The 72,089-nt window shown below is 39.6% G+C and overlaps 1 protein-coding gene across 2 annotated transcripts; it reads left to right on the top strand.

Annotated features, from left to right (window-relative positions):
- Positions 1-29,446: 29,446 nt before the first annotated feature.
- On the top strand, positions 29,447-36,972 carry ADCYAP1 (adenylate cyclase activating polypeptide 1). 2 transcript variants are annotated; one of them, XM_037031463.1, is made up of 5 exons: positions 29,447-29,965; positions 30,265-30,375; positions 32,520-32,663; positions 33,080-33,178; positions 34,266-36,972. In XM_037031463.1, the coding sequence occupies exons 2-5, from the start codon at positions 30,272-30,274 to the stop codon at positions 34,453-34,455; spliced, it is 537 nt and encodes a 178-aa protein (XP_036887358.1). In that variant the 5' UTR covers positions 29,447-29,965; positions 30,265-30,271; the 3' UTR covers positions 34,456-36,972. The 2 variants fall into 2 exon arrangements, with proteins under 2 accessions (XP_036887358.1, XP_036887349.1); XM_037031454.1 differs by having other exon boundaries at positions 32,517-32,663.
- Positions 36,973-72,089: the final 35,117 nt, after the last annotated feature.

Here is a 72,089-nt window from a genome sequence, read left to right as displayed (position 1 = left end):
CTCACAAGAAAAACTGAATGTTAGGTTAGATAATACAGAGCTGTTTATAGAAAAAAACAATCCTTTAACAGAGGAAACAGAAAAAAGCATTATGTGTCTGTCTTATATATTTTTTCTTTATGAAACCTGGAAACATATGCAAAATTCTTTTAGCACTTTCATCATAGATGCCATAGAAAGCTATAAAAACAATTGCTAAGGATGTATTTTTTATAGTTGTATACAGAAAAAAAACTTTAAATATCAGTAGCTTTCCCATTCTCTATTAATTTTCTTTTTTTCAACCCTGTTGCTCATATCTTTCCTTTGGGAGAATTGTGAACCCCTAATTAGAATTGCATAGTTACCCAACATTAGAAATTAAGAACTAACAGTTTACATTTGTGATACATAGCATTTTAGGTTAATGGCAACTTTTGCTTACGCAAGAAATGAATACATCTGAATCTGTCATTCATATTGTGAACAAAACAAAGGGAAAATACTCACAGAACTAGTGATTCAGAGTTATTTTTGTTTGGGTGAAAAAACATCTTTTGAGAAGGACAATGGTTCACTGAGCAAATGCCACAGTGCATGGGGTGGCAACCACTCTCCTAACTGAGTGGAGGAGGAAAAAGGTTTTTTTCCCCCACAAGGCCAGTTTTGATGCAATTGAAACATTATATTTATAAAACCCCACTCTTGCTGATGAGTAATCTTATTGTAAGGATGATCCTTTGTTTGAGATACATAGGTTCTGACAACTAACTCCCCTTCCCACCTCCCAAACAGAATGTGTGGAGTTTGATATTATTCTTCATTACTGTTTCTGTGCTACTCCCACAACTTGGGCTCCTTCTAAGCACCACGTGCAACCCTAGCAGCTGGATGTGTTATGATCCCTTCTCCCAGGGACCATGTTCAAGGTGTTTGTTTAGAGTCAGGGACTGTTAGGGGTAGTCATGGTTTTAAAGATCATCTAATCGCTTATTTTACATGTGAAAGATTAGATCTTGAGTTTCCTTACATATATTACATGTTGTGGAGTTCCAACAAAAACTCAGAGAAGAGAAAGTATGAGAGAATTTGTTATGTTTGAAGAATTTACTGCAATAACTGTGGAACACACCTTATTTAATTTTAGTCCTTAAGGCTGGAAAAATAAAGGATACCAGTAAAAATCTGACTTTGCTGACTGTTCACTCTCACTCACTCACTCACTTAAAAATGTTAATTGAGGGGCTCCTGTCAGGCACTACACTGAGGATACAAATGTATGTAAGCATAAATGGATTGCAACCTTAAGTTGTTTATGGTTCAGCTGTAGAGACAGACATTAACTAAACAATCACACAAAAAAGATGTGAGTTGTAATAGAGATGCTGAAAGATGTCTCCCCCCTAAAAATGGGGGTGGGGGATAGGGAAGTGCCAAGAATGGCACAGGAGCTGCCTGTTTGGCTGCTGAAATGGCTGCATTGCCCTGACAGCCGGGGCAACACCTGAGGGTGGCCTTTAAAAGTAGAGCGCCTGGAAATGCCACGTGCTTTGCTCTCCTCTCCCCTGGCTGATCTCCTCCTCCCCCAGCCGCATGGCACTCAGGCTCCTGAACTGGAAAGCCTTGTGGGCTTCACGCGGTCTGGGAGTGTTCCCCTGTACCCCTCCCAGAGCACTAGTCCAGTGAAGGAGGGGGGAGGAGGCTCCGGCTGGGGGTCCCAGGAGGTGGTGTGGCTGGGCTGCAAGCCCCATGCTTCGCACCTGCTGGGAAAGCCACTGCAGCAGCCACCTGCCCCCGCCCCCGAGTGTGGTCCTCCAATGCGGGCCTGGCAGTGGTGGTTCCCACCATCGCTGCTACTCCAGCCCAGGAAGGGCCTTAAACACACTGCACCAACATGTGGGATTGGGTTTAATAGATCAGTTGGTGCTGGTCCTGGAAGCTACCTGGCCACATGACAAGCCCAGGGCCCTTCCTGTGCCTGGAAATACACAGCACGCTGATCGCTGGAGCTATGCAGTGCAGGTCCATAAGTATCAAAGGGGTGAATCTCAGGATATTCCCCTCAGCCTAATTTGTAGTGGGCAATAAGGCTTTGGACAGGTATGACACGCCTTGCATACCTTCCTCCAAGGAAACCACTTTATCTTAATGTAGAATTCGTCCCCACCTCTGTCATTTAGTTCTGATTGTGCCTTCTAAACCTCTTGCTAAATTTGTCACTTCTAGAGTATAAGATGCCAACTCGTCCAGTAATGCTGCCCTCTGGACATGGCACACGCCATTTCCCAGGGACAGCCAACTGACCTGGACCTTGCAAGATCCTTCTCCCTTGCATGAAGACTTCTCTTTACTCCAGATCTTCTTTCGTTAGGGACCTCTGGGCCAGGGGTTAGGTACGACTAAGCCTCTTGGCCTTCAGGAAGTAGAAACAGAAGAATGAGAACTTCATCCATTTTCCCTTGTAAAAATTCAAGTGTCCAGAGTGTTAAAAGGGGGACACTTGAAATTGTAACAGAAGGACACTTGCCCACACAGGAAGCTGCAGCAGCGCTGACACCGAGAGCAGTGTTGCATGGGTCCTGCCTAACCAGGCACACAGGTGCCCCAGAGAGCAGCAACTGGGGGAAGAGGACAGGGTGCTGCAAGTGGGAGGCCTGGACATGCAGACTATGAAGGATGTCTGAAGCCAGGCAGTGACTGGAAACCAGCTAAGCTCCCTGTGTTTCAAAGAGAATGGTGCCTTTGGGTGGGAGAAGAGATTCTTGGGCAACCTTGAACTGAGCTGGCTGAGGGCGGCAGGGTGATGATTTTCTTTGGATATTTTAGAGGAAATGGGCTTTGAGGCAAAAACCTGCCATTATTTCAAACTGTATATCCTTTTAATGAAAGAGTCCTTTGTCTTTCTGCTGAACGCTGTCTCCAGAGTTTTTGCCTATTGGTGACAAGCAGTAGGAACCCATTTGTTGTTCAGTTACAAAATTACACTGATAGGGGTTGTGAAGGACATGACAAAGCTTGTGCATTACAACATGATGTGAAAGCAGAATGAGAAATTTTCCATGAATGTGTCCTTGCAGAGAGGCTCAGCTAACCAAGTACTGACCAGTTTGGAGCAGAGCCAGTTTGGAGGAGAGGCTGGACCAGCTGAAAGGATGAGAACAGATTCCCTCCTCCCTTTGACTAATTTCTCTGAAACCTCGTGGTCTTGCTTTCTCTAATGATTTTCCTGTCATAGTTTTAACAATAGCTGTGTCGATATATTTTTCTTGAAAAAGTTGTAGAGAACGCTTTGGTTTGTGAAATTGTGCTCAAAAGGGTGGCGGCTTGATTTCTTCTTTCCCAACTACACTGTTGAATCTCTGTAAAACTCCATAAAAATTGATTGTGACATTGACAGGGAGTTCTCTCTACTATGAACTATGATCCTAAAAAGTTAAGACTGCTTTTCTACATATGTGTGAATGTCTGTCCATTCATCCATTCATCTGTCTGCTTATCCTCCCATACATTTCTCTCAGCAGTTTTTCCCATACGTTTCCCATACATTTTCTAGCAGTTCTGACACAACTGAATTGTAAGGACAATTTTGTCATTGGTTGTGATGATTCTACAAGTTTTGTTTGCTTATAAGACAAAGAGAATACAGAAAATGAAATGATTTTGTTTTGACAAAATGGTGAAACCCTATGGGTGGTGTCTTTTTTTATTTCCACAGTTGTCATTTCAAAGTTTGTGCGACACCATGTTTTTTCTCTTTTGGTGATATCTTTGCAGATATATATCCTTGCAAAAATATATATACACTAAATCATTTTTAATAAAAATTAATCCCTCTATAACATTTTTGTGGCCCTTTTTCTTTTTAGTGTTATGTCACAAGCATTTTAAGTTCAGTTAATATAGCTGCATGGTATTCCACTCCAAGAGTGCCATAATTTCTTTAATTAATCTCTTTTGGTTGGGTACAATTTGTAATGTCTCACCAAATTTGTAGCAATGAACATTTGTGCATGTTCACCTTTGTGTACTTGTCCATTAATTTTCTTCTGATAGATTTCTAGAAGTGGAATCAACAAAATCTTTTGATATATGTTGCCAAAGTATTGTTTTTCACTAGGTATATCAATTTATGCTCCCATGAACAAAGCATGAAACATCTGTTTCTCCACTGAAAACTTTTTCATAGCTTATTGACTATTTTTCAGCCTTGAAAACTTTTCTTCCTTTAAAGTTATTTTTATTTATTTATTTATTTAAAGTATATTTTATTATGTTATTACAATTGCCTCAATTTTTCTCCATTTGCACTACTTCTCCTAGTACCACCATTTCCTCCAGCAATCTTTCCCTTTAGTTCATGCCCATGGGTCATGCATATAAGTGCTTTGGCTTCTCCACTTACTGTACTATTAGTGTTTCCTTGTCTATTTTGTGCCTACCAATTGTGCTTTTTAATCCTTGCACCTTTTCCTTCCCCCTTCTGAACCTTCCCCCTCCCAGCTGATAACCCTCCAAACGATATCCATATCTATGATTCTTTTCCTGTTCTGGTAGTTTGCTTAGTTAGCTTTTTTTTTTAGCATCAGTTGTCAATAGTTGTGAATTTGTTGTCTTTTTAATGTTCATAGTTTTTTTAAAAAGACTTTATTTATTTATATTAGAGAGAGGGAAGGGAGGGAGAGAGAGAGGGAGAGAAACATCAATGTGTTGCCTCTTGTGCACCCCCAACCAGGAACCTGACTCGCAGCCTAGGCATGTGCCCTGATTAGGAATTGAACTGGCGGCCCTTTGGTTTTCAGGCCAGCACTCAGTCCACTGAGCTATACCAGCCAGGGCTTAATGTTTGTAATAAGATCAGTCTTCTTATTTTTCTTAAATAAGTTCCTTTAACATTTTATGTTGTAATGGCTTGGTGAAGATAAACTCCTTTAGCTTTACCTTGTCTGGGAAGTATTTCATCTGCTCTTCTGTTCTAAATGATAGCTTTGCTGGATAGAGTAATCTAGGTTGTAGGTCCTTGCTTTTCATGACTTTGAGTACTTGTTGCCAGTCCCTTCCTGCCTATAAAATTTCTTTTGAGAAATCAGCTGATAGTCTTAGGGGAACTCCTTTATAGGTAATTCTCTGCTTTTCTCTTGCTGCTTTTAAGAAGTTCACCTAATCCACAAAACAACCAAGCAAGGAAAATATTACTAGAGACCTTGACATTAAGAACAAACTGACAGTAACCAAATGGGAGGTAGGAAGAGATAATGGGGCGGGGAAAGGGGGAGGGTTTTCAGGAACATATATGAAGAGCCTATGGACAAAACCAAAGAAGGGTAGGATCAACTGTGGGAAGTGGGAATAGCTGTTGTGGGGCGGAGAGTGGCTGGGGGAAAATGGAGACAACTGTTCTTGAACAACAATAAATTAAAGAAAGAAAGAAAGAAAGAAAGAAAGAAAGAAAGAAAGAAAGAATGAAAAAAATTATCTTTAACCTTTGACATTTTAATTATGATGTGCCTTGGTGTGGTCCTCTTTGGGTCCAACTTATTTGGGACTCTGTGTGCTTCCTGGACTTGTATGCATATTTCTTTCACCAAATTAGGGAAGTTTTTTTAAATTATTTTTCAAACAAGTTTTCAATTTCTTGCTTTTCCTTCTCTCCTTCTGGCATCCCTATGATTTGAATGTTGGTATATTTAAAGTTGTCCTAGAGGTTCCTAAGCCTACCCTCTTTTTAAAAAAAATTCTTGTTTCTTCTTTCTTTTCTGGTTGAATGCTTATTTATTCCTTATGTTCCAAATCATTGATTTGAATACTGGCTTCCTTCCCTTCATTGTTGGCTCCCAGTGGATTTTTCTTTATTTCACTGATTGCAGCCTTTGTTTCTTCCTTTATGTTGTCGCCATACTCAGTGAGTTTTGTGAGCATCCTGATCACCATTGTTTTGAACTGTGCATCTGATAGGTTGGCTATCTCCATTTTGTCTAGTTCTTTTTCTCAGGTTTTGTTCTGTTCTTTCATTTGGGCCCTATTTCTTTGTTTCCTCAATTTGGCAGCCTCCCTGTGTTTGTTTCTGTGTATTAGGTAGAGCTACTTGACTCCTTGTCTTAGTAGCATAGGCTGTTGTAGAAAAGGCACTTGTAAATAGTGTAGGGCTGAACCTTAGGTAATCACCAGGGTGGGGCAACCCACTTCCCTGATTTTTGGTTCTGTGTGGGTAAAGTGCTTAGAGAGAGACCTGTGTCACTGCCTGACTTCTGGGGGGCTGCCTGGCACTCTCCCCATTTCCGGTCACTTCATCTACTCCCCATATGTGACTGGTGCCCTTATAGCTGTTGCCCTGGAGTTGAATCCCAGGGTGTCCCATATGCCAAAAGGTTGCAGGTTCAATTCCTGGTTAGGGCACATACCTGGGTTCTGATTCACTCCCTAGTGGGGCATGTATGAGAGGCAACTGATAGATGTTTCCCTCTAACATCCATATTTTTTTCTCTCTCACTTTTTTCCTCTCTCTCTAAAATCAATAAAAATATTCTCTGATGAAGATTAAAAAAAAGAAATTCCTTGTAAGGGGATGGCTAAAGAACAGTGATGTTTAGTAATAAATAGTAAGTTGATTTCTGTTGTGTTTGCCATTATGATCTGTTCTAGAATATAGTGTATTAATAGAAACTTTGAGGTGTAGTGAGGCCAATAGATCAGCAAATAAATGATTGACATTGAAAAGATAGTTTGTTACTCAAGTTCCCCAATAAAAGTGGGCACTTTGCCACCTGGAACCACATGAGAAAGCACCAGGGTTAGTCATGAAGCAAAGAAAAGGGGAAAAATGTGGGCAAGAGTTTACCTTTCTTTTGTGGGGGATGGGGGAAGCAATAGTTGAGGTAAATAGGCTTAGATTGAGAGTTTGAATAATTTTAGCAGGGTCTGTGACATAGGGGCTGTCCATAGTTATTTGAGGTAATTAGGGAAAGTGGATAATGGCCAAGGTTGTGAGAGACCTATAAAAAGGTGGGAGTCTAGACTCTATATTGGCTGGTTTGTACTTGAAAAGTGTACTCTTAAGAGGGGGATGTCTCTTAAGGGAGCAGAGGTGAAAAAGGAGGCAGGAGATCAAGGCAAGGTAACTCAAGCATATTATTAGGCTGTGTAGCCTGAGGCATGTCCAACATATGTATGTAGAGCAGATATTAAAGCATTGAGTTTACAGAAGCTAGAAACATGGTTAACACATAGTCCTTCTCCATTTTTATAAGCCTTTGGTAAAGTTCTGCTATATGCAACTGTTTTATGTTAATGGTACTTTGGGGAAGTACTATAAAGGAAACAGGTCTATTTTCCATGTTGCAGATGTTGCAACAGAAGGTAGAATAGGAAATAAAAGTGAGAGGCAGCCAGGAGAAATATAAGCTCTGCCCACCCAGAAATACTGAGGAGGGCTATGGATATCATGTGGGATGGAGACTCGAGATGACTTACTTGGGAGATAAATGCTTCAAGAAGGCCGGAGGCATTGAAAGGATCCAATGGCAGGCCTTTGGATTATGATGGTAGGAATTACAAAATCTGGAGGCTTTAGGAGAGTGGTTTGAGGACTGATTTGTTCCTAGAGAAGGCTTCCCTTATGAAACTATTCTTAGGGCTTTTTAGGATCATGGTCATAGATTTTGGCAATCTCATGAAAGTGTACATTCTTTCTCCATAAAGTGTGTGTGTGTAAAAAAGATTCAGGACCTTAATAGAATAGAAATCCTGGAGTTCATCTATAGATGATGGTCCATCAACCCTGCATGAGATATCTCTGCCTTGGAAGTCATAGTAAAAGAAATGAACACTATGTGTTCTCCTTAAACTGGTCATGACACACTTGGTTCAATTATACGTCTTTGATAGTCCCACATACTAAGTGAGAGAACTACTTTTTCTTTAGTCAGCTTTATTGGTAGGGCCCTTACCTATAATGTATTGTAAAAATAAAGTGGATTTAGAATGATACATGTAGGGCTTTTATCATAAATACCAATACAGTTTTCTAATATTTATTATTTAGATTAATGATTTCTCTGTACAACTAGTCAACTTAAGGACTATTCTCTTATTTCTTCTTGAGAATGTGGATCACATCAGAAAAATCTAGTTCTTTAAGTTTCTAAGTAGAAGTGAAAAAATATGATTACCAAAAGGGAGATTTTACTTCCAAGTTATTGAAAAGTTTTCTGAATAGTTCAAGGGAGAAATAAAAATTGCATAATAAAACTGACATTTTTCTTAAACTTTTAAGAGGTAATATGGTAACTTACTGCTGGCTAGTACCTGCCTTGGGACCATTAATTGGAAGTAATTTCAGAAGAATATCTATCTACTTTTCTCAAGTTGTAGCAAGGAAGTATTGTATGATAAAGAGGCTGGATGGTGTGTTCATGTGCAGACATCATCTGTACATGATGCATTAGTACATGTTTGCAAATTACTATAAAATGCCTTTGTTTTACGAAAAAAATAATTTATTTGGTCTATGTCCTTCCTGGGGTAGAGATTTTAATCCCTTGGTAATTTCCCAATGATAGAAGTGACTATTATTTTTGAAGGGCCCTTAAGACCACACCTAAGTTTATGCTAATGAGGTGATCATTGAGCTACCCCTAATTCTAGGATGGGGGCTGGTGTGAGGGAGCTTTGCCTGTAGAGCCCCCCATCTGCTCTGGTTGAGAATAAGTCTACCAAGACATGATCTGCTTGGGGAGGTAAGGTGGCTGATCTCTCAAAGGAGAAGGGCCAGGAGCCTGTTGCTCAATGGCATTTTATTGGGTTCAATTTGCATAGGAATACAGGTCATATATGTAAAGCTCATTAATCATTGTCAGTCGGTAATGATCAAACAACAGATAATATTCAAAGAACTCTGAGGGCTTATTTTGAGTCAAGGTCAGATAGCTAAAGGGCTATAAAACTTTGGGGAAACAAACTCATTGTATGCTTGGACTCTTATCATTTAAATTGAGGGTATTTGTGAAGCAGGTTTCACAGGATTTTGTGCATTCTTTCTTAGGTCCAGTCACCCCAAACCCTCCCTTTCCAGCACAGGGCTGCAGTCATCTCTGGCATTGTTTCAAGCTAAAGTTGGGCAGGAGAAGTAAAGCAGCCAAGAGATTAGGAGACTTCTGGCAGACGGAATGAATAATCAGGCTATGTCAAAGCTGAGGGGTGAGGGTCCATCATCCCCCTTTTCTGTAGTCCCCCAAGTCCTTCCCTGGGGCCCCTTCACATCATGCCTGTCTTACATTGTCCCTTCCTTGAGGAATCTTACTCGTCATTGGCTAACCAGTCATCTGCCTGGGACCAAGAAGGGTGAAGTGAAAGAAGGCAGAGGCAGTGCCTCTGCCAGGGAGATAAACTTTGTGTCCTTAGTGGCTTATGGTCCCAAGGTCTCTTTACTTAGCCTTAAGTAAGTAAAGGCTAAGTAAATATGGGGGGTAATAAGTAAAACATGGGGGTTTACAGCTTCTGAAACCAGGCAGGGTGGTTCCCAACAGGCTGGCCATCCTAGAAAGACCAACCATATGATTAGATGGTTGCAACTTTGAGCCAGGTGATATCAGCTCAAGCTCTGGGGAGGGTAGAGGGGCTGGAGATTGAATTTAGCCACACGTCCAATGATTCAAACAATTATGCTTACTTAGCGAAACCCCATTAAGAACTCTGAACTTCAAAGTCAGGTGAACTTCCCAGTTGGTGACAAGTCCTGATTCCACATGGAGATGACATGGGAGTTCCAAGTTTGTGAGTTTCTTAGACCTCACCCTGCAGATTTTTTCTTTTGTCTGCTCTTGATTTGCATCCTCTATATTAAGACCATATTTATAAATTAAGACCATATTTCCTGAGTGCTACAAGCCTGTTAAATGATCAAACCTGAAGGGAGTAGTGAGAATCTCCAGAGATTTAGAAGTGTGGGTGGGCTGAAAACATGAAAGCTTGTGGGTGGTGTATGAAGTGAGGAGAGTCTTGTGGAGTACAGCCCTGTCAACCTGTGAAGTATGCTAACTGTGGGTAGTTGGATAGTTAACATCTAAATTACATCACAGGAGTTCAGGTAGACATAAGTAGAACTTCCTTTGGTTAGGTAGTTAGACATAGGAACTGGCTGTACACCAAGTAGGTGATCATCTGTCTTGTTCAAAGTGTTGTCTTGGCTATACCTAAGAGATATGGACTAAATAGGCTAACTTTACTCAGCTGTTGGGTTTTGAGGTCTTTTATTTTTGGCTAGCACAGTTAAAGATTTAGTATTTTTATTGTTAATTAAAATTTTTTAATAAAGATTCAATATCTACAATTGCCAATACATTTTTGCAATTTAAATTTTTTAAAACCTGCAAGTTTCTACAATAGAAAGAAACAGTAAGGTTGGTGGAACACTTATTTTAAAATACTACGTGGTAGAGTAGCGATGTGGTTCCTGATCTTAAATACGACAAACTTGTCACAGATTTTCTACTGTTTACTTACCATTTCCTTGACATTTGTCAGTAGTTCTTATAGTTCAAGCATGTAGACCCTCTTAGAAAAAAGTTTAAAGAAATCTTATGATTTGAGATGTGGGCATTCAAATAGAAAAAGAAATACACGTGTTCAGTTATTTTATACCCAAAGGAAAGAACTAAAGAACAATTATGTTAAATTCATCTGTAGGTAATATTTTCCCTGAATACTAAGTAGGAATAGGGTATTTCCAGAAATATTTTACAACTCTTGAACCCTTAATGATGTGCTTCAAATCCTCACAAAAGTTCCAATGTGGAATATTAGTTTAGTTTGTTTAGGTAATGGGTAAGTTCAAAACACTAAGGAGCTACAGAAACCATGGAGCAAACAGAATCTCTAGAGGTTGCCTTGAGTGCTAAGCCAGCTTCAGACAGATACATGAAGCAAGTGAAATTTGTCTTCAGTGCTTTTTCAGGATTTGGTCTTTCCTCAAAGCACCTTTCTACCTCTTTTCAGTATCCCAATGTTATTATGCTATAGACTGTCTGTTGGGTATTGATTTGATATGATTTAAAATCCATTTGTTTATGCAAAAGTTGTTTTTAAAAGGAAAGTTGTTTTGGTATGAGTGAGGAAAGGTGTGTCAGGATGTTATCATCTCAGTTTTCATTGATAAGCTCAGCTGCTGAGGGGATAAAATGAGGCACTCTCCATAGGTTAATAAAACATGTGGAGAGGCAACTCTCCATGTTTTTTATTAATAAAACATGATGAGAGGATATTTAGACTATAAGCACTGAAAGTCTGTTAGGACTAGCTGACAGTGTTTTGTCTGGGCAAGGCTGCTCTTTCCTGATTTAAACAGCTTTCTGAAGACCTTTGGGCATTAGCACTTGACTGGTAAAGGTGACAATTTTATTGTGCAACAGCCCTGTGTAGGAGAATATCTTGCCTATCAACACCAGTGTCATCATTGCCTAGCAATGTGCTCTAGCAACAAGAGATTTTTACTTTTGTGCAAGTAGCTGGACATCAGTTTTCATTGACTAAGCTCTCTCTCTCCAGAGAACCAACTCATATAACAGTTAAACCTCAACTAAATTTAGACTTTATTCCTTTCATCTCCCCTTGTGTGGAACAATAGTGTGATTAATCTATCACTGGCTCAAAGTATGTTGTTTCTGTATTGTCTTATTCAGAGACATCCTGTATGCTGTTGCCATGTGATATTACTATAATTCTTGCAATGAGCCTGTGTTAAACTATTGGCGAACATGATCTCAGTCTCTGAACATAATTTGCCGCAAAGCAAAACAGTCTCCATTCAGACTGTCTTCCCAACTCCAGCCACTCTCCTCCCCTTCTTCAAGAGTGTTCTCAGTTATCACATTGAGAAGTTCTGATAAACCTTCTCACTGTTACTCACAAAGTATAAAATATTATTATTTTTCCATTAGAGTGCTTCAGGAAATGTTTCACTTTTTTTTAACCACCTGAAATGGTTCCTCAGTCCCACCATTAATCTAGTTCCTGGGATTTTGAAGTTTTTTTTTTTTACCTTTAATTGACCCCTATTAAAATATACTTTAAAATTCTATCAGCCAAAATCAGCTAACTGAAGGGGTAGAAATAGAGGGGGGATAAGGGCTGAAGGTTGAGGGGTGGGATGATTATCAGAAAGTGGGTTTCTATTTGTTTGTAAAGTCTCAGAACAGCTCTGGAAAAAGATGTGGAAAGCTGCCTTGTAAGGTAGAATTAATTTATAAAACTCTAATCTTCAGGTTTAGTAATAGCCATATAAAGAAGACCTGGAGAAAAATATACATATAACTGTGTGACTGCTTCATCCACTTAGAGGAAGAACAGCTTAGTCAAAGTTCTAGAAATGGCAGTCAAGTCAGTGTATGATTCAGGAGACCATGAGACACAGTAGGAAAAGACTAGGCTGGTTCTAGCCTGATCTTTGCTATCAGGCAGCTGCATGAACTTGGCCCATTCATTTAATTTTCCTCGGTTAGGATCTTCATGGATAACATAAGGAAGTCAGACTGGGTGACTGATTTTTAAAGCATCTTCTGGCTCTAACATTCTCATCAAGAACCCCGCTTTCTGATAATATTCAATATTAAGTGTGATCCACTCTGTTGTGGGAAGGAAGAACAATATGATATGATATGATATGATACACAGGTTTTGAGCTTCAAAAAAATCTCATAACTCTGCCTTCTGTTCTTAATCATATCTTCTTCAAGGGCCAGCATACTTGGTGTATATCATCTTTCTCTGCTGCTTTGATGATCTTTTCTCATAAACCTTTGAAATTCCTCTTGTTGTTTTTGGTTTTAAATTTAGGAGTACAGCCTCCATGGATCTTTGGTCTTAAGTCATTTCCCAAGGTAGGAAGACTGTGGACAGCAGTGGATCCCGGAAACAAAGTTGGAAGCAAGACTGATATAGCAGAGGTGAGTCAGGCTTAGCTTGAGAATAGATCGATAAACTCCTTAGAGGAGGAGCAAATATCAAACCAGAAGTAAGTGCAATATTCATAGATCAAGGAATCTTTAAACTACAGAAAACACTTCTTATATAATACCAGATGTAACAGGACCCAGTGCTTGCTTTTTCCAGGGCATGGCCAAGCCAACATTTAAAAGCTGCTGCTATGTAGAAACTAGCCTGGGAAGATTTTGCTCTAGTAGACTTAAAGTAGAATTACAGAGCGGATATAAAGGACAAATGTTTGTGTGTGAAGGGACAGGAAGTAATGAGTGATTGGTCTGAATACTTAAATTTAAAATATTTTCAAAAATCATTCTGGATAGTGATTATTTTTATCATGACAATCTCACCACTATCTAATCTACAAAGAAATTTAACTTTCAGACAATAGTTTATGTTTCAATTGTGCCAACTGGGACTTTCAAATTTTGCCTGATTGGAATAGGGCACCTACGTTATTCCATTTCACTTTTACAATAACTCCATGAGATAGGTAGTGGGAAATGAAGAAAGGAGTTTCAGAAAGGTTAAATAACTTGTCCAAGGCCGATTAGAGTGAATTTAATGGACCTGGTTATCCAAATATAAACTCATCAGACATAAACAGAGAAGCCGCAGTACTTATGTACTATGGTCAAGCTAGAACAGTAATAGTTTCTCTGTTAGAACATTGTAACTACAGTGGCATGAAAGACTAAATCAAGTTTGCCTCCACTTTCACTTTTGGTAAAATTCTCCACTTAAATTTTTAAAAAAATTCAGTTGTCTCCATTTTCACCTCACCTTGGCCCCCGACCCAACCCATCCCTGCCTCCCACTCTTGAACCTACCTCCCCTCTTTGGCTTTGTCTATATGTCTTTTATACATGTTCCTTGATGTACCTTCCCCTATTTTACCCCATTATCCTTTTATATAAGTGAAGCTTTGCTACTTTTGGCAAAAGTTGATATAGCTAATATAAAATAAAAATACTCTTTATAAAAATATCCTTATGGTTTTCCTTATAGTGAAAATGGGTTGGCAAGAAAAGTCTCTGAATACTGAGGCAAGAGTCTGTGCATATACTAATCCCGTATCCAAGAGAATGAGGTAGTAGGAAAAAAAGTTTTTCGGTGACAGCTGAGAGCAGAGTTCATCTCTGGTGAAAATGGTCCCAGTGTTCTGCATCCCCTATTTAGGCTGTGTGTGTGTGTCTGAGAATTAGTGCATAATGGCATTATATGCCAGGTAGGCTAGAGGTGTGTGAGTGCTTCCCTTTCCAAGTTAGGCCTGGGTAGAAATCCAAGTTTTGCTGAGAAGCTCCCCCACAAAGTATGGTTTGGTGATGGCAAATGCACACAGGGAAAGTCTGAGCAGAGAGTGCCTGGGGCCACCCCATGAGTCACATGTGGACTAAAAAGACTGCAGAAGACATTAGAAAGTCTTTGCACTTTCATTAGAGGGATGGGATTGGCTGGTCAAAGGCTTATGGGTTAGAGTGGCCTCCAGTCATGAATGAAGGGAATTCATGATGAAAGGAAGGAGTTAGTAGGTGCTGCATGAACCATTTGAATGAGAAACCACAGCTGGAAAAGATGAACACCACTAAAGGTCGAGAAAGATGAGTTACATTATTGTGGATACCTGTGAGAGACAAACAACCATTACTAGACACCTCACCAGCTTAAGCACAGGAACTTCTATATGTTTTGTGGTACTTACCTCGGGGTAAAAATGGAAGAGGAGGTCTGTGGATTTTACTGGTAAAAAGATTCCTAAATTCACTAAAAACCTGGAGTGACTGAGTAGTCACTTATTTGACTGAGTTTAACTGGAAATTATTAGATGAAACTTTCTGCTATTAGGCAGTAATAGGAGATCAGAGTAGAAATTAAATTCAGTTATAGGAAAATATAATACAAGTTTGCATACTTTAGTTTATGACTGTAAAAATCCATTCTCCTGTATGCAATAATACAGAACAAATCAGGGTATTTCCCACCTGCCCCTATGTTTTTTTATTGCTTTCTTTCTTATTTCTTTCCCTGTGGGCTGAATTGGTAGGCTACATCTGTCAGCTTTCTTGGATTTAGGGGCCAGGAGCTCCAGGGAACGTGGAAGATGTCAGGTTGTTAGTTTTTATTGTGATAACTATTCAGTTAAATAAAAGCTCTATGAATTTGTATGCTGAAAATTTTCAGATAGTTTCTATTTATTTTAGCTTTATTCATTTTGCAATAAAAGCTTTCTATTTAATTATTAATTTGCCTATTATTTCTGGCAATTCATGGCTATAAATAAATGTTTTCAAAACACTATCCACAAACCACTACAGATTTTCTTCTAGCGGTAGAGCTGTTGTATATAAAATTGTTGCCCCTGGAAGTAGTGTTTAACCATGAAAAAATACTACTACTATAAATTAAGTTTAAATAGTAGTGTCCTCATGATTTTAGGAGGACAGAACAAAGAATACAATTTAGACAAAATTTTTTATGTCTTGTGATTGGATGACCAAAGGGACTATGTTATTATTTTTTAAATTTACTGATGAGACAGTCAGAGACAGAGAGAGTCAGAGAGAGCGAGAGTGAGAGCGAGAGCGAGAGCGAGAGAGAGAGAGAGAGAGAGAGAGAGATTTTGTTCCACTCATTCGTGCATTTACTGGTTGCTTCTTGCATGAGCTCCGACCTGGGATTGAACCTGCAATCTTGGCATACTGGGACTACACTCCAACCAACTGAGTTACCTGACCTTGTTAATTATAATGGAAAAAGAAATCACTATTGGAGATTGTGATGCTTAGCTTTATGTGCCATCTCGGCTAGGCCATGATACCTAGTTATTCAAATACTATCTTGCTGTAAAGTTACTCTATAAATATCATTAACATCTACAATTAGTGACTTTAAGTCAAGGAAATTATTTTGGTAATATGGGTGGGCCTCCTTCAATAAGTTGATAGGCCTGAGGAATAAAGCAGGTTTCCCTGAAAAAGAAGAAACTCTGACTCAAGACAGTAGCATCAATTCTTGCCTGAGCATTCCCCGCCTACCAGCCTCACTATGGATTGCAGCTCCCACATTCTTGTAAGCCCATTTCTTGAAATCTCTCTGCCTCTGTCTCTAATTAGAATCTCTAGAACCACTCTTGGCACCAAAATCTGTATCGGTCATATAATGCTAATCAGTTGACCTCAAATCTTTATGTGCAGCTATATGTAGTATTACTATGTTTAGCTTTTTAATATGATTCTGGGTTCCTTTAGCTTAAGAGTTAGGATATTTGCTTTACATATCAGGGTGGGAAACTTGCTTCTAAATGTAAAAGTTTGCTCAGCTTTACTACAGTACAAAGGAACAGGTAAAAAAATATTCCCACTCTAAAACATGTGTTTTTCCCTATAGTAGAGACATTAGGGATAAACGAGTAGGCTGACTTCATAGAGTACTACCTTAACAATGAATCCAGAATTTATGTGCTTTAAGGTACTCTGGTACTCCATCTGAAAAGTCCTGTAGCCTCCCTCTTTAGTTCTCTGCCTGTTAGTCTTGAGTCATGCAGTTTTCCTAAAGAGATTTTATTCATTTAGCAAAACATTTGCCTTCCTGGGACAACCTTATTTATGAGTTGTCTGTTGTGTTAACCTCTAGAGAACGGCCATCACACACTGTTGCCCTCGTGTGTGTAAACCATGCAGACTGCTCTACACAGACCTCTTCGTCTGCACATCATACAATCAGCTGGTGAAGTGTGTTATTGTAATACACTAGTGAAGCATCCTAAGATTGTAAGCCATTTAAAAAGCATTAGATGAAGTTAAAAATTGCCTTAATCTATTAGGCCCATAGTCACTTCTGTTCAGCATGTTTATTAAGCTGCAGCTTTTCCAGGTTTTGCTGTACTTATGTACTCCCTTCCTTCTCAAAGTGCTTCTCAATGTGCTCTGAGATACTAATGCTGTGCAGTGATCCTGTAAGGGAGACCAGACTTTGATCTCAATTTAAAGATGAAAAGTGATGGCAAAATGAAAAGCTGACTTGAGGGAATGTGCACAAAACAGGCAGAGGTTTTGCTTGCACATTCTGGTAGAAGCAGATCCTCAGTTCTTTATAATTAGCTTTACAGCAGGGCTCTTCAGTATTTCCCAGCATCCCTTGGGAATGATCTGAACTTCCTTTTTGGAGAGGGTGATTATACCACCTTATTAGTTTCCTAGGGCTGCTGTAATCAAATATGATAAATTGGGTGGCTCAGAACAACAGAAATTTATTGTCTCACAATTCTAGAGCTTAGAAGCTGAAGTTAAGGTGTTGGCAGGATCATATTCCGCAGAAACCTGTAGGGGAAAGAGCCCTCCTCCTATCTACCAGCTCTAGTAACACCAGACAATTCTTGGCTTGTGGCAGTATCACTCTGGGCTTCACATAATGTTCTCCCCCGTTTCTTCACATAATCTCCCCTTTGTGCTTACCGATGTCTGTGCTTAAATTTCCTCATATTATAAGGACCTCAGTTAGATTCGATTAGGTTCCACCTTAATGACCTCATCTTAACTTGAATATCTTTACAAAGACCCTATTTTCAAATAAAATCAGATTCTGAGGTACTGGGAGTTAGGACTTCAACACCTGTCTTCTGGAGAACACAATTCAGTCCCTAGCACCACCTCCTGAAAATTCTATCTAATGGCCTCAGACACAGCATCTGACCATCCCTGCTTGCTAGATATTGTTTAGCCCTCATAACAACTATCCCCAAAGCCTGGCATGGAAAGGACATACTTCATAGAAGAGAGGTGGGGTCAGGAGACACTGATCATGTCTGCACCTTCTTGGTCCCACAAAATGTGACAATAGACTTGGATCATAAAGGAGCCAAACCCTGTGTAAACTACGAGGTATATGATCCACCTCTGAATAATGCAGGATAAAGTATATTTCCAAGATATAGCACAACCTCATTCAGCATAAATTTGATCTAATACATTCAATTAATCTTATCAGTAATGACTCACCCACAAGAGGATTTGATATGTATATTTGGAAACGGCCACTCTTGATGGGTGCATCGCTTGGCTCTCCCTCTGTTATATTTTTTTCTCACACCTGCCTTTGCCAAACTTACTTCCTGGGTGTGTTGCCTTGGTTCTATTCTTTCTCCTGCCCTGGTTTACCTTTAGTTTTCTTTCCCAGTGAAGGTCATAGATCAGCATGACGAGCACAATTAAATAGTTGCTTACTTAGCTCAGTATAAGACAAAAGAAATATAATAAGAAAAGCCATGCATTATGTAAAAAAATAAATCTCATACTTATTTTTATTATAAAAATATGTATTCATTTTAAAAACTTGAGGGAAAAATGACTAAGCATAAAAAGAAAATAAAAGGAATCCATATCTCCTCCATAATTCCAACACTGGCAATGAACATCATTAACATTTTGATATATGTTCTTCCAGATGCATATTTATAAATGTTTTGGTATTACAAAACTGGTATTGTACTGTATATGAGGGTTTATAATCTGGTTTCTTTCTCTCTCTTTTTTTTTAATCTTCATCTGAGGATATTTTTATTGATATTAGAGGGAGAGGAAGGCGGGGGTGGGGGGGAGAGAGAGGGAAATGTAGATAACAGGGGTGGTTGCCTCCTGCATGTGCCCCAACTGACCAGGGATCGAGCCCACAACCCAGGTGTGTGTTCTGAACAGCCACTGAACTTGCTACCTCTTGGTTCATGGGATGATGCTCCAACAAACTTATCTACCTTTCTAGGGCTCTTTTCTCTCTTTATAACAACATATTGTAAGCATCTTTTCATATTACTAAAGATTTTTGACTTCCGCCAAGATGGAGGCATAGGTGGAAACACTGTGCCTTCTCCCACAACCAAGTTTGAATACAACAAAGGTTTAGTAAACAAAGACGCAGCCAAAGAACAGAAAACTGAACTATAGGGAAGTCCGACAACAACTAATTGTTCAACTGGGACGGTAAGAGGGGCAGAGCCAGCAGCGGAGCGGCAGGACAGATCCCCTGACCTAGGTGCGCAAGTGGCCCAGACCCAGTCAGGGTGTGGGGCAGACTGAACGTGGTTGCACATTTGCTCACAGTGAGACAGACCACGCAGGCCCCAGGGGGCGAGGGCTGACGGCGGTGGCACACTCGCGTGCAGTGGGACGAAACTCGCAGGCCCCGGTGAGGGTGGCAGCTGCCGCACCTGTGGGGGCCGAGGTGGGAGGCGGCAGATGGCAGACGGGATGCCATTGCTCCTTGTTGACCCCGTTCCCCACATACAGCATCACAACCCAGCGACTGAGTTGCCCTGCTCTGGTGAACACCTAGGGCTCGATCCTGCTACATAACAGGCACGAACAGCCCAAAAGATTGTGCAAGAAGAACTCAAAGTCCCAGAGCCGATAACTCTAAGCGACCAAGAAATTGCCAGCCTCTCAGAAGCACAATTCAAGACACTGTTTATCAGGATGCTCACAGAACTGGTTGATTATAGTCACAAATTAGAGGAACATATGGAGGCTAAACTAATTGAAATGAAGGGAGATGTCCAGGAAACCAATAGCGATGGAAAGGAAACTGGGACTCAAATCAATGGAATGGACCAGAAAGAAGAACAAAACATCCAACCAGAAAGGAATGAAGAAATGAGAATTCGAAAAAATGAGGAGAGGCTTAGGAACCTCCAGGACATCTTTAAATGTTCCAACATCCGAATTATAGGGGTACCAGAAGGGGAAAAGAAACAGCCACGAGTGGAAAACTTATTTGAACAAATAATAAAGGAGAACTTCCCCAGTCTGGCAAAGGAAATAGACTTCCAGGAAATCCAGGAAGCTCAGAGAGTCCCAAAGAAGTTGGACCCAAGAAGGAACACACCAAGGCACATCATAATTACATTAGCCAAGACTAAAATGAAGGAGAGAATCCTAGAAGCAGCAAGAGATAAGGGGACAGTCACCTACAAAGGAGTACCCATCAGACTGTCAGCGGATTTCTCAAAAGAGACCTTACAGGCAAGAAGGGGCTGGAAAGAAGTATTCCAAGTCATGAAATCCAAAGACCTACAGCCAAGATTGCTTTATCCAGCAAAACTTTCATTTAGAATGGAAGGACAGATAAAGTGCTTCTCAGATAAGGTCAAGTTCAAGGAGTTCATCATCACCAAGCCCTTATTATATGAAATGCTAAAGGGACTTATATAAGAAAAAGAAGATGAAAAATATGAACAGTGAAAGGACAGCAAACACACAGTTATTAACAACCACACCTAAAACAAAAGCAAACCAAGAGGACAGCTAGATCAGGAGTGGAACCATAGAAATGAAGAACACATGGAGGGTTAGCAACAGGGGAGTGGGAGGAGGAGAAGTGGGGAGAAGGTACAGAAAATAGCATAGAAAGTAGGTAGAAAATAGATAGGGGGAGGGCAAGAATAGTAGGGGAAATATAGAATCTAAAGAACTTGAGACACGTGGTCATAAACTAAAGGGGGGGGAATGGTGAGGGAGGGGTGCACAGGGTGGAGGGGAATGAAGGGGGGAATAGAACAACTGTAATGGTATAATCAATAAAATATATTTAAAAAAAGATTTTTTACAGCATCATCTCATTTCCTCAGTCTGCAATAGAAATAATGTTCCATTGTAGGGATGTATTAAAAGAAATGTAATCAGTCCCTTAGTATGGGGCATTTTATGATTGTTTTCCAATGTGTTTTATAATAACCAGTGGTGCTATGAATAGGGATTGTAGTTAATTTGGATAGATTCATGCTTATATTCTTTGCAGAAAGTCATATGAGTAGAATCAGTGGGTCAAATTAATGTATAATTGATAAACTGCTTTCTGGAAAACTTTGATTAATTTGCACTCCTGTCAGCTGTGCTTGAGAGCACACATTTCTTGGCATATTTGACAATATGACATTGTAGAATATAAATAACTGTTCTAGTTTGGTAAATTAAAAAAGCAACATTTTAATTTGCATTTGTATGACCATCTATGCTACATTGTATAGATCTACTAAATAAGTGTCAAAGACATGAATATGAGGAAATAAATACTATTGTGTAATTTCCAATGGAAAGAATAGAATCCTGGGACGACTGACCATCCATTTGGAAAAGGAAAAACTTTGTGCAAATTTATCAGCCATTTATAGTTCTAATTTTGTGAATTGCCTATTTGTCTTTTATGAACTTTGCATTTAGGTATAAATTTTTGCTCTGTATGGATTTGTGTTTTTTATATTTTGAAAAGGTAAATTTTTATTTTTTATTAACAGTGGCAACATTTCCCCCAAGTTTTCATGTGTTATTTAACTTCATTTGTGAATTTCATTTTAATACAGAGAAATTAAAAATGACTTTAGTCAATTTATCAATTTCATTTTTTGGTTTCTTTAAATCATCAGTCTTAAAATTTCCTTTCCACCTTAAAATTCTTTATATTTTGTGATTTTCTTTTACATTAAAATTTTTAACTCACTAGAATATATTTAATGTTATTGTAGGATATGAAGTAGGGATCTAATTTTTCTTTTTTCCCCCAAATGGATAGTCAGTTGTCCCACTATTCTACTCTGTTCATTGTAAATTACATAATAGTGTTTATTCTTTATATTTATATACTTGATATTTTTTCCTTTGATTTATTATTTCATCAGTATCAGTCTAATTACTGCAAATTTATCACATTTTTAATACCTGTGAGTGCAACTTTATTTATTACTTACCTCTTTTAAAATGTTCTTTAATGCCCTGGCTGGTGTAGCTCAGTGGATTGAGCACGGGCCTTCGAACCACATGATCATGGTTGAATTCCCAGTCAGGGCACATGCCTGGGTTGCAGGCCATTTCCCAGCATGGGACTCACGAGAGGCAACCACACATTGATATTTCTCTTCTTCTCTCCTTTCCTCTAAAAGAAAAATAAATTTAAAAAAATTTAAAAAATGTTCTTTAAAATAATACTAACACATAACACCTTCATTTATTTTTAAATGTCAAGAAAAAGCAAGAATTGTTATTATTGTCTTAAACTCATGTTTTCAAATTCATAGAAAAAGCAATCTGGTTTTTAGTGACTAGTGGTGGGGTGAGAATAGGGGAAACTGGAAAAAAGTGGTCAAAAGATACAAAGCTCCAGTTATAAGATAAATAAGTATTAGGGATGTAATATATAACATGACTATAGTTAACACTGCTGTATGATGTATATGAAAGTTGTTAAGAGAGTAGATCCTAAGGCTTCTCATCACAAAGGAAAAATATAATTTTCCTTTGTTTGTATGTGTGTGTATATATATATATATATATGTATATATATATATATAATGGGTATATATATGATGGGTACTAACTAAACTTGTGATAACTATTTGAAAATATCTATATAAGTCAAATCATTATGCTTCACACCTTAAATTTATATGATACTGTATGTCAATAATATCTCAATAAAACTGGGAAAAACCCTCATGTTTTATTAAATACTCATATTTTTTGTGAAATCTGGTGTTTCTTTCACCTTTAATAATAATGGCAATTATACAGCAATAACAAGGAGCTCAAATGGTACAAGAAAGCTCAGTAACTTTGGAAATAACCAGTCCTCGGTTCGAAAACTGACTTTGTCATTTGTTAGCTATGTGTCTGGGGCAAGTTAATTCATCTTGAAGAGTCTCAGTTTATTCATCAGTAGAAATAGGAACGATGGTACCATACCTATCTCCCAGAACAATAAGAGTATTAAACAGGGCATTGTTTGCTAACACAGAGCATGCCACTGCTATCAGAGAAGGAGTTGAGTAAATATTAATTTCTTTTCTCTTATACTGGTCTAGAAAGTATTGTTTATAAAACATTTTTATATGCATCATCTCTTTGACTCACAAAAGGCTTGACTTACTGGCAATCATATGGTTTCTATGGTATTGAATTACATGATTTAAAAAGATATGATGATATTATAATGGCTATTAATGGTGTCTCAGAAAATAATAAGATTTTTTTTTAACTTAAAAACATCACTGAAACTTTTGCTACATTCTTAGGTATGAAATTACTTAAAAAATAACTTGCGGTGGCATTTTTTTAACTTTTCAACAACCTGATACATGAAAATAACTTTTCAACAACCTGATACATTTTCATGTAAATACCTGTAAATAAATACATTTTTAATGCACATATTCTTAAGTTAGAAGCATATCTATTCATCAAACAAAGCCCATAAGTATGTGATGTGTTTGTAGTCTAACTTAAGCTGTTTCTACTGTATTAATAGCATTTGAAAAAAAAAATGCCCTGGCTGGTGTAGCTCAGTGAATTGAGCTCGGGCATACCAACCAAAGCACTGCCAGTTCGATTCCCAGTCAGGGCACATGCCTGGGTTGCAGGCTGGGTCCTCAGAATGGAGTGCAACCACACATTGATGTTTCTCTCCCTCTCTTTCTCCTTCCCTTCTCCTCTCTCTAAAAATAAATAAATAAAATATGAAAAAAATAATAACATTTGGTTACTATTACATTAACATCATTTTTAATTTGAAAATTGGTAAGAAAAAAAAACAATTTTTTTCTCAGTTGCGTCAAGTCACAGATTAGAGCTCATATTAAAAGGGAAAAGATTTATACAATCTGAAGAGAAACCAGAGTATTAGAGCTCATATTTTTTTTGTTTAATATTTTATTTATCTATCTTTTTTTTTAGATTTTATTTATTTATTTATCTTTAGAGGGGAAGGAGAGAGGGAGAGAAACATCAATGTATGGTTGCTTTTTGTGCATCCCCTGCTGGGAGTTGGCCTGCAGGGAACTGGACTACAACCCAGGAATGTGCCCTGACTGGGAATCGAACTGCGATCATTTGGTTCGCAGGCCCGAGCTCAATCCACTGAGCTACACCTGCCAGGGTAGAGCTCATATTAAATTAGTAATTTGTATTTATAGTCACTATAAAGAAAATAAATATGTAAATTAGTATAAAATAGTATGACCATTAAGACTGCCTGGAGTCATTGGGACTTGAATTTGAATCTCTGCATTACAATGTAGCAGCTGTGTGACTTTGGGTAAGATACCTAATCATTATGAGCCTCAGTTTCTCATCTGTAAAATGGAGTATTAATAGTGTCTAGAAAGAGTTAGCTTAAGGGTAAATAACTCTAGTCAAGCATTTGGAAATTAAGGCCTTAGTAAATAGTTATTATTGCTACTGTTATTGCTGTTACTAACTGGGGCCCATTGGAAAGAATTTAAGATAATTTAAATAAATAATAATTGAAGCTTTCAAATAGTAAACTCATGGCAAATATAATTGTATTCCAACCAGATGGTAGCTTTTTTCAAAATCATGCTTGTATATTTGTAGTTATTATCATTACCACAAAGTGCTAGTAATAAGGATAATAAAATACAAATGCTCCAAAATTATTAGAAAGATATACACCTCTATTCAAATATAATAAGGCTGAGTTTGAACCAGAGAACAGAGGTTTGGAATACTGTGTAGAGCAATACACTTTTTCTATTTACACATTAAAACCTTGTTTTACTGTGCTCACAGATCTTTCTTCCAACATTTTCAGAAGCCATCACAAAAGCTCATTTAGGATATGAGTTTCCTGGATCCTCTCCAATCTTTTCTTCCTGCATTTAAGATGTATATGAGCAGAGGATTTAGAATGTATTAGAGACAAGACTTTCTCCCCTTTGGCTTTTAAGAAGGCATGTTCTGGAAATCTCCGGAGAATTTGACAGATGCTGCACAGTATAGTCTAGGGTATATACTTTTGGTACCCAAAATATTTCAGAGAACTCAGCCTTCAAAGAGCCATATTTGTAATATGGTAGAAGTCACCTAAACTTGCAGCAAAGGCTAGATCCTAGTTTTTGCTTCTTGAATGTCTGCTTGTCTTAAAACAACTGGCAAAAATCTCTTGACCGTGTGAGCCTGCAATTCAATGCTTGAATTAGAGAGAGATGCTTTTGCTCATGTGGTTTGAAAAGGCATCCTTTGCTGGTTGTTTTTAGAGTGTGTGAAGCACTAAATTCTGAAGGTCAAAGAGGTAAGTCATGACACATTATGGGTAAGCTCATGAGCTCCTTACTTCATAGTGAATTCAGAAGGGTGTGATGCAGACAGTGCAGTAAGTGATGGTCATGATGTTCTGAGGAAGAACATTTGGGTTTCCCTACAGGTGTAATCAGTATGAAGTGAGTCATTAGTCATCACATTTTCTGGAAGAGTCAGAAGAGGAGAATGTTTAGAGTGAAATTGAAAATAGTGCTGTAATTTACTTTTGTCAATCATGTGAGAGGATGATGTTTTTTACCAAGCTTGAAAAAATTTAGTATAACTTGATTCTTATGTTATGCACTAACTAGAAATTAATAGACAAAGAATATAAGACTTTCCCAATCCGATTTAGTATTATTTATACTATGAGTGCATATTCATACAGGATGTTCTTTCATATGGAGGTTGGGGAAGGGGTTGGTGGCTGTGCAGGCATTGGGGGAAAAAGTGAAGACATAGTGTAGAATGGGTAGCTAAGCCAGAAGGAAAGCAGTAGAACTCTCCTTACCCCAGGAAATGGATTCTTGTTTCTGCCAGGTGTTTGCTAATGTTGTGAAGCCATCTATCTGCAAGTTCAAACACCCAGTGAATATGTTAAACATATTCTTCTGTTTGAGTACAAAAATCCATGTTTTCAAGGGCTAAAGAGTTCTTTAAGTCAAATGTTGACTGAAAGGCTTGAAACCTCAAGACAGATGTGTCAGTGACCAGGAAAAAACAAAACCACACTAGTCTTTTAGCTAGCATTCACCATTTCAGACCAAATGTTATGTTTTCATATCTCCAGGACAAAAGGTGTAAAAAGGAGTTGATACATGAGGAGCTTGGAGCTCAGAATTCAGGTTCTTTATGATTTCCAACAAATACTTCCCAACAGCTTGTCTTGGGTAGGTCACCCCATAGCAGGAGACTGACGCTTTCCTTCAGGCCCCTCTGCCTTACAGAGGACATGAAACTTTCCAGTCTAAAGATTTTCGTGGTTTCACTAACTTTCTAACTGAACATGATTCCAGTTAAATGCCATTCTCTGCTTCCACAGCCTGGAAAGAAACTTTGCTCCCTGGGAATTCCACTTCCCTTGGGAACATTGGGGAAAGGGGTGGGGCTCTTGGATAGTTCCTTTGCGTTATCTGCAAATAAAAAGTTCTAACTCATCGGTGCCGCCTTCATCTTCTCCCTCCTTTCCCCACGTCATTTTCAATCACATATAGGAGATCTATTGAAGGTTTCTCTTTTGCTCTTAACCTCAGTCACTTTAGGAGGATGTAAAAATGCCTTTGGGAGAGAAGTCAGGTAAAAACAGGAAAAAACTGGCAGGCTGTAGCCCCTTCTCCTGCTCTTCCCAATTATCCTCTCACTCTCCCCTTCTCCCTTCTCCACCCACACAGGGCGACTTACTTGAGGTCCTCCGGTTCCCCAGCCCAGGCCCCATCCCTCACAGTAAACCAGGTTGGCGCCTGCGTTTGTAATGAACAAGTCATTATCTGGCGGCCCCAGACACCCTTTTCAGTGCTTCCGGCCTCTGCAGCCTGGTCTATTGTGCCCTCCTCCCCGTCCCTTCCCAAAGCTCTCAGATACCAAGGCCCCTGGTAAGCAGCGTGAACGTTAGATAGATTAAAAAGTTCCCTAGTTTAGAAGCATATTTTCACCTTGGCGGGGGAGGGGGGTCTCGACTTGGAGGTAGTTTTGGTCATTGAGACTTCGATTGCCCCGTATTTCCCTCCACTGAATAGAAAGCAAAGAGGGTCTGCTCTCCCCTGAGGATTTTGGTGAGGTAAGGTTGCAGCTCCAGACTTCCGCAGCTTCCACCCCTAGGCCGGTCCTCAGCTTCTAGTTCCTTCCCTCAGCCTTCCCTACTTCCCCCAGCTCAGGGGACCAGGGCCAGAATTTCCAGAATATGAAAGTTTCCTTGCCCACCGGCCCCAAACTCCCTTAATCATAAGCCATCAACGGCAGGAAACACCTGCAGCAGGATTCTGCCGGGTTGGAGTCCCCTAAGCAGCTGTGTGTCGGGGCTGGATGCGTCTTTAGATTGTGCTGAGAAGTGAGTGGGTCGGTCTCCAAAGCTAGATTTTCTGGAGTTCAGTGACCAAAAATCTCAAATTAGATTCTCTACTTAGTCTCTCACTTCCAGAAAGTGTTCAGTCCTCGAGGCCGGGAATTTTGGAGTGCGGGCGCTCTACGTTCCGCACCGAGTGTGCTTTTGCTGAGAAGAGGGGAAGTGGCACAGACTTCGTAAGCCAGAGGATCAGTTCATTCTCGAGGGCGTGTGGAGTCAAGCCGTTCCTTTTTCCCCACTAACTTAATGGTGTTTGTGGTTTCCCCCTTTTAATAGGCCGTGAAATCAACAAACTTCCCCACATGGTGGCTCCCTTTACTAAAGTTGAGTAGTGAATTTGTACACGAGTCTGGAAATTTTGAAGTATTTCCACAGATTGAACTCATTTCAGAATTCGCGGGGGAGTAAGGATTTTAATGGAGTTCATCTTTGATGTGAAGCAAGGCCGAAGGCAGAAAATCCAAAGTCAGTAATAGCTTTGGGTGCTTTAAAAAGTAAAGTAAAAAAATGATCTTGTCTGCTTGACTATTGGGGGATATTCACCTCAGGCTCTTTGTGTGTGAGCTTACTCTAGATGCAGAGCTGAACATGGAACACACACATGTAAACACTGCAACATAAATCAGTGAACACACGCAGTGGAGACAAAGAGATACATTACCGTGTAGGTGTGGTTGGAAGCATCACTGCAGGTAAGCAATCTGGGGTATCCCCAGGAATAAACTAAGAGGAAGCAGGCAGTGTCTGTCCAATAATGGCGAAGAACAAGCAAAGCTTTGTCTTTCTGGAGGAAAAATTAAATCTCAAATAAGAGAGCCAGAAAGGCATTGAAACAAGACGCATTATAATTTTGTCTTAGGAAAAGCATGCAGAACTGATACAGCTTATTTAAATGTTAGATCCAAATCATAGTAACAGGAAACACTCCCACTAAATTGCCATTTCCTCAAATTTTTAAGATTCAATGCTCACAGTAATGGTTATTGATGGTTCTACTTCCTTTTTGAAAAAAAAAATAGATCTGAGTTCTTTTACTGGAGCAGAAATTTACAAATCTTCTTAAGCTACCCAGGGACTTAAAAGCCTCTAGGGCCTCTCGGTGGATGTGGTCTTTCCTTATTGCTTTCCTCTTCCCACGTCATTTTCAGTTAAAAAATAATTTACAGTTCCCAGTAGAGGGATTCCTGTTAGAAACCCTCAGCAAGTGAATTTGTACTGGGAATCTTCATGCTTTACCAGTACGTAGGCATTTCTCTAAACAAACTTTAGTTGTAAATAAAGGGGAAAAACATTTCTCACTCTGAAATTCTTGAAAGTTGAATTTTTGTGGAAAGCACAATCTCACAGTTTCAATTCTTCAAATCAGTAAGAGCCACAGAAAGTGTGAAAGTGTCCAAATAGGTCATCTAGAGCTCCAAAAGCCAGGAGTAAGAGTAAGAGGAGACATAGACATAGAATCTAAACGGGTTGAACCATTCTGAGCTTTAAGGGCATTCATGGATATTGCAAGTGGGGAGCATAGCTGAATAGTGGGGTATTTGGGCAATGAGTTGCCACATTAATGGTACGACTGCCAAATCCTGAGATTTAGAGGCTGTGATGAAAAATTGAATCAGGGGCAATTTTCAATGTTCATAGCATCTGTGACCAGACAGGTTCAGCACTCAGAGCCACGCTCTGGTTGCAGCTTTAATCAATCTACTCACAGCCAGACTGTCAAGACAGCAGACTCATTAGCAATTTACTGAAAATCCTGCAAGACTTCCCTTTAAAAACAAAACGACTTCCACATAATTGTCTGTCTGAAAGAACATATGCAAGAAACTAGATATAAATTAAATTTATTAATAGGAGGGCTTGATGGTGCTTAATTCCAGAGACCAGAGCTCTGATTGCTAGGGCTTGATGAAAAGTAAATAGAAATAGCAGGAATGTCGTTAAAAAATGACTTTTACCATGCCCGAAATTCTATGAATTCTCTACCCGTCTTTGAGAAACGGGAAATATTGAAAACCATCAAAAATAATTGGACTTCTTAAAAATTGGATTGTATGAGTGAAAGGTGTTTATGAGAAGTGGATGACTCCGGATCTTATCGTCATCCAAGAGGCCAGCACAGAATAGTTAATATGTTCCTTGAGGGACTAGGATGCTGACGTCTTTTTCTGATACCCGATCATTGCGTGACTGAAAAAAAAAAAGGAAGTCATTTCACGAGCGCAACAGTGCAACAAAATATTCTGTACTTAAAGGCCATAGGCAGACAGATGTTGACAAAGAGGTCTCTTCTAAAACCATGTTCACATAGATTTCTGCCCACTGCATATATAAATAGGAGCAGAAGGCCGGTCACCTCTGTACCCACTGGCAGCAGCAGAAGAAGCCGCAGCTTCAGACGTAGCCAGAGGGACTTCAGAGCAGAGAAGGCGCTGCTGACTCGCGCGGCTGCCTGACCGGGCGGCTCCCTCAGACACCGCCGTCTTCACCTTGGCCCTCTTTCCTTCCTCTCCTTCTTCGACTTTCTTTTTTCTTTAATCACTTAACTTCTGTCACCTGGTGGACTTGGGCCACTTTGTCCTCCGCCCCCACTTTAGCTTGCCGCCTCCTCTTTCTTCCTTCTACATCTCTCTCCTCGCCCTCTTCTCTCAGTATCACGCTCCCTTCTAGTTCTGTGCGTCTGCAAACTTTTGGACGGAATACTGGCCTCAGCAAACAAGTCCTCCAGCTCCTCCTGCTGCTCCTGTTTGTTCCTGCGGCTTCTCCTTAGCCACGAACGCCAGACAGCGATTCCTTTTGGGTTGTGATTCCAGCGCAGAAACTTGGAGGAATCCTTTGATCACCGTCCTACTTGGCAGCAAACCCTCTGCTAGCGGCGGTAAGAGTTGAATGGTAAGGGGGTGGGGGAGTCTCACCAAACCAAACGGCTCACTTGACTGCTGACGGTACTAGTCAGCTTTCCTTCGCACCAGGTCTGGCGAATGGGAATATATATATATTCTAACTACATATAGCAGCAAGGAAGTGGCAGGGCGAGCTCGGGCCGCCACTAAGGGGTATTCAACACCGGGAGCCACCCACTCAGTCCCTCCCCTAGCTCCCGGAGTTCTTGGGGCTGGAAGGTGGAAGGCCAGGGAGATTCTGACTGCTGTGTGCCCTCTTTCCCGTTTTGCACAGAACGACCATGTGTAGCGGAGCAAGGCTGGCCCTGCTGGTCTACGGGATAATAATGCACAGCAGCGTGCACTGCTCACCTGACACCACTGGACTCCAGTTCCCTGGGACCAGGTAGGTGCTGGCTGTCCCGATGAATTGAGGCAAATTCTCTTTCCCCGACACCTCCTCATGGTCGTCCTGAGGTTCCTCCGTCCTGGCTATGACCATATACCCTCGGGCTCCAGAGCGCCTCCGCCACCAGCCTAGGTCGGGCGGCGGGTCCTTGGCCCCGGCTCAGCCCAAAGGCCGGGCAGACTCCACTTCGACTTGGTGCCCCTCCCCCAGCCCAAGGCAGCCAAAGGTCCCGGGTGGAACAGGCAATTCTTCAGGCTGGAGAAACCTATCCACCTCCAGCCCCGCCCGCGGGAGGAGGGCAGGGCATGGCCCAGAGCTTGACTTCTTTTTCCTGTTCTCAGCTGGAGTTCGGAGAATCTCGGCTCCGGGAGCCAGGTTGCAAGGTTGAGAGTGAAGCTCCCAGGGGCTTTGCTTTGTTGCAGCTTGTTCTGCACTGTTGTGGAAGGGTCTCCCTCACCTCAATTCAAATTCTTTTCCCTGGAAGAGCTTTCTCTCAAGTGACACGTTCTCCAACAGCATTTTGAGTCTCAGGCTGTCTTGGGGAGGAGGAGTGTTAGTTGGGTACGGTTGAGGAAAAGCGATTCGAGAGAAGGAAAAACAAGAATGAGTCTGCGAAGGAGGAGGAGAAAAACAGTGCAACGGATGCAAGGAAAGAGTGAAGAAAGGAAAGCAAGTAGGCAGGCAGGATCAGGGAAACCCTGACCGCCCCAGGGGGAGCAACCCAGGCCTTTTTCTTAATACTGATTTCTAATCAGTCGGGTTCCCTGCCTCAGCGCCTGAGTACTCCACGGGTCAGCCAGATACTGTGAGCTCGCTTTGCAGATGTGCTTCTGCACCTGGCGGTGCACCCAGCTCCCGGCAGCGAGGAGCGCAAGTTACGCCTGCAAAACTGCTTCTCCGAACCGTGTCCCAAAATGCGCCATAGGGGTCTCTGACCATTGCTTTGTCCCGACAGATAGGTTCTGGTTTCAGCATCAGGAAGCCAGCATCTGGGTACTGGGAGGGTGGAGATAGCAAGCAAGACCCGGGGGCTCTGGCTACCGGGTAAGGATAGAGTCGCGTTGCCTGGGAAAGGGTGGCGGGATGTGCTTGCCTTGCCCTTACCTCTACAGGCATGAAGAAAAGGCGAGCAGAGTAACGAATTGTGACTCTGATCCCTCCTAGAGAGCGTGACTTGCTTCTGCCGCTTTGCGAGTCTCTCCTGCGGCCCAAAGCAAGCGGTTTTTGTTTTAACTCTCCTCTCCCCGATCTGTATCTAGGCTAGAGGCGGTAGGCAAGGGCGACTGGGAGGCCACTGAGCTCCTGATGGCTCTCGGTCCCTGTTGACCATTTTTTGGATACCCAAATTTGAGATGGGGTCCCGTCGCACCGCCATAGCTAACAGATTATTGAGTACTATTTATTTAGTGTATTTAAAAGCCCCATTTCACCCCCAGCTATTTTCAAAGGCCCTTTCCCTAGGTGACAGCCAACGGAGGGCACGGATGCGCAACAAAATGAGCCACCGCCAAACTTACTAAGTTTAGAGGCATTTGTTATTATATGTGTTCCTGCCAGATCCTCTCTGGCCTGAAATAGAAGCTGGAGGTTCTCCGTGACCTACATCTGCGCAGGGAAGGGCTCCCCTGGGCTTAGAAGCTAGATGGGGGTGGTTGTCGGAGTTGCCAGCTGTACTCCCCATCCATCCACCCTTTCCCTTTCGCTCCTGGCTCCCCCTTTGGGCCTTCGAGTTGGCCAGAGCCTCCTCTGTCAGGGCCTTTCTCATCCCCGCCTGCTGCTGTTTGTAGGGCACCAGCACCGCAGCAGGGGCGGTCCTTTTCAGAGGCCAGGTGTCCCGGGCCAGCGGAGTCGCCTCGGTCTCCCAGTGCCCGTTGAGGCCGTGGCACTGCTGGACTACCCTTCACCCGCAAAAAGAGGTCTGGGAGAGCCGCCTCGCGGGTGGGAATTTCATTTGAATGGGGTTTCCTCCTTCTTACCCCATCCCCCCACCCCATCAGGGGAGAAGAGGCAGTTCTCCGAGGGAGAACTTTGGGAGGAAGGCAAATCAGAATGAGCCCATTTTTTTGGGGGGGGGGAGGACATCGCAGAGCCAAGGAGGCACTTGTGCTGACCACTGCTTTTGCCCCTGGATACCCCAGCAGGTCGGAGAAGGATGCGTATGACGAAGCCTACGACGAGGATGGAAACCAGCTGCAGAACTTCTATGACTTGGAGCCGCCGGGCATAGAGAACCCAGCCTCTGCGCTCCGGGAAGCTGAAGTGCTCAACCACCCCGGCGAAATGAGGTACTAACTGCGCCTCCGGACTGAGGGTGGGAGGGGCAGTGTTTTGGTCCACCCCGTAAGTTCTTTTTCATAAAAGCCTTCAAGGCTCTCTTCTTCCGGGTTCCCACACCAGCAACAGCGGACCAGTCTGTGTGAACAGGAGGGTTGCCTGATGACCCAAAGGTCTGTGCTTAAGGGAGGGCAGTGAATGTGCGCCCTGCCTGGGGGCAGCCCAGACTCCACACCTACCGTTCCTGGCAGTCACTCACAGGGACATCCCCTGAGTTATTCGGGAGTTCTAGGCCTCTGGGAGTATCCTGCCAGCCTCCCAGAGCGCCAAGGTAGGGGCGGGTGGGGGGCTTGTGCAGCGGGGGACCTGGGTAGCCACTAGGGGACAGAGGCAGTGATCTTGGGCGTGCACTTTGCCTCCCTGTTAGAGATGTCGCTCACGTGATCCTTAACAAGGCCTACCGCAAAGTGTTGGACCAGCTGTCCCGCAAGAAATTACTGCAGAAGCTTGTGGCCAAGGGCATGGGGTAAGAGTTTGCGAAAGAGTTAACTTTAACGGGCGCGTGATGGCGCGCGTGCGCCGGGGCGGGCCACTGTTGCGAGAGCGCGGGGTGGGTGGTGCGGTCCTACGTTCTGCGTGCACGTGGAGCCAACCAAGGGTGAGTCTGCACCCCAGGGTCTGCAGCGTGTGTGGGGCGAGTCCCGGGCCACACGCGAAGATACCGAGGTGGCTCTTGAAATTTGGCGAGAGAGCTCAGATTCGGGAGAAATAAGGACAGGGCAGGAAAACCGGGTAGTTTGATCTGTTTTCGATGTAAAAAAAAGAAAATAAGAAAATAAAAAGACACCAGGTAGCCCCGCAGTCATTCAAAACCTTCAAGCTTTGCGGGATGAGTTGCTGTAATTTTCTCTAAGCTTGACTTAAAATTTGTTTTCTTTTACTATAAATTGAACTTGAAACCAACAAACCCTCAAATTTGGACATTTAAGAAAACAGTTTTTGCTCGTGCCAGACATACCCAGAGCAAAGGGCTGGTGTGTAGCATCTCTCAGCAGACGGCAGCATTTTAATAAAGCCCATGGGAAAACAGATTACATTTTTTGTAATGAATAATTCATGTGTTGAAAGATATTGCCTACAGTCTGTCGACTTGTATTATTATCACGTTCTTCAACTTCGCATGCGAAAGGAGAGTGCTTGTGTCTGACTAGGTAGGAATGCGGGATCCGTGTAAACTCCACGGCAGCAGCTGACGTGGCATTTAGGGGTTTTTCGTTATTTTCTCTTTGGACAATTTAGTGCAAACGGCCGGCCGGGATGATCGTATCTCATGAACAGAAGTTAGGCTTCAATTATGGGCATTTTGCTAGGACCTCATATTGCGCCCCTCCCGTAAGGATTGGTGCCAGGAAATCCTCTGTGGGCAGGGAGGAATCAAGGTTTCCATCTCAGGTCTCCCTGAGGCTCTTGCTGGCAGGGAAGGCGATGCGAGGGCAGTGAGAGCCCTTGCCTTTCTGCAGGCTCCTGCGTCGGGTGGGGGCCGCCTGCTCCCCGCAGCTATTGAACCTGTGTCTCCCGCCCTGCCACCCTCTTCCCGACCCCTGTCCTTGCAGTGGGATTCGAAGCGGAGACACCAAGGACGACTCAGATCCTCTCTCCAAGCGCCACTCGGACGGAATCTTCACGGACAGCTACAGCCGCTACCGGAAACAAATGGCTGTCAAGAAGTACTTGGCCGCGGTCCTAGGGAAAAGGTATAAACAAAGGGTTAAAAACAAAGGACGCCGAATAGCATATTTGTAGCGATGAGTTACCAGCTACCCTGTGGTGTATACAACCCTGACACAATGAAAAGTCATTTTTCCCAACAAACTGAACATTCACCGCTCATGTGTTCTATCAAAACATGTATTTATTTATGAAGTGAAGCCATTAAATGAATATTTTGATAATAATATTGTTTTTCTTTTTACAAAGCACTAGAGAATGCACAGATATACTTTGTGGACCAATTATTGATATATATTATAAATATATATATTTAAGAATATATATACGTATAATAGAGAGCAGTTCATACAAAGTGTGCACAAGGATTGAAAATTTACCTGAGCTGTTTATGTATTTATATAAAATAGATAGAAAAATAGACAATCATTGTTTTGAATATTACTCCTATTTTTGTAAACTGGAATTAAAAGGATAGTATTTTTATCCATGACAGGCCTAAAGATATTAATACTGACCATTTGCTACTGTACATAAACAATATGCCCTGCTCCAGGGAGATTTTGAGGTAATGATTTGGAAGAATTGCTACAGGACATTCTTTTCACAGTGAGTTTCTGGGGCAGGCTGCTTCAATCCCACCCCAACTCAACTAGGCACTGTCCCCCTCGCTGGGTGACAATTCCAATACTTCTGCTTTCTTTGATTCTACTTTTATATGTATTTGTCTCTTTTCAGACTCTCAGCCCAGAAGGAAATTCTCCCGATAAAACAACAGCTCTATCTAAATTGTACTTCTCCCCAGAGTTCATACCATTCCCTGGGGCAAGAGTTGGGAGATTGTACAGAGAAGGGAGGCTTGGGTAGGAAGCTCCCTTTTCTGTACTTCCAGGAAACCCAATAACCCTGAGGTTAGGACAAGTGGAACAAAGTGAAAGAAATGCAGGTGTACTGGAAGAGGCAGAGTATAATGCAGCAGCAGGAGGGCCCTGGAGAGGGACTGTTGCGGGGCAGCCCCAGCCCTGGGATGCTGGGGTTGAGCTGAGTCCCCACTGTAGGTCTCCAGCCTGGTAGACTGGGTGCTGGGTGTTGGAAATGGATACAAAGTACAATGTGTTTTTCTCCAGTGCTGTCCACGCTTCTCATCTTGTGAAATGGCCAGGACCCTCCCCTCTGAACCCTGCTCTGTAGGAGCCACCCTTTTCTTTTGTGGTTTTTCTGAAGATTCCTCCTTCCTACCCTCTTGCCCTGTTTAAGTTGGTTTACCAGTTTCCATTCACTTCTCTTAAACTTGTGAATATGTCTTACTTTTTGTTGTTTGATGCAAGCACTTATTGTAAAGTTTAGGAAACCTTATGTAGTTATCACTAAGTAATCATGCACTAAATATGAATCTTTTGTTTCTTGTTTATTGAGTTTGTAGGTAAAATGTATTTTTCTACATTATGGCTTATTGCTTAGTAAAATTTATTTCATAAAACCAACCTTTGTCATATCAGAATGTGTAGTGTTCACATGTTGCTCAGTTTTACTGACTGATAAATCATTTAAACCTCATCTTATATATGAGTACTATCTTATATTTGTGGTCAAGTGTAAGGTAAGCGAGCTCCAGCAGACTCTGGGAACTTCCCTTTGTACCCCTTCTTGGCTACAGCATGTTTGTCTGTTTCCTGTCAATTTCTTGAACATATTGAGTAATCTCTACCAATAAAAGAACCGGCACCCAACAACAAGATCAAGCAACAACACGCAAACCAGCCAAACTCCCAAATTTCAGACACAAATTCTTTTGGGAAAAAAAAAAAAGAAGAACGAGAAAAAATTAAACATTAGCTTGCAAAGTTTAAAGGACCTTTCCTTTTTCTTTATGGATTTTATCAGTATGAAGTCATAAATCAAAGAAAACGGAATTGGATTTGCATTCCCAGGCGGGATGGATGCTGCCAGGAGATCACATTGCAAACAGTGAAAGCACAGAGGCATTCGATCTATGCCTGAGTCCTGTGTACGGGATCAATCTTTCTTTAATTCTGCAGTCTCCTCAGGCAATGTGACACGGGGACACAGTTTGCAGCTGTAGTGCCTTTCTTCGCCTTTTAAATCGCCACGAATCACAGATGGCTATTTAGTGGCCCTACAATGCTGCAACACATCGGCTTGCATTTTAGTCTTAATTATTTGTTTCTTGGATATTGGGCAGAGTTTTCTGTATTTGTGTCAGCTGTTAGTGGTGAAATAGGGCTCTAGTTAACCTTTTGTTTATGAAGTCTAATTTAGTGTTTTCGTGGCTAGTTGCAAGCATTCACAGTGATCATCCAGTTTAATCTTTTGTATACTTTTTAGAAATGCCAAGAGCCTTACTAACCTGGAGCAGATTTATGATATATAGTGATAATTTAGGTAGATGTTAGTCTTGAAGCTCTTATTTTGTGTGCAAATGATTATAAACAACATCTTAACCAAGTATTATTACACACATGATATCTATAACTAGGACTTTGATAACTGTTATATAAAGTGTGTAAAATTTGTATGAATAAATTTTTGTAAACAATGCAACTTCGTCTAATGTTTGGAGAAAAAAGAGATCAGGAAATAACTACTTTAAATCTCTTAAAGTATTATATTTGCTTTACCAACCATAAGGATTTTCATGTCTGGAATATATATATATTTAAGCTTCCATGTATTTCCATAAATGTACTTTAATATCTGCTTGATGGGTTATTTGATTCAACTAAAAAGATAAAGCAGCTACTCAGAGATGATGCCTGAGAAGATACTAAGCTTATGAATGGGCATGAATGTTGGGACATTTATAGGATGCACAATTTAGGTGAATTTCTGTCCCCTAGTGTTTATATACATTGTTCAGTACTTTAAAAAGTTACTATCCAGTGGTGTAAGAGAGTACCTGGGTATTAGTTACATTTCTAAAAGACCAATCTAACATTGTTTTTCTGTTAGTTACTCTTCAGACTAAATTGGACTCAATAAAATCTTGTATAAAATAATTTAAATAATCAGTTTTGGAGGTTTAAAATATGTTTAGAGACCTACAGACAACTATTTCTGTTTAAAATGCTTTGAGTAGGGAAAAAGGAAAAAGAACATGAGTAAACAAAGAGTTAGTAAAATACATTTAAATGAAAATATGCTTTGAAGCCTAGGACAAAATGTGAGAAGTCATTTGTGAATTTATTTATTTATTTATTATTTTCCCACATTTTAAAATTGTTGATCAAGTACAATTATCTCCATTTCCCCTCTCACCCCCCACCCCAGCCACCCCCACTTCCCACCCTTGATCCTACCCCACTTTGGTTTTGTCCATGTGTCTTTTACAGATGTTCCTGAACCGCCCCCTGCCTTTACCCTCATTATGCCCTCCCACCACCCCTCTGGTTACTGTCAGTTTATTCTTAATTTCAGTGTGTCTAGTTATATTTGGTTTGGTTATTTGTTTTGTTGATTAGGTTCCATTTACAGGTGAGATTATAGGGTTTGATTTCCAAAATATATAAAGAACTCACACGGCTCCACTCCAGGAAAAATTGTTTTATTTATATTAACAAACTTTAAAGCAAAGCCTTCATATGAAATCTTTATAATTTTCTCAGTGTTATTTATTTTTGAAGTCTTTGATGATTTCTGTATTAAAAATTTTTTGTATTGAAAGTCATTTATAATAAGACATGTATCATTTAATTTAAATGGTCAGATTTTCATCTTAAAATCAAAGCAGTCAATTAATAAATTAATAAATATGTCCCAATAGTATTAAAGGACCAGTGAAGATCAAAAGGTCAGCAGGATTCAAAAACTGTCTTTAGAACTTAGCTCAGTATTTAAGGCCCAGAATCGTATGGGGAGGAGCTTCTGATCTAGAGATCCCATTTGTAGAAAATTTAGAAAATGGATACAGTGCAATCCATGTTTACATTGTTTTTTTATGAGATAAGGAGTTTTTCTTCCCTTTAATTCCCCCTCCCAAGAATACATACAGTATGGAGCAAAAGTAGGTTTACAGTTGTTCATATGGAAAATAATAAAATAATTATTAAGTAATAATACAAAATAAATTGTTTTTGTATACTCACAACTGTAAACCTACTTTTTCCCACTTCTGCATGTAGTGTGCTAGTGTGGCTAAATGGAAAAAAACAAGAAAGATAGTTTTTTTTTTGGTTGGGGCTAATGACTTGTTCAGAAAGCAGAGATAAATCCCAGGCTTGGCTGACTTCAAGTCAAGTTCATGTCTGCAGCAACTGATTGTTCATTTATCTGGGATAACTAAAATGCTATTTTTTCCTTGGAAGGTTTGATATGTTTAGGTATCCAAGAGGTTATAATATATGCCTTAAGGCTGTAAGGGCTGGGAATACATTGATCGATATGACACAATTTACTGGACACCTAAAATGGGTGAGGAATGCTGGTTGAGAGAAGTTAACTAACACCTGGGAGTTGAAGTAATACTTTTCCAAAGAATATTTTTCTGCAGCAGAATCACCTGGAGGGCTTGTTAATAATGAAGATTTTAGGGCTCTAAAAGAACCAGTAGATCTTCATTTTAAATACAAACCCTAGATTAACAGGTAATGAAATCTGAGACACATAGATTTAGAATTTGGGGATCTATGTAGGCACAGAGGTATGCTGGCATGGGGTGTTTTTTTCCCGTATTAAATAAGCAACAGGTCATACTACCTATAAACTAATAAATACACCAATGAGCCATGTTTTTCTGTAATGGATATTAGTTTTTTTGAAAGTTGCAATATTTCCTTTAGGTCACTAAGGCCATAGTTAGCACTATTTTACTTATATGTTCTGGTTGGAAATGTCAAAGAAGCTTCTGGAATGAGAGTGATCCTATAAGTAGCATCTACAAAATTCAATCACATGACTGAGAGACTACAGAAATAATAGAGAAAAATTGTGCAGCTAGCTGGCAGTAATTCTGCAGAACCAGAAGTCAACTTCCAATTGCATTACATTCAAATTTGGCTTGAGAGTATCCCCCCAACTGTTAACAAGATGATTTTACTTGGCGCCCAACTGTGACCTCAAACTCAGACCTGCTCACACCATTACAAGATTGAGAACCAAGATCAAGTTTGAGTTCTTCTCATTTATTGTCACCTTTTTTTGAAGAAGGGAAATGCTCATTGCTCTTGCTGCTGCTCATGGCCTCACAACTGGCTTCTGATGTTGGTTTGTAACTGGTCAGTCTGCCCTGGGTTATTCTCCCTTCAACCAGGCTGTTTTAGGTCCTGCTTATCATATCTCTCTCATCAGATATTTCAGGGGAACTTCCACTGTTACAGGCTTCAAAGTTCTCCATACTCTGGCCCCACTGTGTAGCCCGTCTTACCTTCTACTGTTCCCCAACATGGATCCCACTTTTTCAGAAGGTGAGGTTCTTTATTAGTCTTTGTAGCTCAAAGGCTTCTTTTCATCTTTAGTCTGTCAACAATTTCTGCGTGCCCAGAGTGTCCTTTCTCTACCTACCTAAACGTTCTTTTGGTCCAGCTCAAGTCCTCCTTTTCCAGGGACCCTCCTCAGCCTTCCAGAGTGACCAGATCTTCATTCCCCACCGCCATCCTCACACTCTTTTCCTGTGACCCTTTCCTGTAGCATTACTTGTGATCTTTAGTTCCATGGTGCTCTGTCCTTTTCCTTAACTATTTTGAAAGTGCATGGCTCATCTTCCTGGCTAGATGATTTCATGAAAGGCATAGATGATACATTGCACTTTAATGCCCAACACACTTCTAAGAACGTTTTGAGTGATTGAAATAACCAGAGGACCTGCAGAATTCACTATGACATTTCCCCCTTATTCTAATAGGACAGCTACAAAGCATACACAGGAAGTGAAATTAACATATTAATTAGATGTTCATCATGAATCAAACTAGCTCTCCCTCCAAGAAAAGCTACATAGAAAAAAGAATACCAAATCACTTAGGTGGGTTTCTATCATAAGAGAAAATGAACTTTAAATTCACATATAGGCAAAATGCTGCAATAGATTCAAGCCACTTGGCCTTTATTTTTTTATTCTGGTAAAGAAAGATTATATTTTCAAATTAAAGAGAATTAGCCCTGGCTGGTGTAGTTCAGTGGATTGAGTGTGGACCTGTGAACCAGAGGATCGTGGTTCGATTCCCAGTCAGGGCACATGCCTGGGTTGCAGGCCAGTTCCCAGCAGGGAACCCACAAGAGGCAAACATACACTGATATTTCTGTCCTTCTCTCCTTCCCTTCCCCTCTAAAAATAGATAAATAAAAATCTTTAAAAAAATAAAGAGAATTCATCTTATGCCTCAAGACAGTAATACCTTTTCTAGAATAAAGGAAAAGGTTTTTTTTTGAGATGCAGGCTGGGAATGAACTGCTCTCAGAGTGATAATTTGCAGAGCAGTTATCTATCTGCAGCTGCCAAAGAAACTTCTCGCATTAACAGAAATGTAATTTGAAACATGAGTTCATAGACAAGAAAAAGGACATAATGAATAATGATTTTAAGAACAGTGGAACATTATATATAGGGGATGTCATCCAGTCTATTTTCTTTTTAGCTATATCTTTGATATATATTAAAGAATCCTAATTCATGGAGGAATATTATCTATGACCCTAAAAGAAAATAGACAGTATGATGTGTATCTGTGTACATTTCTCCTTCTCTTATGAACTATCCCAATTTTTGCTCTCTAGACTGCATGTCCCTCATGTAGGACATGGCTTTTATGAGACACTAACTCAATTACTAACTATAACTAATCAGGATAATTGTACTCCCTAACCACAGTTCAGGACTTGTTGTGTGGTCCTTTAGGATAGAAGGATTAGAGAAGATTTTTTTTCTGGAAACTTCTGGAAAATAAGTTTTTCTTTCCTTCTGAATGTTTAATGCAGCATACCACATAAGAAGCCAGCCTTGCAGTGGAACTGATAACGTAAGAGACAGACAGGATGCCCAGGTAGAAATGTGTCTTTGACGACATCACTGAGCCCTTGAATAAAACCAGCCCTGAAGCCTGAAGTACAGCTGAACTTCCCTGTTAAATAAGCCAACACATCCCCTTCATTGCTTAAGCCAATTTTTGTGTTTGTTGTTTGTAATATCAGTCAGGATATTGAAATCTTGAAACCTTCTATTACTTGAAACCGTGTTTCAAGTAATAGAAAACCAAACTCAAACTGGTCTAGTATCTTTTCTTAAGAATACAGAAGAGAGTGTTAACACTGGTTTGCAGAGATTCCAAGGAACAGGAAGTGTTAAAATTTCCATCGCCCCAGTCAGTGTTCCAAAGACTTCATATCCTTTACTAAAATTTTACTTAATGTTTTAATATTTAAATATTATAAAAATTTTTAAGTGAACCCTAGAAACTGTGTTTACTATATAAGAAATATCCTTTGAGAAAACTTGACTGTCTTTGCAATCAACTATACTACTTTGAACTACTTTGGCTTAAAACTGCTCTGCTCTAATTTTAAAAAATATTTTTGCTATTTTCTACACTGAAGAAACTTTTAATAAAACTTAATAAAGAGCCACTCTGGAAGACAGTTTAGTTATTTCTTGTGAAAGTAAACATACTCTTACCACAAAATCAAGCAATCAGGCTCTTTGGAATTTATCCAAAGGAGTTGAAAACTTATGTTCACACAAATCCTGCATGCCGAAGTTTTACTCATAATTTGCAAAACTTGGGAGCAACCAAGATATCCTTCAGTACACAAATGGGTAAACTGTGATACATCCATACAATGAAATATTATGCAGCATTAAAAAGAAATGAGCTATCAGACTGTGAAAAGCCATAGAGGACACTTAAATGCATATTACTAAGTGAAAGGAGCCAATGCATAAAAACTATATATATGGTATGATACCAGTTATATGACATTTTGGACAAGAAAAACTGTGGAGACAGTAAAAGGATCAGTTGTGGGGGCAACTTTGCCCACAAGTCCCCCCATTTGCCACAAATGAAAATAATACTACCAAGACATGATCTGCTTGGGGAGGAGAGGTGGTCAATCTCTCACAGGAGAAGGACCAAGAACCTCTTCTTCAAGGGCTTTTATAGGTTGTAATATACAGGAATACTGGTAAAACTCATCAATCAATGTCAGGCAGCAAGGATCAAACAATAGGTAACATTTCAAAGAAATCTGAGGGCTTAATCTGAGTCAGTGTCTGTCAGGTAAGGGGGTTGCAGAAACTTTTGGAGACATACTCATTTCCTGCTGGGACCCTTTTCATATGAATGAAAGTACTCTTAGCAAAGCAGGCTTCACAGGATTTTACAAACTCTTTCTTATGCCTGATCACCCTGGAACCTGCTCTAGCTGGCAAAGGGCTGTGCCACTTTCCCTGTCATAGGTTTTTAGGCTTAAGTGGATTAGAGCCAGGAAGCGCTTCTCCCAGAGATATGGGGACTTGGGCTATGTCACATAGCCAGGGGGCAAGGGCCCATTGTTCCCTTTTTGTTGTAGCCCCCCGAGTCCTTCCATGATGGCCTCCCCGAAGGGTTGTACCTGTCATTGACTAACTGACCAAGCATTGGGGGCAGGAGATGGATGAAGCAGAAGCAGTGCTGCTGCCAGAGATAAACTTTGTCTTCTTAGTGGCTCACAGTCAGAAGGTAGCTCACTTAGCGTTATCCATGGGGGCAGTTACAACTCCAGAAACCAGGCAGAGCGGTTCCCAGCAATCAGTGGTTGTCAGTGGTGGGGAGGGAAAAAGGGATAGTTAAATAGGCAGAATGAGCCCTGGCTGGTGTAGCTCAGTGGATTGAGCGCGGGCCTGCGAACCAGATGATCGCAGTTCGATTCCCAGTTAGGGCACATGCTTGGGTTGCAGGCCAGTTTCCGGCAGGGGCCAGTTCCCTGCAGGGGATGCACCAGAAGCAACCATACATTGATGTTTCCTTCCTCTCTCCTTCTCTTCCCCTCTAAAGATAAATAAATAAAATATTTAAAAAAATAGGCAGAATGGAGGGTATTTTTAGGGCAATGAAAATACTCTGTATATCATAATAATGGATATATTATTACACTTTTGTCCAAACCTATGTATAGATGACTCTTGACTAACACAGGTCTGAACTGTGTATGTGCTTTTTTTTTCAATAAATACAGTTGGCAATTTGTATAGATGGGAATTACATTTACAGAGTCAACTAACCTCTTATCAAAAATAGTATTTTTGCATTCCTGACCACAATTTCACAACCACAAATTGCCGACTGAGGAATGAAAGTACTGTTTTTGATTTGTGATTGGTTGAATCTGTGAATGTGAAGGGCTGACTATAGAGTCAAAAGTTATATGGGACTTTTGTCTATATAGTGTTGATACCATCAATAATCTGACAACTGCATTTTCAAGTGCCAATTTGTACAACACAAAGAGTGAACCCTAAGGTTAATTATTCTGATAAGTGATGTTGATAATGAGGGAGGCTATGCATTGAAGATGGTAGGAGATTATGGAAAATCTCTGTACCTTCCTCTAAATTGTGTTATAAACCTAAAACTGTTAAAAAAAATCTTTAAAAAGCCCTGGCTGGTGTAGCTCAGCGGACTGAGCGTGGGCCTGCAAACCAGACGATCATGGTTTGATTCCCAGTCAGGGCACATGCCTGGGTTGCAGGCCAGTTCCCAGCAGGGGACACACAAGAGGCAACCATACATTGATATTTCTCTCCCTCTGTCCTTCCCTTCCCCTCTAGATTTAAATAAATAAACTTAAAAATATTTAAAAAAATCTTTAAAAAGACAAAACTCAATGGAGACTTATGCAGTCTTCTGATGCTCTATCCTCAATTTTCCCAGGCTACCCACCTTTACTATTTCTCTGGGTCATTTCAATGGTGCTCCCTAGGTCCCTGAATAGTTTCAGTTCATGACTGTTTTTGCCACATTTACCTTAACACTTCTTAAACTTGAATAAAACCAACCATATGTTTTTTCCTGGTTGCTGAGAACCATTGGAGAAATCTTGGATTTGTTTTGATCCAGTTCTAGTATAAATTTGTGATTACTTATGTCCATTGGTTTATAATGCATTAACTTCTAATAATGCACTTCTAATTAGTTTTTTTTCCATTTCCTAAACTTGTTCCCTTCACTCTTCAAGATCTTCAGCCCACCTGGCCTTTTTACTTCATCATTGAATTGGCTTTCCATTTTCTGAAGCAAAACAAAACAAAACAAAACAAAGCAAAACAACAAAAAACCAAAAATGAAAACAAACAAAAAAACCAGAATAAAACTTTCTCAGTTTCTTTTCTTCTACCTTTATATGTTTTTTCCCCACTTCAAATTTTTATAAATTTCTTGCTATCTGTATTTTCTCTAAAACTTTATTGAAATTTCTCCATATCCAACTGTTTCATGTTTTCCAAAACCAGTATCTTTAAGGCTCCATCCTATGGTATCTCTTTAAGGCATCTCCCTCATTCCTAAAAATTTATTTAATTTGATTCTAGGGACTCAACTCTGCTTTTTGAGTTCCTAGGGACTCAACTCTGTTTTTCTTTTTTCCCCATATTTGTCTGCTTTTTCCCCAATCTTTTACATTGCCCCATTTTCCTTTACAATGTGAGTGGCCTCAAGGTCTGTCCTGCTTTTCTCCTAAGGCTATACTTTTATCTTGGATGATTATATCTATGAAGGTCTGTCTGATGGCTCTTAATCTACAGTCCTTGTGACAGAGTTCAAGTGTCCAACTGATGTATTTATTTGGATGTCCAAGACTCTTGAGCACCTAGGCTTAATATGTTCCCAAGTGAAATAATTATTTACATTTATTCCTTCTCTCTGTTTTTGGCATCGCTATCCACCATGCCACCCAATCTAAATACTTTACAGTAGTCTTCCTTTCTTTTTGTTTATTATTTAATTGGTTACTAAGTCTTAAGGTTTTTTCAATAGTATTTTCTGCAGAACTCTACATTTATGAAATCTTGTGATGTTTTCACAAAAGCTTCCTAACACTTCAGCTCTAGCCATTCCCTCCTACTCATTGTCCTCTGCCTCCAGAATAATTTATCTAAAGTAACACTCTGGTCATGTTATCTTCCTGTGGTGGCTTGGAAAATTTTTATGATTTCCTGTAGCCCTTTGGATGGAGTCTCAAGTCTTTAGCATGGCTTTACTAATTTTTCTTCAAGCTACCTTTCTCTCTTCATTTATCACCTTCTGTTTTTTGACTCCCTTTTTCTAGAATGCTCTTCTAGCCTTTTAAAAATTGCCACTCATCTTTTAAGAAAGAATCAGCTTTTTTCTTTCTTTTCCTGATGCATTTCTTCACACTACTAGTGTAGTACTTAGTTGCATATATGTTTTTGCTAATAGATTGAGAACCTAAGGGCCACAATTATTCAGCTTCCAATCCTTAGGGCTTGTAGTTTCTAGTGTATATTGGGCACTCACTCACTATTTGTTGAATTGAAATTGATTCCATACAAGTTGGTGAACAGTCATTCGCCACATATATATTAGAAAAAGTAATTTAAGGTACTACATGAAGGATTTTGTTTAGCTAGTAGGCAGGATCTGGGCAGCAAAAAGCATCTTTTGAATGACCGAATCAAACGTACTGTTTTGGATACCTGAAGTGTTTGTGTGCTGAGGTTGTGTGAGTGCTGCTGGATTATTTGCCTCTTGGTTTTCATATTCTCTTCTGACCTAAGCAGGTGATAAATCTTATGCAGGTGACAGATGGGAACAGTAACATAGAACTTGTGTATAGTGGGTGTTCACTAAAACTTGTAGATTGACTAAATGAATATGTTTTCTAAGAAAACATAGCCCACCAATTTAGAGCCCAGATTCCTTGGAGTTGCTGAAATATATTTCACCTTGTACATTGACTTGTGTTTTTTTTGTCTTAGACATTGAAACTTGTCAATTGTTTATTTCTGAAATTCTCCATTAATATTTGTGGAGTACAGTTGACTACAGTTAAATAAACCATGGAAAGCAAAACTGCAGTTAAGAGAGGACTACTGTGCATACACACATTCACCAAGTAATAACTTTTTATCAATAGGAAAAAGAGCATTCCATTATCCATTACAGGTTCCAGAGGTCTGGCTTGGCTGACATAATTCAAAGAACAAAGAGTGTAATAAAAAATGATATCCTATCTCCATTCTTCACAAGTGTCTACTTTCCAAATCCTACAGTCTTCAGTGATTTGAAGAGCTGCAGCTTAACAATCTAATTTCTCAAAAGCCTATGATACAACTGCTGAAAGTGTTGTCAAGCATTCCCTTCCTGAAATTAATACTCCCTGGGAAGATATGGCTCTCAGCTGAAATGGAATGCTTTTTACTTTTTTTTGGTTTACTGTGTTTTTTTCCCTTTACCAGTTATCCCCCTTACATCTCCCTTATATCCCCCACCCCCCGTAATTACCACGCTGTTGTCCATGTTCATGAGTCCTTTTTCCTTTTGCTTCATCCCTCTACCCTCTAACTGTGCCCACCCAACCCTGCATAGTTATCAACCTGCTCTATATCGATGAGTCTGTCTTCATTTTGCTTGTTAGTTCGGCTTGTTTATTAGATTCCACATATGAATGAAATCATATGGTATTTGGCTTTCTCTGACTGGTTTATTTCACTTAGCATAATGTTTTCCAGGTCCAACCATGCTGTCACAGAGGGTAAAAGTTTCTTCTTTTTTATGGCTGAGTGGTATTCCATTGTGTAAATGTCCCACAGTTATCCACCCATCTACTGATGGATACTTGGGCTTCTTCCATGTATTGGTGATTGTAAATAACACTGCAATAAACATAGGGATGCTTGTGTTCTTTTAAATTAGTGTTTTGGGTTCCTTTGGATATATTCCCAGAAGTGGGAATGCTGGGTCAAAAGGCAGTTCCATTCTTAATTTTTTGAGGATTCTCCATACATTCTCCATAAATTTTAATTTTTTGAGGATTTTCCACAGTGGCTGCACCAATCTGCATTCCTACCAACAGTGCAAAAGGGTTCCACTTTCTCCGCATCCTTGCCAGCACTTGTTTGTTGATTTATTGATGATGCCATTCTGACCAGTGAAGTGATATCTCATGGTGATTTTAATTTGCATTTCTCTGATAATTAGTGATGTTGAGTATGTTTTCATATGTCTATTGGCCATCTGTATGTCCTCTTTGGAGAAGTGTCTATTCAGGTCCTTTGTCCATTTTTAAATTGAATTGATTGTTTTTTGGTGTTGAGTCTTATAAGTTCTTTATAATTTTAGGTATTAACCTTTTATCACATGTATTGACAAATACGTTCTCCCATTCTGTGGGTTGTCTTTTTATTTTGTGGATGGTTTTCTTTGCTATGCAAACACTTTTTAGTTTGTGGTAGTTCCATTTGTTTATTTCTTCTTTTGTTTTCCTTTCTGGAGGAGATATATCAGATAAAATATTGCTACAAGCAATGTCTGAGATTTTGCTGCCTATGTTTTCTTCTAAAATTTTTTATGGTTTTGGTCTATCATTTAAGTCTTTAATCCATTTTGAATTTATTCTTGTGTGTGGCTTAAGAAGGTGGTCTAGTTTCATTTTTCTGCACATATCAGTCCAATTTTCTCAATACCATTTATTGAATAAAGTGTTTTTATCCCATTGTATGTGCTTGCTTCCTCTATCAAATATTAATTGACTATAAAGGGGTGGGTTTATTTCTAGATTTTCTATTCAGTTCCATTGATTTATGTCTGTTTTTATGTCAGTACCATACTGTTTTGATCACTGTGGCCTAATAGTATAGTTTAATATTACATAGTAGGATTCCTCTAACTTTGTTCTTTCTCAGGATTGCTGTTGGTATGTAGGGCCTTTTGTGGTTCCATATAAATTTTGGACATATTTCTTCTAGTTCTGTGAAATGTGACAGTGGAATTTTGATAAGAATTGCATTGAATTTATAGATTGCTTTGGGTAGCATGGAAATTTTAATGATGTTCATTCTTCCTATTCATGAACATGGTATGTACTTTCACTTTTTTGTCTCTTCTTCAATTTCTTTCTTTAGTGTTTTATAATATTCCAAGTACAAGTCTTTTACATCCATGGTTAGAGTGATTACTAGGTATTTTATGCCCTTTGAAGCAATTGTGAATGGGATTTAAAAAAAATTTCCCTTTCTCATAGTTCATTATTGGTATGTGAAAATACAACTGATTTCTGGATATTAATTTTGTATCCTGCTACTTTTGAATTCATTGATTAGTTCTAGTAGTTTCTTGATAAAATCTTTACATTTAAAAAAAATTTATTTGTTTATTTTTAGACATATGGGAAGGGAGGGAGAAAAAGAGGGAAAGAAACATCAATATGTTTCACCCCCTACTGGGAACATCAATGTGTCTCACATATTCCCTACTGGGAACCTGTCCTGCAACACAAACATGTGTCCTGGCTAGGAATTGAACTAGCAACCCGTTGGTTTGCAGGCTGGCACTCAATCCATTGAGCAGCCAGGATGGAATCTTTAGGATTTCTACGTACAGTATCATGTCATCTGCAAATAAAGACAGTTTTACTTCTTCCTTTTAAATTTGGATGCCTTTTATTTCTTCTTGTCTGATTGCTGTGACCTGGGCTTCCAGTACTATGTTGAATAAGAGAGGTGAAAGAGGACATTGTATTTGTCCCCGACTTTAAGGGGAACACTTGTTGCCTGTTTACTATGATGCTGGCAGTGGGATTGTCATATATGGCCTTTATATGTTTAGTTATGTTCTTTCTATTCTCACTTTGCTGAAAGTTTTTATCATAAATAAATATTGGATTTTATGAAATACTTTTCTGTATTTGTTAATATGATTATGTGATTTTCATCCTTCCTTTTGTTTATGTGGTGTATCATGTTTATTGATTTGTGAACATTGTACCAATGTTGTATTTCTGGAATAAACCTCACTTGGCCATGGTGTATGATCTTTTTTATGTTTTGCAGTATTGGTTTGCTAATATTTTATTGAGGATTTTAGCATCTATGTTTGCCAGGGATATTGGCCTATAATTTTATTTCTTTGTAGTATCTTTTTCTGGTTTTAGAATTAAGATAATGCTCACCTTTTAAAATGAGCTTTGGTATCTTCCTGCTTCTAAGATGTTAGAAACTTTTTGGTGATAACATTTTTAAAATTGTTGTTCAAGTACAATTGTCTCCATTTTAGCCCCCCCCCAATCCCTGCTTCCCACCCTTGAACCCACCCTCTCTGGCTTTGTCCATATATTCTTCATACATGTTCCTTGATGGGATTTTTGAAAAACTTAGAAGAAGACATGTTAGTTCTCAGAATTTTTGTATAATTTATGTGTGAAACCATTCAGTTCTGGGCTTCTGTTTGTTGAGAGTTTTATTTTTTAAATCAGTTTTGGAAAGATTTTTCTTTTTCTTTTTTATTATTATATTCTATTGATTATGCTATTACCGTTGTCCAATTATTCTCCCTTGGCTTCCCTCCACTCAGCAACCCCACTCCCTCATGCCATTGTTCATATCTTTGGGCCATGTGTAGGATTTTTGGCTACCAAAAAACCCTACTCCATTCCTATACAGTACTTTATATTCACACAGCTATTCTGTAACTACCTATTTGTACTTCTTTCCCTCACCTCTTCACCCATTTCCCCACACCCTCTTCCATCAGGCAACCATCAAAATGCTCTTTGTATCCTTGTTTCTGTCTCTGTTCTTATTGTTTGCTTAGTTTCTTTTTTTAGATTCAATTGTTGAGAGATATGTATTTATTGCCATTTTATTGTTCATGGTTTTGATCTTCTTTTTCTTAAATAAGTCCCTTTAACATTTCATATGATAATGGTTTGGTGATGATGAACTTCTTTAGGTTTTTTTTTTACTGCTTTTTAAAACAGATTTTATTCATTTATTTATCTTTAGAGGGGAAGGAGAGAGGGAGAGAAACATCAATGTATGGTTGCCTTTTGTGCGTCCCCTGCTGGGAGTTGGCCTGCAGGGAACTGGACTACAACCCAGGCATGTGCCCTGACTGGGAATCGAACCATGATCCTCTGGTTCGCAGGCCCACGCTCAATCTTTAGTTTTTTCTTGTCTGAGAACCTCTTTATCTGTCCTTTGATTCTAAATAACAGCTTTGCAGGGTAGAGCGATCTTGGCTGTAGGTGCCTGCTCTTCATGACTGAATACTTTTTTTGCCAATCCCTTCTAGCCTGCAAAGTTCCTTTTGAAAAATCAGCTGGAAGTCTTATGGGAATGCCCCTGTAGGTAACTAACTTCTTTTCTCTTGCTGCCTTTAAGATTCTCTCTTTAACTTTTAACTTTTGGCATTTTAATTATGATGTGTCTTGGAATGGACCTCTTTGCAACCATCTTTTTTGGGATTATCTGTGCTTCCCAGACTTGCATATCTATTTCCTTCACCAAATTAGAAAAGTTTTATTTCACTATTTTTCAAAAAGATTTCCAATTTCTTACTCTCTCTCTTTTCCTTCTGGCACCCCTATAATGTGAATGTGAGAACACTTGAAGTTGTCCCACAGACTGCTTATACTATCCTCATTGTTTTTGATTTTTTTTCTTGTTTTTTTTCATTGGTGGTTTTTGCTTCCTAATGTTTCTAATTATTGATTTGATTTTCAGCTTCATCTGCTCTACTGTTGTTTCCCTGTAAATTATTCTTTATTTCAATTTGTGTATCTTTCATTTCTGACTGGATCTTTTTTATGCTATTTAGGTCCTTACTGAATTCCTTGAGAACACTTAAAACTAGTGTTTTGAACTCTGCATCTGACAGGTCTCCATTTTGTTTAGCTTTTTTTTTCTGGAGTTTTGATAAGTTCTTTCATTTGGGTCACATTTCTTTGCTCATTTTGGCAGCCTCCCTGTGTTTGTTTCTATTTATTATGTAGAGCTGCTATGACTCCCTGTCTTGTTTACCTAGGCTGCCATGTTTACTGGAAGTCTGTTGGGGTTTTTTTGATTACTGCTTCAATTTCACTAGGTGTGATTTGTATTTTCAAATTATCTGATTCTTCCTAATTTAATTTTGAAAGGTGGTATGTTTCTAAATATTTATCCATTTCTTCCAGGTTGTCTGATTTGTTGGCATATTGTTGTTTTTAATATTTTCTTATAGTCCTTTGTATTTTGTTGGTGTCAGTTGTACCTTCTGCTCTTTTATTGCTGATTTTTTTGGAGGGTCATCTTGCTTTTTCCTTGATATGTCTGTAAAAGGTTTGTCTATTTTATTTATCAGTACAAAGATGTGGCTCTTGGATTCATTGATCTGTTGTGTCTTTTTTTAGCCTCTATTTCATTAATTTCTACTCTGATGTTTATTATTTCCTTCCTTCTATGCACTTTGGGCTTTGTTTGTTGTTCTTTTTCAACTTCCCTTAGGTGTAAAATTAGATTGTTTATTTGAGCTATTTTTTATTTCTTGAGATAGTCCTGTATTGATACGAATTTCCCTCTTATAATTGCTTTCCTTGTATCCCACAGATTTTGAATTGTTGTGTTTTCATTTTCACTCTTTTCAAAGTATCTTTTGATTTTCTCTTGATCTCATTCTTGACACATTCATTGTTTAATAACATGTTATTTAGCTTACATGTCTTTGTGTATGTTATAGTTTTCTTCTGATTGATTTCTAGTTTCATAGCATTGTGGTCAGCGAAGATGCTTGATATGATTTCAGTCTTCTTAAATTTATTGAGACTTGTATTGTTTCCTAACATGTGGTCTATGCTAGAATATGTTGCATGTTCACTTGAAAAGTGTATATATTTTGCTGCTTTGGGGTGAAATGCTCTGTAGACATCAATTAAATCCATTTGATTTAGTGTGGCTACGGTCTCCTTGCTGATTTTCTGTCTGACAGATTGATCCATTAAAGTCAACGAGGTGACTATATAGGATCCCCTACTATAACTGTATTTCTGTTGAACTTTCCCTTTATGTCCATCAAGGTTTGCTTTACATCTTAGGTGCTCCCATGTGGGGTGCATAAATGTGTACGAGTTATATCCTCTTGTTGGGCTTGTCTTTTGTCTCTTACTATAGCCTTGATTTTAAAGTCTGTTTAATCAGATGTAAGTACTGCCATCCCAGCTTATTTTTCTTTTCCATTTGTATGAAATATACTTTTCTACTCCTTTACTTTTAGTCAGTGTATAATTTTAGATCTGGGGTGGGTCTCTTGGAGACAGCATGTAAGTCTTGTTTGCTTATCCATTCAGCTACCCTATGTCTTTCAATTGGAGTATGTAAGCTGTTTACATTTAAAGTGATTATTGATATGTATTTATTGCCATTTTATTTTTAAACTATTTTCCTCTGTTTCTTTTCTTCTTCTTCTTAAAGCAAGCCCTTTAACATTGTTGCAGTACTGGTTTTGCGTTAAAAAACTTTTTTAGTTTTTTCTCGTCTAGGGCGACCTTTAATTAATTAATCAATCAATCAATTAATTAATTTTATTGTTGTTCAATTACAGTTGTCTGCATTACCCCTCCACCGCTCCTCCCACCCCAGCCAAACCCACCTTCCTCCCTTGCTTCCACCCTCCCCCTTGGTTTTGTCCATGTGTCCTTTATAGTAGTTCCTGAAAACACTTCCCTCACTGTACTCTCCCCTCTGGCTATTGTTAAATTGTTCTTAATTTCAAATGCCTCTGCTTATATTTTGTTTACTTTTTTCTTTTGTTAATTATGTTCTAGTTAAAGGTGAGATCATATGATATTTGTCCCTCACCCTCTGGCTTATTTCATTTAGTATAATGTTTTCCAGTTCCATCCATGTTGTCACAAAGGGTAGGAGATCCTTCTTTCTCTCTGCTGTGTAGAATTCTATTGTGTAAATGTACCATAGTTTTTTTTAAATTCACTCATTTACTGATGGGCATTTCGGTTGCTTCTAGCACTTGGCTATTGTAAATTGTGCTGCTGTGAACATTGGAGTACATAGGTTCTTTTGAATTAGTGTTTCAGGATTCTTAGGGTATAGTCCCAGCAGTGGAAGTGCCAGGTCAAAAGGCAGCTCCATTTTTTAGTTTTCTGAGGAAATTCCATACTGTTTTTCACAATGGCTACACTAGTCTGTCAGTTTATTTCTTCAAATAGGTTCTTGATCCCTTGTTTACTCCTCCTTCTGGTATTCTCATGATGTGGATGTTGTTAAGCTTCATGTGGTCTGAAAAATTTCTTAAACTCTCCTCATTTTTTAAAATTCTTTTTCCTTTTTGATGCTTTGCTTGTTGGTTTTTTTTTCTACCTTGTCTTTCAAACCACTGATTAGATCCTCTGCTTCATCTAGCCTGCTGTTTATTTTTTCCAGTGTATTATTTATTTCAGATATTGCATTCTTTATTTTTGACTGGTCCTTTTTTATTGTTTCTATGTCTTTTTTCATGCCAGTGAGTATCATTTTAGTTATTAACTCTATTTCTGATAAATTGCTTGCTTCCATTTTATTTAGTTCTTCTGGAGAATTCTCTCTCTCTTTTTTAAAGATTTTATTTGTTTATCTTTAGAGGGGAAGGGAAGGAGAGAGGGAGAGAAATATCAATGTATGGTTGCCTCTCATGAGTCCCCTGCTGGGAACTGGCCTGCAACCCAGGCATGTGCCCTGGGAATCAAACTGCGATTGTTTGATTCACAGGCCTGCTGTGAATTGGTTCACAGGCCTGCGCTCAATCCACTGAGCTACACCAGCCAGGGCTAGTTCTTCTGGAGAATTCTCTTGTTCTTTCATTTGGGGCCTGTTTATTTGTCTTCCCATTTTGGCTGCCTCTTTGTGTTTGTTTCTGTGTATTAGGTAGATCTGCAAAGACTCTGGTTGAGACCTATGTCATACACTGCCTGTGACTCGCCCTGAGGAACCTGTTTGGAGCTATCAGTGATCCACAGCTTGTGGCTCCCTCTGCTGGACCTGGGTGTGTGCAGAAAGCCACCAGGCTGTACAGCAAGGTTGTTATTTACCTGCACTGGGCCAGAAGTGAGTCAGCTCAAGTCTCAGAGCTCCCAGAGATTCACACGCACTGGCAGGCTTTCTTTTAAGCTTAAAAACTGAATTGCCTCCGACTATATTCCTCTGCAGCCTGGTTTAAGCACCACAATATGGGGTGAAAGGAATTCCTTTCACTGGGGCTATTGTTTCCCCTCAGGTGAATGCTGCTTGGAGAGGAATGCTCTGTCTTAGAAAGATGGCTTCTGCAATATGAGGAATGACTGAACACAGGTATCCTGACAGCTGACCCTTCAGGTCTCTCCCCAGAGCCACCAAGCCCAGAGTCCTCTCTAGTGGTTCTAGTCCACTCTGCCCTCCCTTTGCTGAAGTCCAGGGTGAGTGGCTGCAAACAAAATTTTCTGTGTTTGTTCTTTAAGAGGCTTTCTGCATTTCTAGCTGTCTATCCCTGGTAGAGAGAAACCCTGTGCTTTACACAGACAGATGTTATTTGTGTTCCTTTTTTCAGTTCTGGTGCTCTAGGCAGAGAGCCCAGCTTGGGATTTAGACCCCACACTTCTCAGAGGGAACCTCCCTGATCACTGAAATATCCCTCTGGAACTTTAGCTGCCACCTGTGGGAGTCAGCGCTTTTGCACCTCCTCTCTACCTACCAGACTCATTGTGGTCATGTGATTTTTTCCATAAACCTTTGGCTATACGGCCTCTCTCCAGCTAGTGTTCAGTGGTTATTCAGGATGATTTTTCTATAATTTAGTTGTAATTCCCGATTGGTCCTGGGAGGAGATTAGTGTAGCTTCTACCCACTCCTCTGCCCTACTGGATCTCCAAAGTGTGTTTTTAAAATTTAAACTTTGATGAGAAATGGATAAAAAAAGTTATTTGAACAATTGACATAACTAACAATTGACGTAACTTTCTTGAGTGGTTGGGAACTTTCCATGTCACTTGTAGATGCAGATATTCTTAGATGAGCCTCAGCTAATATCTCTTCTTGCTATTTTGAGTGTAAATAGGGATGATCAGAGAAAGGAAGTCTGACTTCTTCACTGTTACACACTCTTGCCTGTGGAAACCATATGCTCAGTACTTCAGTGAACTGGGGAAATAAATGATGCTCTTAGCATTAATTAGATGGAAGCTATCTTTGGATTCCGATTTTGCAGGGAGCACATCTTGCTCACATAACTTTCATAATTATGTAAGGAGCTGACGATCCCATTTGCAGATTCCGTCTTCTGATTATTTATTGTGCTTCAATCAGAGAGCAGAAAGGAGAAGAAACAAAAATGTGAGCTACTTTAATTTGCTGATTGCTAGACATTCTTGTGGAGAGGCTGGTGAAAAAGGATATTGAAAGTACCAAAGCAAGGCCTTTAGATTTCCCATAAATAAAATCAGTTCATGCTCCCGTCTATTATCACTGGTAATGGAGAGAGGATCCTCTGTTCTTACTGGTATATTTATTAGAGATGTAGTAAGAGGGAACTCCTGTTTGTTGATTTTTTTAATCAGCTTAAAGTTAACAAATAGTATGTTTTAATTAGTAGTTATATTCCTGACAGTACTATGAAAAGTGTCCTCCCAGAGGAGGGAAAAATGTCAACAAATTTATGGAGTATGAGGATGTCTGATAAAACTTTAAAATAACTAACTTTTAGTTATTTTAACATATTATCCCTGTGTAGAATAAAATAATTTAGACTTAAGGCTTAGTTTCATTTTTTTTCATTTATGTTATCTAAAAACTATAGGCAACTTAATCACCTGATTGCTGCAAGGATAATCAAGTCTCTGCAAGTACCCTTTTTCTGTTTTTGTTCCTTTATTTTTTGAAAGATCTTATTTATTTTTTTAGAGGGGGGATGGGAGGGAAAAGAGAGGGAGAGAAGCATCAATGTGTGGTTTCCTCTCACATTCCTCCTATTGGGGAACTGGCCTGCAACCCAGGCATGTGTCCTGACTGGGAATTGAACCAGTGACCCTTTGGTTCACAGTCTGGCACTCAATCCACTGGGCCACATTAGCCAGGGCTCTTTTTTTGTTCCTTTAGATGACCTCAATGAAATCCTTCAGAGAATCAAGCTGGAGGATTGGTAAAAATGAACATTTCGACACCTACATATTATAGAAATTTCCATTATTGTCATAAGCACAAACGACCTTTCTTTTTTTCAGCGAAGGGTATCAGAAGATATCAAGCTTAAGGAGGTTTGATGAGCATGGCTTCCCAGGTCTCACCAGTTCCTGGGCAAAGATATGCTTGGGAGAGTAGCAAAGCTAATGTCTCTGACCAGGGGTGGGTCCAATCAGGTAGAGAGAGAGAGTCCAAAGTAAGAGATTTCCAGATCTCTTTTATATAAAATGCCCCAAACCCCAGTTTAACTGCTTTATGTGGTTAAAATAACTGCCTTTAGCAGGCTTTTTTTGTGTCCAGTGTGCTGATTTATTTTCTTATTTTACAACCTTTGCCTCATTGTGCACAGATTATATAATAGTGATTGGACACCACCAATTTATAGTCACATAGAATGAACTATGTAAGGACGACCAGTCTGTGAACAGACACAAACAAAATTAGATACATAATTTGTGCAGCCCAATGCAAAATGAAAGTTCAAGACCATTAAAATTATTAAGAATGTCTAGACAACAACAACAAAGGCCACTAAAGGCCTTAAGTGCAAGCATTTTCTGAGCTTGGGGCTCAATGTGACTATACAGCTTGTATGGCTATGAAGCTGGCCCTAGTTCTAGATGTAAGAATGCTGAATATAGCAGGGTTGACTAGAGCCTGCCCCAGACACTATCTTTATTTGTTTTTCAATGCTCTAATCCTTACTGTGTGAGTTTTGACATGAACATGATTTTATTGTCAATTCATCTTGCCATTTACAGTCAAGTATAGGAGAATAGATTCTTCATTGCGTTAAAAAGATATCACATAAGACCTACTCTCAAATTTTTTAAAAAAATTATTTATTTATTTTTAGAGAGAAGGGAGGGGAGAAAGAAAGAGAGGGAGAGAAACATCAATGTGTGGTTGCTTCTTCAGTGCCCCACTACTGCGGACCAGGCCTGCAACCCAGGCAAATGTCCTGAGTGGGAATCAAACTGGCTACCCTTTGGTTTGCTGGCTGGCATTCAATTCACTGAGCTACACCAGCCAAGGCTACCCTCAGACTTTTAAGTGTATAGTAGAAGATAGCTTACTATAAGCACAAGGTTGTATAGCAGATCTCTAGAACTTTTCCATGTTATGTGACTGAGACTTTATTCTCATTGAATAGAGATTCTTCCTTTGCCCTTCTGCCAGCCCCTGGCAACCACCATTGTACTCTTTGCTTTCATGAATTTGACTACTTTAGATACCCCATGTAAGTGGATTCATACAGTATTTGTCCTTTTGTGACTGTTACTAACTTAGTACAATGTCCTCAAGGTTCATCAATATTATAGCATATGTCAGGATTTCCTTTTTATGACTGAATGATATTCCATTGTATGTATATACCACAGTTTCTTCATGTGTTCATCTGTCAATGTACATTTAGGTTGTTTCTACCTCTAGGCTATTTTGAAAAATGCTGCACTGAACATGGGAGCACAAATTTCTGTTCATTTTGTTTTTTTTAAAGATTTTATTTATTCATTTTTAGAAAGGGGGGAAGGGAGGGAGAAAGAGGGACAGAAACATCAAGGTGTGCTTGCCTCCTGTGAGTCTCCAAATGGGACCTGGCCTGCAACCCAGGCATGTGCCCTGAGTGGGAATTGAACTGGTGATCCTTAGGTTTGCAGGCCAGCACGCAATTCACTGACCCACACCAGCCAGGGCCTCTTCATTATGTTTTAATCAGTCTAAATATCACTAATAAATAACTATATTCTTTTGGAAATTGACATGGTTCAATTGTTAAATGAATATAATAGAATAATTCTAATGGTTGTACAGGCTGTTCTCTATTGAAATATCCACCTTAGGTTACCCTGCTGGCAATGCAGGCAACAAGCTAACATTCCAGAGAACTAAACTAATTCTGGGAAAATGTGAGGTGGCTCAGACTCCATGGTGAATGCTATGGGAGGGTTAGTGGTACATACTGCTTGCTACTTCACTGTCTCCATAGGGCTGCATTATATTAGCAGAGTAAAGAAAATACCACTCTAGAAAGGTTGCTCTGAGACTGAGTAAATATTTGCCAGCAGGGCCTCTGCCCCTCCAGACACAGAGGCCTGAGGCAGTCAGCTGTGAGGACATCTCTATTAAGAGTTAAAGACTGAGTTACATGTGCTAGTGATGCTGCTAGCAACTGACGTTGGGCCCTGCTGATTCTGGAAGCTATTATCTTGTTTGCCTAAATCTTGGTTGTTGGGAGTTTAGCTCCATTTTTGAATAGAACATTTCTGGGGCTTCTACTTACACAATCTTGCAGCAGTTTTCCTTTGTCAGGAGCAAATAGCTTGGTTTAATATGCAGGTGGAAAGGGAAAACGAGAGAAAACAGTTAAGTGATTGCTGGCCCTGCCACAATACATTTTCTAACAAGCTCTATGTATTTCTGGTTTTCTCAGTTTTGCTTGTTTCACTAATCAAACATGTGAACTGGTGAATAAGGAAGGATAATGATTTTTTTGATATAGACAGACCTAAGTGTATAAATCACCCACAAATATTCTTAGGCTATTTGTACCTATAGAGACTTCATTGAGCACCTATACATATTGTGAATTCCTTTTTTCCCATTGTGGTGCTAGATTAAACTTTCCTTTTGTTCTAAAATTTTATGACTCTCCGCTAATCTGTGATAATGAGAACTGGCTCCTCTTATCATATTTTAAATGTGTGAGCTGCTGTGGATCCTTCCTCTTTGGAGATGCTGCTCATGAAGGGTCAGGATGGGGTTATGTGCAGGAGCATTCAACATGGACCACAGGGATACAGCTGAGGGGGGTGGGGCACCAGGAAAGTGTCAGTGAGTGGAGCACAGGTCCAATGAATCAGTAAGGTGGTGCTGTGATTTATTAGTGATATTTGGCATGAACATGGATGGACCTGAGTTTTATTGTATGATCTTTTTTCAGGAGCTAGGAATCAAGACTTTTATTGGTCTGTTCCTTAGAGTATTGCCTCCGGGGTACTGTGTTTTGGTCTTCACATCTTAAGGAGCATGTGGTAAAATTGGAAAGGGACCACAGATGAGCAATGGAATTGATTAAAGGCATGAAAAATAGGACTTATGAGGTGACCTCAAAGGAGATGTGGCTGTTTTACTAGGGGAGAAATACTGAAGGGATACTTAGAAGGTTTGAAAATATTACATATATTATTTAAGTGGCACTGATTATCTCTTCTTAAACAGACCTAAGAAAATTAATGAATGGAAAACATTTAAATTAGATACAAAAGTGAACCGTTTTCATAGGAAAAATGACTGGACATGGGAATGGGTCTCTGAAGGAAATGAAACATATTTCTTTTTCACTACTAATAGACAGACTAGAAGACCAAGTAAGTTTGGTAGTCGAGGTATGGGTTTGCACCCTTGAGGTGCCTCCTAAAACCTACATTCTGTTGTCTCAGATCTTCCTTTCACCCCCAAGGTGATGTCAGCAACATACTCTCCTGGATTAGGGGGGCCAGGATATCTTCCTTACATATCTTAATATTTACCTCCCTCTTAAGTTTCCCCTTTAGCTGTTTTTCTCATGGGGTATACGTACTGGTTCCCCTGATATGAGCAGCCTGTTGAGTACTGTTGGGAGCATGGGTCAGTTCTGGCCACAGTAAGTGGAAACCCAGTAGTGGAGTGTAGCCACATCCGGGTGTATTGGAAGGAAAAGGATCATCTGGCATAGCCACTGCTTGGCCTGATACCTTAGGCAGAAAGGTATAACAAGAAGATTTGCTGGATTTTGATGATTATGGTTTGCAGCCCAGTTCTGTATTTACTAGCTGAATGACCTTGGGAGAAGCACTCAGTTTTTCTGAATCTCACATTGTACCTCTATAAAATGAGGGTGAAAGTACTACCTAATTCACTGAGATTTTATGAGATTCAAATGAGTTGACAAAGTTCTCTGTAAACTGTAATTTCCATGCAGAAGTCAGTCTTGGTCACTGGCCAGAGCTAGTTTTTTGCTCATAATTACCTTATTCTTTCAATGTCCCTGGTACTCTCTTCTGCTACTTGCTCCCTTATGCCTAGACCCTCATGGGGCTGCTGGACTGTCCGTGTTTCTTTTCTTTTTTTCCTCGTTCTGGCCTGTTCTTCTTTTTTTTTTAACTATATTTTATTGATTATACCATTACAGTTGTTCTATTCCCCCCCTCATTCCCCTCCACCCGCACACTCCCTCCCCCACCATTCTCCCCCCCTTAGTTTATAAACACGTGTCTCAAGTTCTTTAGATTCTATATTTCCCCCACTATTCTCGCCCTCCCCCCTATTTTCTACCTACCATCTATGCTATTTTCTGTGCCTTCTCCCTCCTTCTCCCCTCCCACCCCCCTGTTTCTAACCCTCCATGTGTTCTTCATTTCTATGGTTCCACTCCTGATCTAGCTGTCCTCTTGGTTTGCTTTTGTTTTAGGTGTGGTTGTTAATAACTGTGTGTTTGCTGTCCTTTCACTGTTCATATTTTTCATCTTCTTTTTCTTATATAAGTCCCTTTAGCATTTCATATAATAAGGGCTTGGTGATGATGAACTCCTTGAACTTGACCTTATCTGAGAAGCACTTTATCTGTCCTTCCATTCTAAATGAAAGTTTTGCTGGATAAAGCAATTTTGGCTGTAGGTCTTTGGATTTCATGACTTGGAATAGTTCTTTCCAGCCCCTTCTTGCCTGTAAGGTCTCTTTTTTCCTCTTCCCAAGAAAGATTCGGGGCTTCTCAAGTCTCTCTATATGTAGCCTTCCTTTTGCTCATTCTCTCAGGATCCTAATCCCCAAAGAAGTGACAATAATTGGGTGGTAGTGGGTTGATCAGATAAGCTGATCTCTTGCCATGGAGATTTTAAATGGACAAACTTTGCCAGATAACACAGAGTCCTGATCCAGGTAAAATGCATGATCTCCTTAAGAAGGCCCTTAAAAAGTAAAGGTAATGCTGGTGATGGCTGGAACCCCATGTGACATCTGCCTGTGTGGCTTAGTGTGAATGGCACTGTCTGAGGAGGAGATAGGGATGGGGGAGGGCAGGTCTTTTTGTCTTTCCTCCAACATGCACACTTATATACTCATGCACAGCCTCTCTGAGGAGAATAGTCAATTCATAGAGATTAAGCTGGGGCAAGTAGAAGAGCTAAATTCTGAACATTTGTCAGTAAAATAATGCTGCCTCTTAAAATAGCTCAAGGATGTTTCTGTACAAAGTGCTTTCTGTGGATATTTCCAAATACATATGTATATATATATATGTATATACATATATACACACATGCATATATATGCCGAGTGTATATATCTTTAGCTACAGTATGTATAAAAGCACACATTCAAGCACCTGCCCAAATATAAATCATGAAACAAAAATGATTGAACACATAAGTTACAATATTTATGTCCTAAGGATGGCTAAACTTAGCTACAACATCTAATTTTCAGTGACGTCTTTCCTTAACAAGTTTTATAAGAGGGATGATTTAAGTCAAGGAAGAGCAGTGACTCATTCACATGGTGGGCCAGTGGCTGAGCTAAGTTTAGAATAGAAAGGATGCTAAGATCTTCTGGGGCTTAGAGTTTTACCATGAAGTCATTTCACTCTTCTACAGGTTTTAAAAAAATCATTCATCATTCATTTAGGTAAAACCAGGAGCCTGCAATGTAATAGCAAATTTCTCATTTTTTTCTACTTAATCAATTCACTTAATAAAGCTCTCTGTTTTAGGTTCTCTTTTGGGAAGCCATTCAAATAGTTTGGTCATAGTCTGGTTGTTTTATAGTTTATGATATGAGATTTTACCAAGTTGATTTTTACCTTTAAATTATAGTAAAGGTAAAGGCCTCCAGCAATTAGATGGAAATGGAGAGACAATCAGGAGGAGTTCTTTTCCCTAAAAGGGAGGAGTCAATGATCTGAATAATACATTGTTCAACATTCATTCAAAAACTATTCATTTAATAACAGCTAAGTACTAGGATAGTAAGGGAGATAAATGATCTTCAAAGAGCTCCATTATTATGGGAGGAAGATGGAAATGCAAACAAGTAATTGTGATGCATGGAGAGAGACAAAACTAGAGAAATGTAGTTAAAAACATTACTGTGGAGAACTGGTAGGAGGGACCGAGAAGTTAAAGAGCTGGGAGGCCTGTACACCTTTACACATGCCTCATGCACCACGGTGTAGGTCAATTGAGTTGCAATCTTGATTGCATTTTCATAAATCATAATGCCTAGACTGTGATCTAGATCAATTAATCAAAATACCAGTATTGGGGAGAACTCAGACATCAGCATTTTTAAAGCTGTCCAGGTGATTACAAGGCAAGCCAAGATTGGATATCAACCATCTAGTGCTAACTGTTGTCTCTGGACCAGCAGTATTAGTATCATCTGAAACTTGTTAGAACTGCGAATTCCTGGTTCCCACCTAGGACATACTGAATCACAGCTTCTGGATAATGGGACCTACCGTCTGGGTTTTCACAACCTGTTAGATGAGCATGCTAAAATTTGAGAATCATTGGTCTGAGAAGACTATTTGTTCCAGGAGCTTCACTTTCCTAATTGACTCAGTAATTCCATACTTCAGTGATTTTCTAACTGGGACTGCTGCTACCATCATTTGACCTGGCCATGAAAAGTCCCTTTTTTCTTCTTGTCTGGATAATTCCCAACTTGTTCCATGCTGGTTGAATTGGAATTTTCAAAAGGACTTTTGTAAGGGGAAAGCAAAGATAGGAACAAATAATATTCTAAAGCATAAAAGCCATTGATTGTTTAGTATACCAATAACTAAAAGTTAACTAAAGTCCATTTACTTACTCATTTAACACATTTGCTGAGAATATTAGAGACACAAAGGTAAATTAGAAATGCCTCTAATGTGAAGGGCCTCAGGGGTTTAGGGAAAGACAGATACAAAAATGAATGTGTGTGTAATGAAGTGTGGGAGGTGCCACCATAGAAATCTGGTCTTCACAGAACTCATCAACAAAGGTGGGGCCAGGTTTTGTGGAACCCAGAGCTTGTACATTTTTAGGGGAACCCATTTAAGGGAAAGAGTACAAAAAATATATAAAAACATTGGGGGCAGGTCTTAAAACGTAGTCTGAAACTTCATCTTCCTTAGCCTCCTGGTAAATGTACCACTCTTTACCACAGTTTAGATGATTGCCTCTTTAGGGCATAGGCTGTGTTAATGTTTGTCACTGACATATCCTTGGGATAGCACAGTGCCTGGCACTTAGTAGGGGCTCAATAACTGTTTGTTGAAAGAAAGAATGTATCTATGCCGATTAAGAAAGAGGTACAAACTAGTTCTTTCTTTATCAGTCTGAGAAGCTTCCAACTGCAATAAATTTGGTTTGAACTTTGTCCTGTGTATGGAAGGCTTGGGGGAGATCTCTTTTGTCCAGAGCCTGCCTTCTCCCTTGGGCAGTTCCCCTGAAACCTGTACACTCTGTACTGGTATAATTACCCAGTTCTCTTGTTTTCCCCTGGAGTCTGGACCAGTAACCAAGAAAGGTGTACCCATTCTATCTTTATGAGCCCTACTGTGAGTATTCTGTTTGTTTGTTGGAATGATGTTGATACATTTTCCATTTATCTGGAAGCTTCTTTGCTCTTTCCTCTGAAATTGTTCTACTTGTTCTTGATCTGTAGCTCAGGGTCATGCTTACTTTAGCCATGCTTATTCATGAACAAGGTGGTAAAATCTGATTATGTTAATTGTTTAAGCCTGGCTTTCTCCTTAATGTCTTTGGCTATGATATGGTTTGATGTTAATGTTCATCGAATGATTCAAAATGGTGGACTCCATTTTTCTCAGCATAGGGAACTTTCTCCTTTTCTCTCCTTTTTTCATTTCCTTCCCTCCTTCCTTCCTTCCTTCCTTCCTTCCTTCCTTCCTTCCTTCCTTCCATCTTTCCTTCCTTCCTTCCTTCCATCTTTCCTTCCTTCCTTCCTTCCTTCGACATTTATTCTTTTAGCTAAACAACCTCTATACATAAAATAGATGGCTTAAGATTTTTGAGTGGAAAGGAATTTGTGTGTTATGAGTCTGCTACACGTTTTCTGGAAATCCTTTAACTGAGCCTTTTAAGACCCCTGTAGAAAATAGGATAAAAATGGTTCAAGGACACTAGCAATTTTATTTGGGAACCAAACTACCTACTAAGTCAGTAAACCCAGAATTGAAAATTGGGGCTAATTCTTCTTTTGCACACACTCAAATTCATCCTGGGAAAGAGAAGCCTAATGTACTAGGAGACATAATGCAAACAGAATGTGGTGGTATGCATTAACATTAAGGTGGGCACGCTTGAAGGCCTGAGAAGTTTGTGGAATGGTAAGATTTCTGATGGTAATTTGAGTGGAGATGAGAAAAATAACAATAAGCAATGCATAAGGTTAAACTGGAAACTACGAACTTGTATTAACACCAACTACATGACTTTCCTGAGTAGCTTTATGGGAATAATGGACATAGTGGGTTTACCTAAGATGACTTGTAAGACTGGTTGAATTAAGCAATGGCGTACTTTTAAATAAAGCCAACCATTTCCCCCCCTAAAGTGGCTATAGTGTTCATAATTGTTACTAATGAACACTACAACAAACTTTAATAATTCTCTTCTCATTTACCTTATATTCAGTTTCCATCAGTTTCAAGATACACCACTGTAATTACTATAAAGATCCCATAGAGTCATGGGATTGAACCACAAGTGCCCTTGCCCCACCTTTATGTGAACACCAGTGGTGCTGTAGAGACCAAGTCAATTTTGTTTAGGTTAACTGGGGTGTTTCATTTGTAAGAGAACCTTCTTGCAACAAAGTTGTTCAATTCTCCAAAAAATTGTGGCATTCTTTGAAACTTTTATCCTTGCGGAAGCAACAGTTATATTGGGTTAAATCTATAAATGTGGACCCCCTTGTCATCTTTCATTTTTATGCATATAATCATGAGAACTGATTAGAATATCTTCCACATTTCCAAGCAAAATTTAATTTAAAAATGCTTGTGCTTGGCAAACTCCAAAAAATAGCCTCTTGAGAATAAATCAGCAGAGCATTGCATTGCCCCAATAAAGCTGTAGCTTTCATCACATGCACCAGCAAATTTACATGGCTAGTTCTACACTCCCCTTTCACAGAATTTATTTGCACCCCTCATACTAAACAGCATTTTAAGCACTGACATAGAACCCGCCTATAAGATAAAGCAAACACAAAAGCATTTTTCTTATGAGAAATGAGGTAAAACATCACTTACAATTCTTAATCTTATTAAACTTTAACTTTCATAATTTCACAATGCATTAATAAAATCCTATAGACAACTGTTTTAAATTAAATTTATTGGGGTGACATTGGTTAATAGGGTCATATGGATTTCAAGTGTACATTACTATTATACATGATCTGTATATTGCATTGTTGCCCCCCACCCAAAGTCAAATCATCTTCCATCACAATATATTTGGCCTCCTTTTTCTTCTACCACCCATTCTCTTCCTTTTGGTAACCACCATACTGTTGTCTGTCTGTGTCTCTGAATTTTAGTTTTACATCCCACATATGAATAAAATCATATGGTTCTTAGCTTTTACTGACTTCACTTAGTATAATGTTTTCAAGATCTATGTTGTTATCTTTTCTTACAGCTGAGTAGTATTATATAATAATCTGTACCATATCTTCTTTATCCAGTTCTCTATCGTGGGATATTTTGGTTCTCTACATGTCTTGGCCACTGTGAGTAACATTGCAATGAACATAAGGGTGCATATATCTTTAAAAATAAATGTTTTTGACTTTTTTTGGTAGATACCCAGAAAAGGGATTGCTAGGTCATATGGTAACTTTAGTTTCAGTTTTTTTAGGAATTGCCATACGGTTTCCATAATGGCTGCACCAGTTTACATTCCCACCAGTAGTGAATGAGGGTTCCTTTTTCTCCACAATCTCTCCAACACTTATCTTGTCAACAATAGCCATTCTAACAGATATGAAATGGTATTTCATTGTTTTAATTTTCATTTCCCTAATAGCTAATGAAGTTGAGCACCTTTTCATCTATTTGATGGCCATTTGTATGTCTTTTTGGGAGAGGCATCTGCTCAGGTCCTCTGCCCATTTTTGAGCTGGTTGTTTGTTTGTTTGTTATTGAGTTATATGAGTTCTTTATATATTTTGGGTATTTTGGGGTATCTTTATATATATTTGGGTATTTTGTCTGAGCTGTTGCTTGAAAATAACATCTTTCATTTGGTTGGTTTGTTGTGTTTTTGTCCTTTTCTTGGTTTCTTTTGCTGTACAGAAGCTTTTTAGTTTTACATAGTTGTATTAACTTATTTTTGCCTTTACTTCCCTTACCTTTGGGATCAAATTCATAAAATGTTCTCTATGACTCAGGTCCATAAGTTTAGTTCCTATGTTTGCTTCAATGCACTTTATTGTTTCAGATCTTATATGTAGGTCTTTGGTCCATTTTGAATTAATTTTTGTACAAGGGACAAACTGTAATGTAGTTTAATTTTTTTGCATGTGGCCTTACAATTCTTTCAGCACAATTTATTGAAGAATCTTTTCTTTGCCATTGTGTGTTTTGGCTTCTCCATAAAAAATTATTTGCCTTTACACCTGTGGTTTTATTTCTGGGCTCTCAATTCTGTTCCATTGGTCTGAGTGTCGGTTTATTTTTTTTTTTTTGCCAATACCATGCTGTTTGATTATTGTGGCTCTGTACCATATAATTTGAAGTCAGGTAGTGTGATACCTTTAGCTTTGTTCTTTTTTTTTTTAGGATTACTTTGGCTATCTGGTGTCTTTTGGGTTCCATACAAACCTGGAAATTTTTTGTTTTATTTCTTTAAAAAATGACATTGGGATTTTGATGGGGATTGCATTAAATCTGTATATTGCTTTGTGTAATATAACCATTTTAACAATGTTGATTTTTTCAATACATGAATGTGGAATATTTTTCTATTACATGGTGTCCTTTTCAACCTCTTTTAATAATGCTTTGTAGTTTTCAATATATAGGTCCTTTCCTTCCTTTGTTAAGTTTATTCCTAGGTATTTTAAGTTTTTATTTGCAATTGCAAAAGGAATTGCTTTTTCATTTTTTTTAGATTTTATTTATTTACTTTTAGAGAGAAGAGAAGAGAAGGAGAAAGAGAGAGAGAGAAACATCAATGTGTGGTTGCCTTTTCAGTGCCTCCTACTGGTTACCTGGTTCACAACCCAGGCATGTGCCATGACTGGGAATCGAACTGTCAGCCCTTTGGTTTGCAGGCCCATGCTCAATCCACTGAGCTACACCAGCCAGGGCTTCATTTCTTTTTCTGAAATTTCATTGCCACTATATAGGAAAACAGTGGATTTTTGTACCTTGATTTTTTCTCTCAACTTTATTTGTTTATTGTTTCTAATAGGTTTTTGGTGGAGTCTTTAGGGTTTTCTACATACAGAATCACATCATCTACAAAAAACATATAGTTCTTCCTTTCCAGTTTGAATGCCTTTTATTCCTTTCTCTTGCCTGATTGTTCTGCTAGAACTTTCAGAATTATGTTGGGTAAGAATAGTGAGAGTAGCATCCTTGTCTTGTTCCTGATTTTAGAGGAATAGATTTCAGTTTTCCACCATTGAGTACGAGATTGGCTAAGGATTCATTATATATGTCGTTATTATGTTCCAGTATTTTTATACCCATTTTCTGGACTGTTTTAATTATAAATGGATATTGTATCTTATCAAATGCTTTTCCATATCTATTTATAAGATCATATGGTTTTTATCACTTGTTTGGAGCTTCAAAGCAAGCCACAATTTGTGGCTGCCTCTGCTGTGCCTGGGTATGTATGGGAAGAACCAAGCTGCACACCAAGGACTGCTTCCCCAGCACTGAGCATAGGGGCAGTTCAGCAAAAGGCCCAATGCATCCCCAGATTTGCCTTTAACTGCCTCTGCCTGCCAGCTGCCTGTTAGGCTCAGCCACTAAAACAGCCTTTGGCAGTACTGAAGTTGCAAGAGGTAGGTTCTCAGTAGTAGGGCAAGTGGTATTTAATACATTGATTCCAGTTTAGTCTCGGTGCTATTTCTGGGTCTGAGCCACTCTGCAAAAATCCGAGGGTATATCAAAACTAGTTGCCACAGTCCAGGTGTCTATAGATTTTGTATTGGGTGGGGTCTCCGAGAATCATCAGGGTGAAGCTAGCAGTGTTTATTAGGCCCCAACACACCAATATTTGGGTGTGTGAAAGGATGGCTGCCTACTGGTCTGAGAAGTGAGAGAAAATGGCCCCCATCCTAGAGCCGTGCAACTCAGCCTGTCCTGGATTCTACACCAAGCTCCTGGAGAGCTCCAACTTGGCACCGTGGGCCACTGGGAGTCTGGAGGGTGGGGGTATTGCATTCTTTCAGACTGGTACTGTATGTAGGGGAACACTCAACCCAAGAAAGAGGGTGTTCTCAGGGTGAAAGAGGGACTCAGTCCAGGGACCCTGGCAGCTCTCCCTTCATTTCTTTCCCCAGAATCACAAACCTCAGTCTCTCCTCACACAATTCTAGTCTGCTCTGCTGGAGCCCAGGGTGAGTAGCTACAAATAAGATTTTGTTCATTGATCCCCTAAGAGGGCACTGGATCTCTAGCTGACTTCATGCCTTCTGGATTTCACAGCCAGATGTTATGAGGGTGCCTCTTCTTAGTTCTGGTACTCTGTGTGGTGACACAAGGATGGGGATGATATTCCATATACCTTAGGTGGAACATTTCCAGCAGAGGTATCCCTCTGGAATCTCAGCAGCTGCCTGTGGGAGAGAGGCCAGCCCTTTTTGCATTTTTGTCCTTCTTATCAGTCTTGATGTGGTATTTTCTGTAAATCTTGTTATAAGACTTCTGTTCAGCTAGTCTCATTTGGTTATTCAGGTTGATTATTCTATATTTTAGTTGTAATTCTAGTTTGGTCCTGAGAGGAGGTGACTCTAACTTCCACATACTGTGCAAGTTGTATCTAGATTTGTAGGGCTTTTCTTCCTTCCTTCCTTCCTTCCTTCCTTCCTTCCTTCCTTCCTTCCTTCCTTCCTTCCTCCCTCCCTTCCTCCCTTCCTTCCTTCCTCCCTCCCTTCCTCCCTTCCTCCCTCCCTCCCTTCCTTCCTTCCTTCCTTCCTTCCTTCCTTCCTTCCTTCCTTCCTTCCTTCCTCTCTCTCTCTCTCTCTCTCTCTCTCTCTCTCTCTCTCTCTCTCTCTCTCTTTCCACTTTGAAGATTTCATTCTAATCCCTTCTGGCCTGCAGAGTTTCAGATGAGAAATGAACTGATAGTCTTATGGGAGCTCCCTTGTAGGTAACTAACTACTTTGCTCTTGCTGCATTTAAGATTCTGTATTTGTCTTTATTCTTTGACATTTTAATTATGATGTGTCTTGGTGTGGGACTCTTTGGATTCATCTCATTTAGGACTCTCTGAACTTTTTGGACCCTCATGACTATTTCCTTCATTAGGTTACCAAAGTTTTCCATTATTATTTTTCTTTTTTTAAAAAATATATTTTATTGATTATGCTATTACAGTTGTCTTATTCCCCCCACCCCTGCTTTATTCCCCTCCACCCTGCACACCCTGTCTCACTTGCATTCCCCACCCTCCCGCCTTAGTTCATGTCCATGGGTCATACATATAAGTTCTTTGGCTTCTACATTTTCTATACTATTCTTAACCTCCCCCTGTCTATTTTTTACCTACAATTTATGCTATTTGTTCTCTATATCCTTTCCCCCACTTTCCCTCTCTCCCATGTGATTTCCATTTCTGTGATTCTGTTCCTGTTGTAGTTGTTTGCTTAGTTTGTTTTTGGTTTTGTTTTTAAGTTCAGTTGTTAATAGCTGTGAGTTTGTTGTCATTTTATTGTTCATATTTTTTATCTTCTTTTTCTTAGATAAGTCCCTTTAACATTTCAGATAATAAGAGCTTAGTGATGATGAACTCCTTCAACTTGATCTTATCTGGGAAGCACTTTATCTGCCCTTCCATTCTAAATGATAGCTTTGCTGGATAGAATAATTTTGGATGTAGGTCCCTGCCTTTCATGATTTTGAATACTTTTTTCCAGCCCCTTCTTGCCTGTAAGGTCTCTTTTGAGAAATCAGCTGATAGTCTAATGAGAACTCCTTTGTAGGTAACTATCTCCTTTTCTCTTGCTGCTTTTAAGATTCTCTCCGTATCCTTCATCTTGGGTAATGTAATTATGATGTGCCTTGGTGTGTTCCTCCTTAGGCCCAACTTCTTTGGGACCCTCTGAGCTTCCTGAACTTCCTAACAGTCTATTTCCCTTGCCAGATTAGGGAAGTTCCCCTTCATCATTTTTTCAAATAAGTTTTAAATTTCTTGGTCTTCCTCTTCTCCTTCTACACCCCTATGATTTGGATGTTGGAACGTTTAAAAATGTCCTGGATGTTCCTAAGCCTCTCCTCATTTTTTTGAATTCGTGTTTCTTCATTCTGTTCTGGTTGTTTCTTTCTTTCTTCTGGTGCAAACCATTGATTTGAGTCCTGGTTTTTTCCCATTACTGTTGGTTCTCTGTACATTTTCCTTTATTTCACTTTTCAGAGCCTTCATTTTTTCCCTGTAATTTGCAACCATATTCAACCAATTCTGCGAATGTCCTGATTACCAGTGTTTTGAACTGTGTATCTGATAGATTGGCTATCTCTTCATGGCTTAGTTGTGTTGTTCCTGGAGCTTTGATCTGTTCTTTATTTGCCCCCTCCCCCTTTTCTTTGTCTGGTGTACCTGTTACATAGTAAGGGGTGGGACCTTTGGTGTTCACCAGGGCAGGACAACTCAGGTTGCTGAGTTGTGATGCTGTATGTGGGGGAGGGCTCTGAGAGTGCACATAGTCACTTGCTCTGCTCTCTGCTGGGCTTTAGTCACTTCCCAAGCTACCCACAATCAAATTGGGCTCTTCAGTTGCTGATTCCTGGGTGGGTGGATTTGTGTATGTTCTAGGACCCTGTGGGTCTCTCCACCAAACTCTCCTGTGAGGCCTCTCTCACTGCGACAACCCGCACAGGTGTTTTCAATCTGAGGCTTTGAGGCTTTATTTCCCCGCACTGGAACCCTTGGTTGTGCGGTCTATCTTGCTCCCCAGTTGCTCCTCCACTCCTCCAGCTGCAGCCTTGACTACTCCAGTCTTCTAGCTGCTGCCTTACCTCGAGTCCTCTCTGCCTGGCTGCCCTCCTCCACCCTACTACAAGTCTAGATGAATGTTTCTTCTTTAACTCCTTGGTTGTCGGACTCCCATGCAGTTAGATTTTCTGTCAGTTCTGTTTTTTAAAAATTTTTAAAAAGATTTTATTTATTTATCTTAGAGGGGAAGGGAAGGAGAGAGAGAGAGAGAGAAATATCAATGTATGGTTGCCTCTTGCGCGTCCCCTGCTGGAACCGGGAACTGGCCTGCAACCCAGGCATGTGCCCTGACTGGGAATCGAACCGCGATCATCTGGTTCAGAGGCCCGCGCTCAATCCACTGAGCTACACCAGCCAGGGCTAGT

The sequence above is a fragment of the Sturnira hondurensis genome, unplaced genomic scaffold (genome assembly GCF_014824575.4).
Source record: "Sturnira hondurensis isolate 20B ecotype Veracruz unplaced genomic scaffold, ASM1482457v3 Scaffold0001872, whole genome shotgun sequence".
NCBI lineage: Eukaryota > Metazoa > Chordata > Mammalia > Chiroptera > Phyllostomidae > Sturnira > Sturnira hondurensis.
This window is presented reverse-complemented; position numbering and strand designations above follow the sequence as displayed.

What these genes read in the sequence shown, in the direction of transcription:
- ADCYAP1 (XM_037031454.1), top strand. Translation starts at nt 30,272, where the DNA reads ATGTGTAGCGGAGCAAGGCTGGCCCTGCTGGTCTACGGGATAATAATG. An exon ending in CTCCAGTTCCCTGGGACCAG is followed by an intron (nt 30,376 to 32,516) that starts GTAGGTGCTGGC and finishes TGGATACCCCAG; the next exon opens with CAGGTCGGAGAAGGATGCGT. An exon ending in CTTGTGGCCAAGGGCATGGG is followed by an intron (nt 33,179 to 34,265) that starts GTAAGAGTTTGC and finishes CTGTCCTTGCAG; the next exon opens with TGGGATTCGAAGCGGAGACA.